This window comes from Ostrea edulis, chromosome 7 (genome assembly GCF_947568905.1).
Source record: "Ostrea edulis chromosome 7, xbOstEdul1.1, whole genome shotgun sequence".
In the NCBI taxonomy this organism is placed as follows: domain Eukaryota; kingdom Metazoa; phylum Mollusca; class Bivalvia; order Ostreida; family Ostreidae; genus Ostrea; species Ostrea edulis.
Window position 1 is genome coordinate 43,915,850 of NC_079170.1, and position 72,089 is coordinate 43,987,938.

Sequence of the window (72,089 nt, forward strand, 5' to 3'; positions counted from 1 at the left end):
ATTAGAAATTCATTTGAAACTAGAGTGTAGAAAATATTAGTTATATGTGATAGTCAAAAAGATCTATACCTTGAAAGTTCTAACTTTCAAGGTCATGATTTACGGTGTATTCTACCACGGTTATTGCAAAGATCAAAGGAATGCTGCGGTCATTCTTCTGCGATATACCTTCATATGGAATAACTGATTATGAGAAAATTCATACACATCTCACCGACACTTCTGTTTTGCAATACAACAATAAAGTCGATAAGTGATACTTTTAAAAATTCTTCTTTTTCATATTGAAGGTAAATCGATCCTCGTGTGATGTTATGGGTTTTTGAAAAAAATAGGGATTACTTATATCCACAACTATTTGAGAAACTCGAACTATCTTTCTTTGACGCAGCTTGTTTTTGTATCTTCCTATCAGATGAACTTCTATACAATTTGACTTATTTTGCATTCTTCTATCAATTAAACTTGTAGACAACATGGGATTTGGAGTGAGGTTTAGTCATTTATTCTTGAACGAATCACTAATTGAAACAAAGTAAAGGCTGGGATAAGATTATGCAAGAACATGTAATATCATAAAATTTGCGTTACATAATTGCAAAATAGAGACGACTAGAAATGAAGTATTATCCCAGCCAATGATACAATTATTGTATACATAACTTACAATATTTACAAATATATCTTTCAGAGGAATTGTATTCACTGGATAAGATAAAAAAATGTAAACTATCGATAATGAAAAAAATTATATTTCCCATAGATAATCAATTATTGATAATGCAAAAATGTTGTCAAGGGCAATAACTCCTAAGCTGGTACTCGTATTTCCTCCCCTGTATGTCTATCAAACAACGACTTCCATAATATCCACTATTAATTTTACACATTTACATATAACTTATTCCAAAACTCTTACGTGAAATGAAAAACTCTCTTGCGGTGGCCTTCAATTTGACATATAGATATATCGACGACGTTTTATCTTTTAACAATAAGGATTTTCATTCATGTGTTGATTCGATATATTCCTGTGAAATCGAAATAAAAGACACCTTAGAGTCGTCAACATTTCCTTCATACTTAGATACTTCATTAAAGGTAGACGTTAACGGCAAACTAACAACTCAACTTTATGACAAACAGGATGATCTCATCTTCTCCATCGTCAACTTCCCATATTTATATCGAAGTATTCCATTATCACCTGCATATGGTGTTTATATCTCCCAACTGATTCGTTACACTAATCCTTGTTCTGCGTATAGTCAGTTTTTTAAAACAAGGCAGTCTACTGAAAGGTGACGATAACGAACAGTGATCAATCTTATAACTCCTGTAAGCAATACAAAATACATGTAGCTGTGTCGGAACCCTGTACCATCCACGTGCTTGTCAGTAGCCTGCTTTGATATAAAAACCATAAGCAGAACAAGCTCTTGTATATCGAATCAGTTGAGAGATATAAACATCATGTGCAGGTGATAATGGAATATTGCTACATAAATATGGTAGTTGACGATAGGAGAAGCTGAAATCATCCCTTTTTGACAAACAAATTGATGCTGCAGGGGTTTCAACCGTCTTGTTTAAAGTCAGCATTTCGCAAATTCAATAATGATCTAGTTTGCCAATACAACCGATCATTGGGTCAAATGCTGTCTAACGTGTTTTATACTGATTGTTAGGCCGTTCTTGGCACACTGAGTTTGACTCTGGATTCCTCCATCTACCTAATCAAGATATAGGGCTCACGGCAGATGTGATCGGTCTACTGGAGATGCGTACCCCCCCTAGGCATCTGATCCCACCACTTGTATATTCAGGGGTCCGTGTTTGCCCAGCTCTTAATTTTGTATTCCGTATAGGAATTATGAGATTTATCACTGTTCGTTATCTTCACCTTTCATAAGGGAGATAAATCGTCACCTTGTCTTATTCCAACATTGCACGTGGAAAGTTTATTTTGATATTCGTTTTAATCATTGATTTAATCCCGATGTTCATATTTATATATGTAAAATGTTTCACATTAATTTCTTTTACAATCAACTTGTTCCACAGACAGATCAACAAACCAAGAATTTCTTGTTTCTGTTTATGAATTTGTGTCAAAAAAGTTGTAAAGTAGGGACATGTTCTAATGTTGAATACCTTTTCTTAACTTGACTTGGTGTTCCTTGATTCTAGAATAACTTCTAATAAGAGTGTATAAATCGCCAGGACAACTGTAATTTTATATACATATATAGAGAAGAGTGTATAAATCGCCAGGACAACTGTAATTTTATATACATATATAGAGAGGAGTGTATAAATCGCTAGGACAACTGTAATTTTATATGCATATGCATGTATACATAGAGAAAACGCATATATCGCCAGGATAATTATAATTTTATAGGGAGAAAGTGCATATCGCCAGGATAACGGGGCACCCCTCTAACATTGATAATTTAACTTCCATTTGGTTAAAATCACGATAGTTAGAGATATTTTTAACGATTGCACTCGACTATTCCTGTCAATGGACGCGCTGGATTTTAGCAATCGATTTACACCTTATGATCAAGAGCCACTTGTGTAGTGCACATGTAATATACTCAACACGGACTATGAAATGTTAAATCAATCGATTTATATCTAAAATATAATTGCATAAAATTGTATTATATATTGCACTACAGATTCATTAATGTATAACATATATTTGAATATGTAGAACAATGTTGCTGTAAGGAAATAATGTTGTTGAATGATTTATAGATTTGTTGATTTTGAATTGAATAAAAGATAAAAAAAAATTTGGACTATGAAACTGCAACAGCAGCTGAGAAGATTCTTTTTGAAAGGATTTTTTGTTACATGTCTTTCACAGTTTTTAGTTTCGTTGGATTTGTTTTGAACGTATTTTATTGTAATGTAATTACAAAGGAATCGGGCACAATATTTAAAACCTTAGACTGCCCTCTCCCTATACAAATAGTAATACCATAGTTACAAAGTCTTTTAAAATATGCATGGTTGTTAAGTAGTTCCACGTAAAAATCAGACAAAATCGCATTTTCGTGATAAGTCCATGTTCACGAAATGAACCCAAACTTAGCATACTAACTCACCGTAATATGTTTAGCAAGTATACAGAGTAGTTTTGATTTATTTCGCCTTGTTCCAAAATTATGGACAGATAATTATGAACATGGAGAATTCACGCTTAGTGCAAATCTATACAAAACACTACTTGTAATCCCTTTGAAATCTAAAAACAGCAAAGCGGGTATGAAAATATATCATTATATAACATTAAACAAATAAAAAAGGCATGCTCTGAAATAAATATTTTTTTTTGAAAGTTTCAATATAACATTTTAAAACCTCTCTGAATGTTTCGATTTTAATGTAATTTCGGTTATTGTTCTTGAATTTAACCTCGATGATCGCTAGGGGCGCTGCTTTGTCAACACACTAAGTGCGCGGAATATGGCGGATCCAAAACTGAATGTCGTGTAGGACAATATTCCGACAGAGTGTGATCTACCCTTAAGCCTCCTCTAAAGGAAACGAATATATTTACCTTCGGAGAGTGTCAGAAATACATTGATGTATATGGCGTCACTGAAGATAGAACGTGTGTGGAGCAGCCGACAACGAAGACCGAGCAACATATCCTATGACATGTCACCAAGTCGGCGCATTCCGGTAATTTCAAATGGTGTGATTTACATATTTAATAAGTCAAAATTCGCAATATTTATTATTACTAGCATAAAAATCATAACGAATGTTGTATTATACAATGTAGCATTGTATGAGACGACTGTGTACAGATGACACCTACTCCCTTGTTTCAAAAAGTCATACTTTCAACAGTTACGCTATGATATGTTTTAGGCCTAGGCTAATCGACGGCATGTTTCATTTGTAATAGTCTGCAATAATAGTAGACATCTACGTATCCTCCACACAAACGCCTCTTGTCTCAGATAGAAATGTAGATTATGTCTAACTGAGGATCAGTAGGAGTAGGTATAATCTCTAAAGAGTGTGGTTTTATGTACTTCATGTACATGTATATTTCAGTCGAATTTGCATATAAAAATTTAAGACATGATATGACTTTGTGAGATGCAATGTTAAGAATATAATGTGAACTTTCTCTCTATAAGTCACAGATAGTGAAGTGGTTAGGTATCCGGATTAACATGCCGGAGGTACAGGGTTCGAAACTCAAAATGTTTGGGATTTTTTTTTCTTGAATTTATTTTATATACACATCATTGTTTTTTCCTTCAAGGTGTTCTATATAAAATACTATTTCATATGCACAAAATCATTTCTTTTAGTGGTCACCATTCAGCTCTTGACAAATCGGAATTCATATTTTAAAAACATATGCATACTATTAAACATATCAAAGAAAATATTTAGGGTCTGTAGTTTTTTTAAAGAATTCCATTTTATTGTAAAACAATTCATAATGTTAATTATAAATCTTCATATCAATCAATAAGTTGAGTCTTCTTGACATTTTTATTAGATATCTATTATATTACTATTTAAAGTCTGCCTCAATCTGATATGGTCATGGGGACTGGTCAATGCACGGGTTCTTGAATTTATATTTCTAATAATAATATATAAATATAACAAAGATCAAGTCATTTAGCTAATGTATATTTCTTTAAAATTTTCATACCAGCATCATGGAGTGTCATTACCATCACTACATGCATTGGAAACCTCTGTGGTAAATGCATGTAGCACATATGTACCAAGAATCTACAGTGTAAATGTTTTATAAACCTCAAACTTGGTAGAACAGTATTATATAATAAACCTGATATACAAGCACTATATGACCGCTTCTGATAATGAGGTCAAAGTCAACCAACCCCCAACCCACCATTATAGGAAAATATTGGTCATTCAGAAACCAGACTCAAAATCTGATACAGCTGTTGCCCTGACTAGTACCTGAACCTACTTGTCACTGATTTAGAATACTTGGAACACCTTCTCAATGCCATATACAAGTTTCTTTAAGCATTTCTTGTTTTCAAAAGTTTTATATGCTGTTTTAGTATTTTATTCTTTCTAACTACATGTATAATTTAAATATCAATGTGTACTATGACTACTAGGCTCTGAGGTGTGTACTTTAATTGGAAGTTTTATGATATAAAATGTTCAAACATTCTCAAAAACTAGAGAAATATATATTATACATGTATATTGAGGAGAGAAAAATAAGTAAATTCTTGTGTCCTGAAAATCAGTGTCTATCTTATTGTATTGTAGGTCTCTGCAAAACCCAAGGACATACTTAAAAGTGGTGACAGGAGGAAAATCAATCAAACCAAGTGAAAGTACAAGACAATATTACAAAAGGAAAGCAAAGGAGTCCATAAATTCAATGTTGAACATCAAGACAGTCTAAAATATTGAATCCAAACAAAATATCAAAACTCTATGAAGAAATAAATGACAAATTGTCAAATAAACATGAAAGCATTCTTATATATTATGTTTATTCAAATTATTTCAACTGAAATTCCTAATGTACCTAAATTCGAAAGGGAAACAACTTATGAAAAAATTAAACACCAATGGGTTGAATTGTGTAATGAAGTTGTGTTGACATGCAAAAATACATGTATAATGTGATGCATCATAGAATAGCTCAAATGGTCTATTTTATGCAATTATTGGGCGCTTCATCCACCCCTTTCTGGATGGAGAAGGTAAATACACGAGTCACAACCCCTCCATTCCCACCCTTATATTTTTTTCTGGATCTGCCTCCGTTTTGTAAATATGTTCGTAACAAATATATTTCTGTGCTCATTTGTTCCTTTATCATGTTTATGCCTTGTTTAGGGTTACACTTTTAAAAAAGTATGATTTTGAAATAAAAATTTTAAGCTTTAAAGAACTCTTCCGTGTACATTTTTCAGTATACAGTTGATAAAGGATCTAAATTTACAAATTGTAACTGTTAAAAAATCTTATAGATAATGGAATGTATTGATGAAATAATTAAGAATTCATTTTCAATTCACTTTACAGGCACTAATATCTACATGGATTAGGTAAAAAAGTTATTTTGTCATCTGAAAGCAACCTGTAATCATACTTGGTAAAAGATAGTGCCATAGACATGATAAATGAGTCAACTTACATTTTTAAAACTACATTATTGAATTTTAAAACAATCCCATTTCTACGTTACATGTATTTTCATAAAATTATATAAATTCAATATAAACTGTCCAAATTTTACAATATTAATGACACAAATGTCTGCAGTTTCTGTTCTCATTTTTATTTTTTCCTGAACAAACATATATATTATACGACTGTAAAAACGTACATTTCACTAAAAGTTTTTGTTCCACTCTTACAATGGATTCATAAGGAAATCAAGTGCTAAAAAGTTTTATTTTAAAATTTGAGCCATATCATGTTTCTAGAATTGTTAGCCAAAGTTTAAAATGTCCAGATGTTTTGTAATAAATGTTTTAAATTTCATATTACACAGAGCAAAGATGAATTCAATGAATTATTTAGGGTAAAACACAAAAGTTGATAAATTATGTCTTAATGTTTTATCATAGGATTCCCTTGAACATGTTCAATGTATTTTCAGTTTTGTTTTTCTAAAGATATACGTTTTAAAAGAACATGGACATTCATTCTCTTTATACTTGGGACTATAATGCCAATATCTTGTCATTCGAGCAACCTACAACGTACGTCGTTGACCAGCCTCACAAGAGTTGTTGATAGGTGAATTTCAAAATGAAAAACAATTGCCAACCAAGCATTTTTTCTTTAATCTGTTAATTACCCACAAACTCACAACTATCCAACCAAAAAAACTCTCCATTCAGTGCAAAATATCCTATAAAGACCGGTCTAATAAGTTGTTTACAAAAACCTGAGGAAATCTGAAAGAAATGGGTTAATAATAAACGGACTTTCGATCCCGACCCAAAATGCTATGCATCGTTTCTTGCATTTACATCTATAGATATATCATTATGGTATGTAAACACATAAAGAAGATCATTTTAGATATTTATAAATATGATAATTACTAGAACATGACAGAAAAGTGTACTTGTTGAATAGTTTGTAAGTAGAAGAAAACTTAAAAACATGAAAATATATTATTTTCCCGCCATTTTTCACAATCTTCATATATTTTTTCCAAAAAAATATTGAGTAAACATTATTTAATAGCATGTACTTTATCCGTCTAATTATAAAACTTTTTTGAAAGTGTTTGCTGTTTCGAGAAAAATGGTCTTAAAGTTGGAATGTTTTTCCGTTAGAAAATCCTTTCGTTAACTACAGGAACAGTTACCATGGTAACGCATAACAAATACTCACTATGACAACAGAAATTCGTAAACAGTAGCCTTCTTCTTCATTTTATATAAGCCATTTGAAAATGTATGATCTTTTCATTTAACAAAACCTTTAAGAATATATAACATTTTTATGAGTCAATTTTGGTCAAAACATGGGTATTCTATTTTTAGTAACACAGCTCTGTGAAGGTGCGTCATATGAAAAAAATATTATCACCGAATGATTTCCTATAAACAATGTTACTATATATATAAGTATCGGCTCGATCCCTGACGGTCGACTTATCACCCTCTGCCTGATTTTTACATGGAACCAAATTAAGATTAAGAATATGAATATACTAGGAAAATTCAGTATAACAGCATTCAATATATTCATGGTACATTGATGTGCATTACTAGATTATTGATTGAATTCATTACTTTGTTTTCCTTTTTGCTGAATGAAGTGTCACCCCACAGTAGAACATGTGTGTTCACTATTTGAAAATAGTCAATGCTAAATAACTTGTTAAATAATTTATGTACATGTACCTACTACAAGAAAAAAAATAATGATAATCATTCTCTACAAATCCATATGTACATAAAGGGATCTCAACGATATTGCAGCGGAATAAATCTTTATTAAAATGCAGTTGTGTCAAAGCCTTGGATGTATAATATTAAACGCCTCACTCAAAAGGAAGGGGGCTCTTTAATGTTACTGATGCATTTCATAAATCTTGATAAAGGTTCAGATAGTTTTGTCTCCAAAGATAAGAAATCCATTCCTATATTACTGTTGTAACAAAGGAGTTTTTATAAGTTTGTAGTCTATATCTTGGTATACTATAATCTTGTAAATAGAGCCAAATTGTTGTTAACTTTACAAATAGTTTTCAGTATTTTTTTTTGTCTCATGTTTAGTGGTTCCCACCCGGTTTCAAAAGACAGAGGTTCTCTTGGCGCCAATTATATTAAACCAGTAACTATTCTAACATAATTTATTTGAAGGTTTTCCAACTTTTCTGAATCAGTATGGCTACACCCTCCTGATACTTCTGTAGCATATCTTAATAACAGCTAACGTATGTGGTGTCCACAGTTTCTTTTAAAGTACAAAGACATTACCAGTATATATCCTCCATGTCTAGAAAAGATGTTTTTATACATGAAAATGTATTTTGATGTGTATTTATAAATATTTATATACATCTTTTAAAAAAAATGAGTCATACACCAAAATATTTGCTAGTTTTCTGGCTTCAAACTTCTAGTTTGTTGAATGTACGGAATATCAATAGTTTTCATATATTCTTTTAAATTCATTATGAGTTTTTGTAACTGATTCAATACAATATTCTGGAAGTACCCTCTTTTATACTTTAAAATTACCAAAATACAGAGAAAGAATTTGGAAATTTTCAATCTCACTATATGTCAGCCATATTGAATTTGTCGGTGCATTTTCACCACATTCCCTGCATACGATGTAGGTTGTGTACACTACAGCTGTACATGTATATAATGTCAACCTTTAAACTTGATTACGGAAAAGTGTATACTTTGTGGTTGGTGTAGACAAATCAAGGTCGCCTAATGGGATTTAACTCATCGAAGTTAGATCGGTTTATCAAAGCTAAATATCATTATTTATCACTACGCTGTATTACCGGAATATTTCCGGATGTCAGCTATCCTCTGTTCGGGTATTAGTGAGGTCATAAATTACGTCACGACCACCGTGCAAGATTTCCCAACAGTTGGCACATGGAAATTCACCCACCAGCCCTCCCCATTTACTAAAATTGTACATACATGTATTTGAATTTGTTGTCGGTGAGTTTTGGCTTCGTTTATGTTTTTTGTTTTTACAGGCAATATCCTTTGTTGTGAGCCATTCCTACGTCACGTTTTTGAGTGGGCGATATTTAGCTTGCCAGTAGAGCTCGCCTGGATTTTTCATTCATTTAATTGATATTCCAAGTATAAATGAACATTATCTAATATTTTTGTGGGTGAACATTTGGTCCCAGGGTTCACTTCAGGTTATGGTTTTTCTCCTTGTATTTGCACTAGTTTTGAGCAGTCGTGATCATTAGCACCAATAAATCTAATAACCTTACCTACGAGTCTGTCTTTGTTCTGTGCATACTAGTTTGCTTACCGCTGCATTTACCACATTTTGTCTTGGATAATGTATACTAGGATACTTACTTAATCCTCTTCGTGTATGTTGAAATACATACAAGGTGAAGATAACGGACAGTGATCAATCTCATAACTCCTACAAGCAATACAAAATAGATAGTTGGGCAAACACGGACCCCCGGACACACCAGAAGTGGGATCAGGTGCCCAGGAGGAGCAAGCATCCCCTGTTGACCGGTCACACCCACCGTGAGCCCCACATCCCGATCAGGTAAACGGAGTTATCCGCAGTCAAATCAGTGTGCCAAGAACGGCTTAACAATCGGTACGAAACACGTCAGAGAGCATTTGACCCAATGCGAGGTTGTATTGACGAACTAGATCGTTATAACGACCATAGAATTTGCGAAATGCTGACTTCAATTTGAGACTGTTGAAATCCCTGTACCATCAACTTGTTTGTTAGTAGCTTACCTCGATTTAAAAACTGACTATACCCAGAACAAGCTCTTGCATATCGAATCAGTTGAGATATATAAACACCATATGCAGGTGATAATGGAATATTGCTAAATAAATGTGGGAAGTTGACGATGGAGAAGCTGAAATCATCCCGTTTGTCATACAGTTGAGTTGTCAGTTTGCCGTTAATGTCTACTTTCAATAAAATATCTAAGTATGAAGCAGAAGTGGACGACTCTGTGGTGTCCATTATTTCGAGCTCACAGGGATATATCAAATCGACATATGAATGAAAGCTATCATTGTTAATAGACAACACGTCATCGATATATCTGAAAGTCGAATTGAAGGTCACAGCGAGAGATTTTTTCTTCTCACGTAGAAGTTTTTGAATAAATTCTGCTTCATATGAATATAAAAACAGATCAGCTAACAAAGGAGCACAATTCGTGCCCATGGGAATTCCAACAGACTGTTTAAATACATATATGTGATTATATACTAGTATATAGAAGGGGAAAATATAACAATAGCTTTTCTTCTCTTAGCCCATGAAAGTATGGTGATTAATTTCACACTTTTGGAGAAAATTGTTCATGTTTTACGTTATTATTTTTCATAGCATCACTTGATCTTATGAAAAACGTTTTAAAAAAAACGCCATCAGTAAAATGTATTTACTGTCATTTTTTCACAAGGGGAGATATTTTGTGGAGCATTTAGAGTAAATAACTCTCTCTCTCTCTCTCTCTCTCTCTCTCTCTCTCTCTCTCTCTCTCTCTCTCTCAATCGGTCGACATGCCTATATTAAATGAAATCGAGTTAAATAAAATTAACATGTTCAAAACTTCAAGATAAACAGATTATATGTAGTATCTAGTATCATTCTCCGTTCACACGAATGTCGGACTTTATGCGTCACAAGCCTCTCATCAAACGTTGAATTTGATGTTGTGGTAGAGCTTACCACTTCTGATGTTGCGCTGGTGTCAGTTCATTTAATTACTGCCACCGTGGCCAACATTTGGATAGAAGTATTCATACCCAGGATACAGAATACAACCAACCCCTGCGGCAATTCACTATGTGGAAATGTCCGTGAGGAGGGGCAAGGAAAAGGTTACAGCGAAGTACAAAAGACTGGTGGTTTTCAATTGCTTGCTGGATTGATCAATATACTTTACAATTTGGTCAGCCAAGAATCACATTTGGTCTGAATTTAGGTCACAAAGTTACTCAAACATAGATTCCTATTACAGGTAAATCTGTGTTGATTTCGGTGTCTTTTGCAGCTATTTCCCTTTTTTTTAAAAAGTGAACATCAATAAAATCAAATTTGATTATATCTCTCTATGAAATATACATGTGATTACCTTACATGTTGAAGTAAAAAAATAAAGGTGCTCTCTCTCTCTCTCTCTCTCTCTCTCTCTCTCTCTCTCTCTCTCTCTCTCTCTCATATTTCAAACATTATTTCAAGTGTTTCTAAATCAATAAAGAAGTAGGGACAGTTTCTACAGTCATCTGGCCCAGAAAATAGATGATTTCAGTAGGAGTTGAAAATTCCGGCATTCAAATAAGGAATATATAAGTAAATTCAAACTACGTTTAATTTGATCCCAAATTGCTTTGTGTTGTATGACAGGAGCGTGAAGTTGGCATAAAATTGCCAAAAATGCAAAAATCAATGAAAATTTTCATAAATTCAGGTTGTTTTCCTTTCAGAAAACATACAGCCCACGCGTCGAGCAAATTTATATTCCAACACATTTTTCCTCTTCTCTTAATACACAATATATATTAATTTCATTCTGCTCAACGGATGGGCACACCTTTTCTAAGCAATAATCTGGATGAAAGTTAACAGTTATCAAGCTCTTTTTGAAAATAGGCGGGAAAAACTCTTATTCATGACGTAATAATGCTATAAAATAAGAAATAACTTTTATTTAAGTTGAGATACTATATACTTGGCATATATTTAACTTATTCAAAACATAGACCAAGCTTGATTCAAGACTCATTTAAATCAGAGAATTTGGGGGGGGGGGGGGGGGGGGGGGGCTTTTTATGTACACAATCGTACCAAATTTAATTATATTTCACTTTCAAAAATACTTTCGATTACTTTAAGTAATGAAAAGAGTGCATTATCTCTCTCTCTCTCTCTCTCTCTCTCTCTCTCTCTCTCTCTCTCTCTCTTTCTTTCTCTCTCTCTCTCTCTCTCTCTCTCTCTCTCTCTCTCTCTCTCTCTCTCTCTCTCTCTCTCTCTCTCTCTCTCATTTTATAAAGAGTTTGCTAATGCAAGTCTTTAATCCTTTTCCTATTTTAATATTTGTGTTATATATGTTTTCTTAAATCATTTGTAAAAATACATGTATAGAATTAAATTCCTGAAAAATAATTTATGAAGCCACCAATACATGATTGATAACGACAGAAATAATCAGTTGTCCTTTAGTTAGTTTTGCTCTTTTACGGGTAAAGCGTGTGTTTTATATACACATGCATCGTCCGCCAGTGGTATATGGCAATCTACCATTGTATTGAATGTATGTTTCAATAAATGAGAAACTTTGGAAACTCTTTATAAAATGAGAGAGAGAGAGAGAGAGAGAGAGAGAGAGAGAAAGAGAGAAAGAGAGAGAGAGATAATATTACTGACTGTAAAAAAATAACAGTCACAGGTATGACTTTACACTTCATGTCTGTTTCAACGCCCCATACACCCATTGGTACACGCTTTAGCAATGAAACAGCAAAAGTAACTTCACGAAAATTGATTATCCCTGTCTTGTTTCTATTGTGTAATTATGATGTTAGTACCGCCCATGCGAAAACAAATTGGGAGGAGCTCGTATTATCACATATGCGATAGCATCACTTTGTTGATGATAACCAGATACAATTCTTGAGCAACAAAAGAAAATCACTTTGAAAATGTGACAATTTTCTTTATATACATACTTCTTAAAAATACACAGCTTAGCAGAGGTGACACAAGAAAGTGTGCTTTGAATAATACACAACATTCCGTTAGATAATGTGTATTGCTAATAATAATAATGCGGTATTGTTCAAATATTGCATAAAACATGGGTACCCTGTCATTATTGAAAACATTCGCATCATACGTAACGGGTACATGCACGTTTGGAATAGAGCGATGTGTAAATCTTAATAATAGTAAACGAACGGGAATGGTTTCTACGGACAATTTAATGGCTGTATCGTATTCTGTGTCTAAATCATGAATATGCATTTGACAACATTAAAGAGATAGTAAACCTCATTTTGGGGATTTTTTCTCAATCCAAATTATATTATTTCTTTCTACTATCATAAAAGGAGATAAATGATATTTCAAATTTGAAATGATAACATGTCACACTGATTTTGACTACGGATAACTCCGTTAACCTGATCGAGATATAGGGCTCACAGCGGGTGTGACCGGTCGACAGGGAATGATTACTCCTCCTAGGCACCTGATCCTTACTCTGGTGTGTCCAATGGTCCGTGTCTGCCCAAATATTTATTTTGCATTGCTTATGGAAATATGAGATTGATCACTGTTCGTTATCTTAACCTTTCATGTGCATCAAGAGTTACACAGAAAACCAAATTTTTATAGCAGATTTAATGTCATGCAGGACGCAAAAAAATCATGGGGCATAATTTGAAGATTACAATTTTTTTAATTTAGAAAAAGTGCAGATGAATGCATAACATTGCTATTATTTACGTAGAATGACTTCGTGGAGTCCCTTTAACGTTTATGGGTGATTTTTGTTTCAAAATGACAATTTAAATACCATTTATACCGACAACGTGGAACGAACTTGAACAGTCACAAAAAAATTGTCATACCAAAGGAAACATTTTAATTTCGGAAGAAACAAACACAATGGTTTTCGAGATGAAAAATGTCCGATTGTTTTTGGTTTTAAAAATATTTTTCTCAATCAGTAAGTAGCATAGCACTTGTGAACAGGAAAATTTATTTTGAGCATTTTTTCACTAAAATGTAATTCAATTTAACTTTTAAAACTAAAGCACATATTCTAATGGACGTTTTCACACATTGCGCTGAAGTCTGTTTAGGCATTTTTATTTTAGATGTGATTCCAGTTAAGTGTACCAGCTACTGCTACTGCTACTACAACTACTATTATTCAGGATATAGAGAGACCTGCTACTACTACTACTATTACTACTACTACAGCGGGTGAAAAAGTTTAATATGTACACCAGTTTCTTTCTTATCAGTACTTGTTTTTTTTAATTTTGAAATAAAATTGTCAGCACTGCAGAGATGATCAATCAGTTTGTCTTTTATAAAATTCTCCTTTCTTCTACTTACAGGGGCCCGACGTCAGGCGCGATTGCCGGAATTGTGGTCAACAGTGTTTTTAGTTTTATCGGGTTCGTGTGTCTCGTGAAAAACTGCGTCAAAGTCTGTAAAGAGCCGAACCATGTTCCAATGGATGTCCGGCCAGCACCACCAGCACAGACAACGGTCTCCTACATCGATACTAGTAATTAATCTACTCAGAATTTCTTCTTTTAGAATTCCTGATTTACACTTTAATCAGAGTGAGTGGTCATATATGAATTAATTGGTAACATTCATTACGATACATTATTTTCAGCGTAACATGATCATGGAGTGTGTGTGCTATACCAGCCGCCCCCGAATCCTGTCTATCCACCTCCGTACCACGCAAACCCGTCAGTATCCACTCTCACTATATTAATCAATGTGAGCCCCCTCCAAGAAGATGTGTGAATGCTTTATTGTGAGAATAACTTGGCAATATGAAATTATGTTGTCACCAATAATTATATTTGCACAACAGGATTTAGATAGATTCTGTGAAATAGTGTAATTCATATCTGCTGGGAAAGAAATTTAATCAGTATTATCATAATTATTGTGTTTTCAATTTCAATCATTTTAAGGATAGATATACATACAATCACAAAATTATGGAAACTGATACCAAAGTCCCACGAGCTCATGTGACAAAACATCTAGAATTCCGTCGAGTTTAGTATTGCTTGGTGGGTTTTTTTATGTTTGGCTAAATGTAAGATGCATGAATTATCAATTAAGTTTGTTTTCGACAATTTATTTTAAAAATCATGTGTACCCTGATGCATGTGTGTGTAAGGGGTTGAAGGTCTTGGTTGAGATAAGTTCCCAGTGACTCCACGACCATTTTTATACTCCGTGTAACACGGATGCTTTCAAAGGCCGAGGCAGAAACCGCAAATTCAAATGCGCCGACTAATATGTTGGCGTATGCTTGGACTTTCGGTCCACGGTGTCCCGTGGTTTTAGGGAAATATCTGCGGTCCATACTTTATCTATATGTAAAACTTATACGGTACCAATTTTGATGCACCAGATGCGCATTCCGACAAATAATGTCTCTTCAGTGATGATCAACCGAAATAACTATGAAGTTTTAGAGCTAAATATAGCTCAAAACAGCGTGCCAAAAAAGTGGAGCCAAATTCGTCCAAGGAGAAGAGCTATGCATGAGGGAGATAATCCTTAATTTTGAAATGAATTTCTAAATTTTATAACAGCAATTAAATATACATCCGTATTTTCAAGCTAGTAACGAAGTACTAAACTACTGGGCTGTAGAGACCCTCGGGGACTAACAGTCCACCAGCAGAGGCCTCGACCCAGGGGTCATAATGTAAAACTTATACGGTACCAATTTTGATGCACCAGATGTGCATTTCGACAAATAATGTCTCTTCAGTGATGATCAACCGAAATGTTTGAAATCCGAAATAACTATGAAGTTTTAGATCTAAATATAGCCAAAAACAGCGTGCCAAAAAAGTGGAGCCAAATTCGTCCAAGGAGAAGAGCTATGCATGAGGGAGATAATCCTTACTTTTGAAATGAATTTCTAAATTTTATAACAGCAATTAAATATACATCCGTATTTTCAAGCTAGTAACGAAGTACTTAACTACTGGGCTGTAGAGACCCTCGGGGACTAACAGTCCACCAGCATATAATTTCATTTCCATTGCACTCTTTTCACTGATTTGATTGACTGTAGGTCGGCTTTTCTATTTCTAAGAAATGCAGAAAACGAATGACCGAGACCAATTTACACGAAATGATCTCTGTTGAATTTTTTGAGTACGTGGTATAATGTAAACCATTGCACTTGATTACGGTAAAGTGTATATTTTATGGTCGGTGTAGACAAATAGCATCTCTCCAATTATACATAAATGGAAGGGGAACATGTTGGGCCCTCCTCCAAGCGTCCTTTAGGATGTAATGGATGAAGGTCATTCTATGTAATGAGCCTGATGCTCTCGAAATTGGATCAGCATATGCAAGGTGAAGATAACGAACAGTGATCAATCTCATAACTCCTACAAGCAATACAACATAGATAGTTGGGCAAACACGGACCCCTGGACACACCAGAGGTGGGATCAGATGCCTAGGAGGAGTAAGCATCCCCTGTTGACCGGTCACACCCGCCGTGAGCCCTATATCCTGATCAAGTAAACGGGGTTATCCGCAGTCAAAATCAGTGTGCCAAGAACGGCTTAACAATCGGTATGAAACACGTCAGACAGCATTTGACACAATGTGAGGTTGTATTGACGAACTAGATCGTTATAACGACCATAAAATTTGCGAAATGCTGACTTCAATCGAGACTGTTGAAATCCCTGTACCATCAACTTGTTTGTCAATGGCTTACCTCGACTTAAAAAACTGACTATACCCAGAACAAGCTCTTGCATATCGAATCAGTTGAGATATATAAACACCATATGCAGGTGATAATGGAATATTGCTACACATATACATTTTCACATCCAGGTAAATATTGAGCTGAAATGATGATATGGGGTTTGATACACCAATTCCAGATTGGTGTTGAATCACTTAAAGGATTAGTTTTCATACCGATATGGTGTCTTGTGATATCCCCCATTTCTTTCAGTTTGGATACACAATTATCACCAAACAAATAGTCTGTTACCGGAATGTCAGAGGAAGCAATTTTTCTACACCGGGAATTCAAAACATTTTTTATATCATTTCTCCTTTTTGTTGAGACATTGTAAAAAGCATTTCCGAAATGTGCATCTGGTGCATCAAAATTGGTACCGTATACGTTTTACATGCTAATGAAATCTGCTAACAACGTTTTACAATTCTGGGGGTTAATATCATTTTTGTTGACCAACATATCAGCCATTTGAACCAATGGTATCATACCAATTGCCGGAGACCTTTGTATAACTTGTAAATTAAGATCATCTGTATAAGCCTGTTTGTTCATAGCATTCCATATTTCTTTACTAACACGAGGGACCTTCAACAAATTGCAATTTTCTGGACGCTCATACGTTTTCTCCAACTCAACCAGACTTTCTTTGCTGGTTTTGATGGAAATCGCTGCATTAACAGCCTTTCCCAAAGCCTCATTTACCTTTGGACCAGTTTTTTTTTCTGTAACATTAGCTGTGGAATATCCCAGTCATTAGTATTATCAAGACTATTATTAATTGTAATCTGAATCGATTCATCATTTAGAATCTCTTTAAAAGTTTTTTGAGGATCTACTCCTTCAATGGAGGGCGAAATTGGACCATTTAGATAATCCAATTCAAAATCAAAACCATCAGGAGTTTGATGAAAGTCATAATCCGGTATGTTAACCAAATTTCTTGGTTGCCGATTTGGCATATCATGTATGAAAGTACCAGAGGAAATACTACCATAACTGTGCCCCGTAGAATTAGCAGTGGTGTCTACATTTTCATTACATTATCCGCCGTAGATTCAGAACGTATTTGTATAATATTATCTGTTAGAGACGATATCGATTGTAAGATCTTATCGATGCCAAGCTGATTTTTGAGTTCTTGGACATTTATCTCTTGAACAGATTCTGACTGGCTTTTAGCCATTTTACTTTGTTTACACTCCCGTGTCGGTGGTGCATTATCACTTGTTGAACAAGTTGAGGTCTGCGTTTTACGCTTCATTCCTCTTGTTTTCTTACCTCCAAATAAATCCTCAATATCGGAATAATTATCATGGTCGCGACCCATGAGAGATAGGACATCGTCCTGGTTTTCTGCCGTCATCACGGCAATAAATACAACTCACACCAAGTTAACTTACCCTTCAAAAGATTACTAAATAATTAAGCTGTTTTACAGCTGACAAAACACCCCCCCCCCAAAAAAAACCCAACTTGAACAACGTTCCAAGTTTCTAATGATACCTTTGATAGTAGCGATACAGCTGTCTTGTTACATATTTACAGTGATTTCCTTTTGTTGTTCGGGAATTGTATCTGGTTATTATCAACAGGTTATCTTATCGCATATATGATAAAACGAGCTCCTCCCACCTTGTTATCGCATGGGCGGTACTAACATCATAATTACACAATAGAAACAAGACAGGGATAATTAAGTTTTCATGAAGTTACATTTGCTGTTTCGCGGCTAAAGCGTGCGCCGATCGAAGTCTGGGGCGTTGAAACAGACGAGAAGTGTTATCACTGTCATGATCGTGTGCAGGATTAGACAAAACAAGATGGCAGACGGGATTTCCAAACAAAGGTAGGCTCTTAAAACTCTTCATTTTACCGACTTATTAGACGACGAATTTATGAATTTAAAACACTGCCTGGCCAAGGACACATCATTAAGTTGATTGGTTGTTGGAATTCTTACTCATGTACACGTACAACTCTAAATTCATTGATTGAAGTTGACGATGTTGCCTCGATAGAATTTGAAGCGGGCGAAGATGTTTCTAATCATGTTTTCATGCATTTTAAGAAAGATACTTTAGGTAAAATAGACTCTGCACATATCTTTTGATGAAAACTTGAACCAGTGTATGCGATTTGTCCCTTAAATTGTCTTGGTTAGATAGATATCTTGACTTGAACATTTGCTAATGTGCAGGATTGGCCTATGGTCGTTTTCACGATAAACGTGCCGGATTGGACCTCGATTTTGGTTCAGGATTGGACCCTCTTTTTATCTTTATTTTCAAAATCCTTTATATTTTCGAATCTCGACTTCACTTTATCATGTTTTAGTTTGATTAATGTAGCTTATTAGATTCTCAGACATTTTCAACATGACCATGGTGTAATTTGAATGTTTTTTACTGTTATCAAATTACATCGTCGTTTAAGTTCCCAGCGACGACAATTGCTACTGCAAAATATCCATTTGCTATCTCCTTGAAATTGAACCAATATAACAGATCTATACATTAATCATCAATCTTTGCTTACGAGAGATGTAACGTTGACTGTTCGTATCCAGGATATATAAGGCCATTTTGACCTATAAAACACGTGAGGAATTATCATCATTTTAGAATCCTCTGTAACAATATAAATTCGACGTTTCCTGAATTCAATTAACCCGCATACATATTCCCTAATTCCAAACTCTGTTATATATATTTTCTCCTTTGTTTCAGGTATCAAGCCCTAGAACTTCATTCCATGAGATGAGTACACTTCGAATGTGAGTTTGTGGTGTGGAATTCAAGACCAATTCTGAATTGTGTAGGCATGTGAAAAGGAAACATCAATCAGAGAAATTGTCTCCGTCTGTGACCAGTGCAACATACGCTTTTGCAAATTATAAAAGAAACATGAAGTAACGAAAAAATACATTGTTTTCTGAGTACACGAGGTGCATACACATACCATGGCAGCCGTTTTATATATCCGTTTATGTACACTATAAAACGGTTATTTTTACGGTATTGTGCTTTGTTTTAAAGAGATATTACTAATCTTTTACATTGTATTTTACACATGTTGATTTGTCAATTCATTGAACCAGAAGTGTTCTAAGTTTTATTTGCTATTAAATATATTTCAATGTCATTGCATTTGTATTGAACTGATAACAACTTGTGAAAAAATGTATTGAAGAGTAACCTCTCATCTGAGCAGCAAATATTGAAGAAGAAAAAACACATGCACCATGAACAAAACTGCTTTTCATTTAGGTTTCATATTTCAGATACAGGAGTGATATTGCGAATTTCTGAGAAAATATCCTTTTTATTTTCTTTCATTAGTATATGTACCCTAAGGTTGAATTCAATGTAATTACAAGAAACGAAAGGTTTTAAAATACAAAAATGCTGATATTTACTACATTCCAACAAACACTTTCACCTTAAGTAATTATCCTTGTTAGTAAGTTGGCCTCGATATCTTGCACGACATATGCACTCAATATTATTAGGATTAAAATGATAGAACATTTTTCCAAAAGATAATAAATCCCGCTTTAACAATCAAAACGGGTTCCAGCAGAAGCATACATATGAAAGGCACAAGTGAATGTGGACAGAGGATCAAGTATTGAAAACATGAACACCTCAACATCTTGTTGTCTTTATTGTCATTGAACAGCTTTGTGAAATGTAAACCATGCCTGAAGAGATTATTATACGTCAAACGATGCTCAGTTTTAATAATTCCATGCAGATATCACAAATGTTAAGTGGTTGGGAATCGAACATGGTCTACATGTGTAAATACAATATAAATGTATTTGCTTCTGCATGCAAAATGTAGACTTTTCAACATGTTGATCTTCGAGAAAAAGGCTCATTCTAACGTGTGGCAGAACTTTAGATTCATGTGCGCGGTGAAATTCTCAAACACGGACAGATTTTCGAGCTGGCTCTTCCGGCTTACTGATAGTTCTTTGCTCCACGTGCTCTTTTAGGTTTGTCAAAACCATGGTTTTAGTAGGATACATAAAATAGAACACGTTTCATTCACTTGCAACTTTTAAGCTTAAGGAAGTCCGCTCTCGACTGGATCTATAAGGGAAAAATTAATGTATTTAAGAAAGGGTCCAATCCTGAACCAAAATCGAGGTCCAATCCGGCACGTTTATCGTGGAAACGACCATAGGCCAATCCTGCACATTAGCAAATGTTCAAGTCAAGATATCTATCTAACCAAGACAATTTAAGGGACAAATCGCATACACTGTTTCAAGTTTTCATCAAAAGATATGTGCAGAGTTTATTTTACAAAAATATCTTTCTTAAAATGCATGAAAACATGATTAGAAACATCTTCGCCCGCTTCAAATTCTATCGAGGCAACATCGTCAACTTCGATCAATGAATTTAGAGTTGTACGTGTACATGAGTAAGAATTCCAACAACCAATCAACTTAATGATGTGTCCTTGGCCAGGCAGTGTTTTAAATTCATAAATTCGTCGTCTAATAAGTCGGTAAAATGAAGAGTTTTAAGAGCCTACCTTTGTTTGGAAATCCCGTCTGCCATCTTGTTTTGTCCAATCCTGCACACGATCATGACAGTGGATATAAAGAAAAACACTACTGTATATATTTATGAAATAATATTCAAAATTGATAATACACGAGGGACTGAGCTACGACGCTTCACCGCTTAATGAAGCACGTTACCGCGTATTTCATGCATACTACATGAAGCGTTGCAGTTCATACTCTCATGAACTCATTAGAAATATGAAGTTTAGTTTATTTGCATTAACTTACATTCTATCTTCACTGCTGTTGGACTTCCTGACCGTTAAAATAGATACTATATTAATCTGTATTCATGTGCGTATTGTTTGCAATTACAACCGTTCATGAAGAAATTGTTTCATTAGAATTGTAGAGAAATGAAAGGCAAAAAATGGATAGGTAGATATATATACGTATATAAGCCATCAAATTAACTTTTTCATTTTTCAAAATGTACACTCCAAGTAAAACTAACAACATGGACGTATGGTTTTGTGTATCGCAGTTTTGTTCATACAGCGCAGCGATACCCGCTCCTTTCGGTAAGTTTTCACTAGAGAAGTCACCTACTGTAGGTGAAGTACCATGAATTCAGATCTATGTTAACATTCAGATTGATATGATACATTTCGTAATGGCGATAAAATGCAGCGGTCCTTCGGATGAGACCGCAAAAGCCAAGGTCCCGTGTCACAGCAGGTGTGACACGATAAAGTTCCCTACTTGCTCAAAGGTCGTAAGCGCCGAGCATAGGACTAAATTTTGCAGCCCTTCGCCGGAAATGGTGACATCTCCACATGAGTGAAATATTCTCCAGTTAATCAATATTCAACCAATCCGATGGTAAGGTCCAGTAAGAAAGCCGAACTTGTGAATAAAAATAAACACACTTTTATATTTAGAAGCTGAGACCGATTTTAGGACCGTTATTCGTTTTTGAACAATTGGGATTAAACTAGGAGTATAGTGAATGTTGAGAACAATTAGGACTAGAGGAAATGTTGAAATCAATTAGGATTAGAAGAAATGTCAAGAACAATTAGTACAATTACAATTAGTATTAACACACTAAAGGAAATGTGAACAATTAGGATTAGAGGGAATGTCGTGAAGAATTATGACTAGAGAAAATGTGAACAATTAGGACTAAGGGAAATGTCGTGAACAATTAGGATTGGGGAGATGTTAATAATTAGGGCCAAAAATGGCGCTCGTTGGGGTTGGCCACGCACTATGACCAAGCGAAGAAAAACAGCTGTGCAGCGAGACTAGTGATATTAGAGTGATTTACAGTGCATAGGAGCTGTCGATAATCTGTAAGTTGCGATTGTACTGATTCTGTACTGCTTCGAAAGCTTTATTAACTTTGAACTGTAGTGTTGATTCACGAGAAGATAGTGCACGCTATTTATAGTAACTTCGCATGAGTAAGACTATTCAGAAATACTTCACAATGCCTGCCGGAAGTATCTCCACTAGTTAAGCTAATACCAAATCTACCAAGACCTCTGGTAGTGAAAAGTCGCCCAAACCAGCCGGAAACTCACCCCAAAGTCCTTCAACCCCGGTCCAACACGTCGCCGCTCAAGACGATCAGTGACTCATAATTCGAACCCAACTTAATGATATAAAATCCGAACTCTGGAAAACTGAAAAACAAGGATATACGAGATATCATTAAGGAAATTACAGGGGAATTGTTTCGCAAATATCAAGAAAAAATAGAAAAGAAAATAGAGGAAAAGCTTGAAAGTCTCAAGCAACAAAATGAAAAACTCAAGTTCAGCTTAAAAGAGTTACACAGGGAAAATCAGGCTCTCAAGAAGGAAAATTAAGAAAACAATCAAATACTCAAAGATATCAATAATAGAGTCGAAACAAACGAAAAACTGACACAATTAGCTATCTCAAAATCGAATAAACACGAACAATATTCTTGAAAACACAATATTAAATTTCTCGGTTTTCCTGAAAGCAATGGTGAAAATCCGTTAGAGATAATTAATGCAGCTCTGAGCGAAGTGAGCATCAACCTGGAACAAGATAACATTGCTGCAATGCACAGGATCCCAGGTCAAAGGGACCAACCAAAACCTATACTGGTGAAGATGCGGAATACAGAGGGAAAAACTAAAAATTATCAATAAAGGCAGGAAAATTATGGACGATGTCACGAAGGACAATGCCCTTTTCATCAAGAAACTCAACCAACACGAACGTGTTACCGCTGCGTGGTATTTCAATAGCTATGTATATGGTCAATGCGGATCCAAAAGAATTAAATTTGACATAGCTGACAATGTTGACAAAAAATCCGGAATAAGAAATAGTGTACGAGTTCGGATTCCTTCTTAAGATCATGATACCACTTCCTGTAACGATTCTTAATGTCAGACCATGTGAATGTTCTATTTGTGACTGCTATTGAACCTATTCAGGCAACTTTCTCATAAACACTCGCCCAAAGGATGTCCAACAAGCGGCACGAGGAAAAATCATTGTTTTTGATTTTGTTTTTACCTGTTTTTATTTGTGTATGAAAGGTGTGCAAATGTGAACAATGTAACGTGTTGGGTTTTTATGTTTACAGCGTGAAATTCTTTCAGACATTGCAAGACCTATTAGATGACACTTAATATTATGTCATTAAACTGTAGGGGTCTCGGGGCCTTGAAAAAAGAAGGGATGTCCTTAATTACATTAAACAAAACAAAAAAAATTTCAATATATCTTTTACAAGATACCCACCTTACAATGTATGATTATAATCAAGTTAGGTCCTTGTAGGAATATGAAATCTTTATTTGCCCAGGTCAGTCAAATGCTAGAGGAACAGCAATTCTATTTAACAACAATTTTGAATACACTGTCAATAATGAATACAATGACCAAGAAGGCAATTTACTTGTTCTTGAACTTAACATTTATGATAAATATGACTTATTGCTTTTAAATATATATGGTCCAAACATGGATAATCCTGATTTTTTCAGAAAGTTTCGGAACTTGTGTCTAATTTTAAAGGTCTTTATAACACAAATGTCTTTCTGAAAAGGTGGTCAAAATGGAAATGTCTTTTTGAATAACTTCATTTTTCAAATGATTTAATTGCTGTTACTTTAAAATGCTACTCATGTTATTTTTTATTATTATTCCCAACTGTGTGAATGCAAGGATGAGAGTTGTCTTGTACGTTTATAAATGTTTTGAAAAGTAATAAATAAATAATTAGGATCGGAGGAAAATGTGAAGAATATAGATTGGGGGAAATGTGAATAATTAGGACTGGGGGGAACATCGTGAACAATGAGAAGTAGAAGAAAGCCGAGAACAACTAGGGCTGGAGAATACATACAATATGCATGTCGTGAACAATTGATATTACAGGACGTTTTGTGAACTAGACACTTTCTATTAACTTTTGTTAAATTTATTGTGTGTGTTAAAAATAACCCTCCAAGCTCAAAGTTATGCATCTCCCCAATGAGACCTGCATTGACTTCAATGTCTCTATCTAGGTATAATAATCTTAATCCCTATTGTAATAAAGAGAAATTCTATAAACAGAATTCAACATAGAGTTAAAAGTGTTTTCAGTACTATAGAGAGCAAGTGTGTGGACATTTAACAAAAACGTGATTTGCAGCACATGGAGGTATGCATTGAACGAGGAAGTTTTATACATTTTGTATGTTATCGAAAGGTAACCAATGTTCCACTCTATTTGTTTAGAAGTCAACAAACTACTAACTATCGTTCGAATATGAAACTTGATAGGTGAACATGACGAGCAAGTAGACAGAAATAGCCATTAGTTGTATAACATGGATTTGTCATTGAAAATACATATCTTTAGAAAGGTTCGCACATGAGATCTATAGTATTTGATTTCTACATTGAAAGACAAATAGGCAATTAAAAAGAAATACGGGAGGTCATAATGCTTGTTTTTTAGCTAAAGAGATTTAAAAATGATCGTTGTGCACTTTGATTTTACTCAAGATTTTTGTTTTCGTTTTAACTTAATTTATCTGTTGGTGTCAACACAATATAAGCAAAGTAAACCAATCATTATCTGAAATAAATACTTAATCATTTCTTCTAACAGTACAGGTAAAGGAATGGTTTTATCCTAGCAATGTAAATAAATATTGACCTTTTTGCATTTGATTTAAGGAAAAAATCATGATATCGAATTCAAGAGTTCAAAAGGACAAATCTTCAAGATCCACATACTTTTTAAAGTGGGGGTTATAGCTAAGATCAAATTGTAAAATTATTGGCAAATATACTGAATTTTTATGAAAATGTTCGAGTAAATTAATTCCTACTTTTTTTTAAGAATGAGTGTTCTGTTTAAAAAAACATATAAACCAAATGATATATTACAGCATTTGAACTACTTCCAAGTCTCGACGGCTTGTATCATTAATTTTGATACCATGAAACCGGTATAGGCGTTTAAAATAGAAGATATACAGGTTAAAAATATATATATATATATGCATGCATATTTAGGACTTTGATTAATACATCATTCCAACACAAAATATAATCCCTGACAAACCCTTTCAAAATTTGAATTGACCTAAAATTTCTCAACTGGATAGAGTTTAGTAATAGATGCAAAATATGGTTGCATTAAAGAAATTAGTATTAAACCAGTAAATTCTTCGTTATAATATCCTGCGCAGTTGGGCTCAAAATAGCAATAGTTAACTTCATTGGATGTGAATCGTTTTCGGATTTGGGTATGGATTATACACATAAATCCCATGATTTTCATCGCGTTAGCATATAACTCAATAATGTACAGGGAATTCCGTGGCCGAGTGGTTAGAGCATTGCGCTCAAAATCACAAGACCTCTCACCTCTGTCGGCGCGGGTTCGAATCCCGCTCGCGCCGGTAAGTGAGAAAGTTTCCCAGTTTACTTTCGGACTGTCGGTGGTCTCTTCCCAGGTACATTGCATCTGGGTTCTCTCTTCCACCAATAAAAACTGGACGTCACCATATAACTGAAAAATGATTGAGTGTGGCAGAAAACATCAAAACAAAACAAACAAACAATAATGTACAGAGCTATTGTATTCAGTACTTATAATTGGATTCATCACTTAATGGATATGGTTTTGATTTTAGGATGGATTTTAAACATTAAGATAAATGAAGGTGCTCAATCAACGGAACTGTTTATTACAAAACTTGCGTCGTTAAAATGAAAACTTAATCATTACATCGCGTCCAATTTTAGAATAATCAGCAAATTTGCGCATAAAACGGAAAATTTTAATATGGAACAAAAATGTCTAAAAGAGAATACTCAGCTATGCTATTGTAAAGGCAAAAGTTTACTGTGTTAGATATAGCTATAGGAACACCAATAAAAGTTTATCTATTACTCTCTTTCGAATTGCGCAAAAAGGTTTTTGAGAGGTAATATTAGTGAGAACATGTGAGAACATGTCCCCACACCATTTATCCTCACTAATATTTTGTATCTACATCTTTTACATGCTGTAGATCACTTTTATGGGGACGTGATTGGAAGATCTTATGACCTCTAAACTATGTTAAAACATTATTCCAAATTAACATAAGTTCGAATTCGCATAGATCGTTATGTTGCGATATTAGAATTTCTAGAATGCGCCTTTAATTTGTCTGACCTTGAAACACTTTTTGGATTGTTTATTTTAATGCGAGATATGTGTCTTTTCATTGACTTTGTTATTTAATCGTGTTCTTTTGGCAATCATATTATTTTTCGTTGTCAGAACTATTTACCATATCCGAAGCATCAATCGTACGGACTACCAAATATTGTTTTGAACTTAATCACTCCATATCATTATCTTCCTATCATTTTATTTCATAATGACATTGTTTTGGAAGTTTTTCCCTTTAGGTGTATCTGATTTCTGTAATTCCAAGAGTAATTCTATTTTCATCCCGACCCGACCATGGTACAAACTCTCTACACAATCTGACGTCAGTAAACACGCTTTACAACAAAACCACCTTTTTTATCACCCAGTACAACAGTGTATTATTTTTGTTACCAATGTAGTTCGATACTTGTCGTTTTTCGTGGTGTGTGTTATTTGTTTATGTAATATATAGCTCTCGATAAAGACGCGGGTTGCGTCGAAAATTTGAGTTTTAAATAATATATATATATATATAGGTGACAAGATGGGTAAATCTTATAGTAGTATACGTGAAAACCTTGGTGGTAGAATGATATTCGATTTTGCGAACTGTGAAGTGTTCCATTGCACAATGTATCTCAATGGGTGAAAGCTAAATATATCGAACAGTAATTAATCTCATAACTCATATAAGCAATACAAAATAGAGTTGGGTAAACAAGGACCCCTGTATATACCAGAGGTGGGATCAGGTGCCTAGGAGGGGTAAGAATCCCCTGTTGATCGGTCACACCTGTCGAGATATGATGTCTCCAGCAAGGATATGTTTGATGATGGTTACCATGGTAACGAACTCAAAGACCTATTTAGAAATGAATTTTTCTGTTAAATTAAAACTAATGCTAATTACTTTAATCACTTTAGGAATTTTTTCACTGCTCTGATGTCAGTTCCATACCCCCTTTTAGACAAATAGTAAATTTCAGTCAATTATAATGTATCCAGCAAGGGTATCTTTGATGTTCGTTACCATGGAAACGAACTCACGAACCTATCTAAAAAATGTCTTTTTTCAATAAAATGAGTACAATACTATCTATTTCACTCATTTTTAGGATTTTTTAATTACTCTGATGTCAGTCCCATACATCCTTAAAAACCTTTTAAAATGATTGAGATTTATTTAAAGATTATATTTTTAAAACAATGTGACATTTACTAATCATCATTCAATGTAATTATGTTTAAATTGTGTCGAATGTATGTAGAAAGGCAAATTATGGTCAAAATTGTACTATGAGTGTTGTTACTAAGCAACCAAAAATATTTGTTTGTCAATAAAATTGATTTATTTGATTGTAATGCTTTTGTAGTATTTTCAAAGGTACATCAGCTCATACATTTAGAATTTCCTATTTTTGACTCTAATCCAGTGAGAGGGGTCGTAATATATATATTTCAGTGAGAAAAAATTGCAAAAATGTGCACTTATATGACCTTTGACCCCGTAGACCTCTTTGAGGTCATGGGATACCTTGACAAACTTTATAAGAAATTATTCCCTGTCCAATTCCTAACAAAATTGTATGTCATATGCCTATCCCAAATCGTGATACATGCAGATTTTATTTGATGTAAAAATATTGTCATTTACTCTTTAAAAACCTCTAAAATGTGCTGGTAGAGAAAGGGTTAAACACCTGGTCCCACGTCTGAAATATATATCCAGAGGTCCGCGGTTGCCCAACTATCTATTTTGTATTGCTAATAGGAGTTATGAGATTGATCACAGTTCGTTATCTTGGCCTTTAATTTTGACAGATTATATCAATTGCTTTGAGTTAACAGTCAAAGAAAACAACACACAATTGGAAGAAGGTGAACTTTTCTCTGCATCAACATATTTACGTGTGTATCAATATCGGAATACTGACGATTGATTCATATTGAATGAAACATGTTCTTCATAGATTTATAAATTTGTTTTATAACATATATTGATTATTTCATATGGTTGTGAAATTGAATCATCAGTTATTGGCTTTATTCTTGTATTATCAGGCACGGCGTGGCAAGTGAAAAATAGGCGGAAATCTATCTAAACGCTTAAACAAGCTAAATATATCACGCCGCGGGGGGAAAGGCACGCGACACGGTATCTCATGATGCACGTTCTGTTTAGTGATACGGTGCCAAGGCTCAGGTTAATTTTAAGTCAAATAATAGACATTGTTCTGGTTTGATTTCTGCATATCTTGGGAAGTATATGAAATTTCGAAAGGAACTCAAACAATAAAGTAGATTGGGTATGTGTGGATAAAGAGAAGAATTTTGTACCATTTGTTCTATTATTTTTTCACCTGCAAACTTGCGTATCCTATACCTAGAGTTGTATACCTTTACTCATTGATAATAAATCTAATCCCACGCGATATAATTGCCTATGGGACAAGCATGAACATTCTATGTCAGACGTGTCTTAAGCACGTAATATATATACCTTGATGTATTGAGAAAATCAATTCCTATCCGCTACCTTAGGCAATATCTATGCACAAAATATAGTAGTTTTAAATATTACTTTTCATTGAAATTAAATAAATACAATACTTGTAACATTAGTGTTGAATTAACAGTGAAAAGGTAAAAAAAAAAAAGTCCTATCTGATAAACACTTACAATCGTTTTTTTTTTCCTTATCGGAATTAACCTTGTGAAATAGGCCGGGATACTACCCGAAAAGATCAAAACTGATATTACATGTATATAGATACGAATCCCATACCTGTTATGGGTGATCTCTACCTGTTATTGTATTGGTTTAAATATAAATTTTGTAAAATACTTGTCCAGTGATATCTCCCAATGAACGCCGCTAAAATATTTCTGATAATTATATGCTTTCATAAGGACAACACCAATCCAATCGCAAACGAATATTTAGCTACTGCATCATATGTACGATTTCTTGAAGTCAATTTTTTCTACAGAAACTAGATATTGCAAGTAATACACGCACACTAATGTTTGATTTCAAATACTTGTGCAACTCTAGCGAAGAAGCCACAATTATAGTTATTTTATAATTTACTTGAATATACATTATCATTGAGCATAAATAGACTCAATTGAATATATGATACATTAACTTGTAGAGGCGGAGCGTAGCGGTCCACGGAAGAACTGTTCCACATACTTCCAAATTATGGTCATAAATAAGCAACAATTTTGTAACATTTATGTGAGAAATAAGATATCATTTTTGAGAGTCATTGGTCACTTGATCAAATCATATTACAGACAACCATCGGAATTCCCACCGTTAATATATACCTTACGTTAATATCTTTATCAATATTCATACGCACATTGTCCATAACTCAATCGCATTCATGAGAAAAAGACCCAAGCGTCAAAGACAAAACACATTAGAAATGTAAAAATTGTTTGGATTGACACATGATGTAAAAAGCAACTTACCAAACATTAACTACAAGACACGCTCATAGGTACTGGAGTCAGGGGACGATCACATCCATTAACTCCGAGACAGGCTCAGGTACTGGAGTCAGGGGACAACCACATCCCATTCTACGCATTGCCAAAGTATTCGGGGAAGAATTTATAACAGATTTTATTTCGAAAATGAGCATATATGATAGAAACACACTACTACTCGTAGTAAGGCTAATCAACATAATGATTTTATGTTTTATTTTGTGGTGTATAGTACATGCATATCTGTAGTTTTATATTGAGAGAAAACTTTATACGCACACACAACAGAGTACACATTATTTCTAATATGAATTGCCGAAAATAAAAATAATTGTTTATTTATTTCACATTTAGGCAAATGTAAAAAAAAAATCCATCAAGCAATAAAGTCCACGAGATTCACGAGGCTTTGTCACGTGAGTCCGAGTGACCTTGGTATCAGTTTCCACAATTTTGTGATTGTGTATATATCCATCCTTAAAATGATTCAAATGAAAACACAATAATCATGATAAGAATAATTAGAGTCCGTTCCCAAGAGATGTGGATTGCACAAAATCTGCATATATCTAACTCCTATGTAATACAGATATAACGAGCTATAACTGTGTTGGGATGCCAACACAAATGTCTCCGAACACCTCCCCATGTTAGAAATGTATTTTTGATGCCAGATATGGGCTCAGAATCCTCCAGAAACCCTAGGAAGTAAATTGAGTTGAAATCGACGGACTTGATTTTGGCCGCCATTTTCCTCAATTGCGGCCATTTTGAAACATTCGGAAATAGATAGGAAGGAAATACTGATGGTACAAGAGTACTGTGGACACTCAATTGACCCCAGAACCGAAATGCTGTACAACTTTTAACACTTTGAAATATTTCGGTATATGGCGGCCATTTTGAAAATGGCGGCTTAAAAAATTTGATGGTGGAAATGAACTCGGGGTCACAATATTACCCTAAAAATTAAATTTGGTTAAAATCTGACAATTTTGATTTTTTCACGTTTTTGGCGGCCATTTTGAAACGGCGGCCATTTTGAAAATTTGGAAAGTTAATTCCACCCCTCCTTTTGACCCCCTATCAGCTCAGAAAGTTTGAAGTTGAACAGTCAAAGCACATTCATATAATCGCGCGGACAAATTTCTCACTAAAGAAGAGGAAAAATAAGAAGAAAATAATAACGAGCTATAACTGGGTTGAGATGCCAACACAAATGTCTCTAAACACCTCCCCATGTCAGAAATGGTTTTGGCATGCCAGATATGCACTCAGGATCCTCAAAGAACTCTAGAAACTAAATTGGTTGAAATCCGACGGACTTGATTTTTGGCCGCCATTTTCGTCAATGGCGGCCATTTTGAAACTTCAAAATTGATTGGAAGGAATTACTGAAGCTAGAAATGAATTGTGGACCCTCAATTTACCCCCAAACCCAAATGATGTAGAGATTGTAACACTTTGAAATATTTCGGTATATGGCGGTCATTTTGAAAATGGTGGCTCAAAAAATATTTTGATAGTGGAAATAGACTTGGGGTCACCAAGTTACTCTAAAAATATAATTTGGTTGAAATCCGTCAACCTTGATTTTTTGACGTTTTTTGGCCGCCATTTTGAAATGGCGGCCAATTTGAAAAGTTGATTGCACCCCTCCTAATGACCCCCTATCAGCTCACAGAGTTTGAAGTGGATCAGTCGAATCATGTTCATAAAAGCGCGCGGACAAATTTCTCACTAAAGAAGAGGAAAAATGATAAGAAAATAATAATAACGAGCTATAACTGTGTTGGGATGCCAACACAAATGTCTCCGAACACCTCCCCATGTCAGAAATGCTTTTAGATGCCAGATCAGGATTCTCAGAAAACCCTAGAAACTAAATTTGGTTTAAATCCGACGGACGTGATTTTTTGGCCGCCATTAGTATATGGCAGCCATTTTGAAAATGGCGGCTCAAAAAAAAAATGATGGTGGAAATAGACTCGGGGTCACCAAAATACCCTAGAAATAGAATTTGGTTGAAATCCGACAACATTGATTTTTTGACGGTTTTTGGCCGCCATTTTGAAACGACGGCCATTTTGAAAATTTGAAAAATTAATTGCACCCCTCCTAATGACCCTCTATCAGCTCACAAAGTTTGAAGTGGATCAGTCGAAGCATGTTCATAAAATCACGCGGACAAATTTCTCACTAAAGAAGAGGAAAAATAAGAAGAAAATAATAATAATAATAACGAGCTATAACTGTGTTGGGATGCCAACACAAATGTCTCCGAACACCTCCCCATGTCAGAAATGCTTTTTGATGTCAGATATGCACTCAGGATTCTCAAAAAACCCTAAAAACTGAATTTGGTTGAAATCCGACGGACTTGATTTTTGGCCGCCATTTTGTTCAATGGCGGCCAGTTTGAAACATTTGAAAATTGATTGGAAGGAAATACTGATGCTAGAAATGAATTGTGGACCCTCCATTTACCCCAGAACCCAAATATTGTAGAGAGTTTAACACTTTGAAATATTTCGGTATATGGCGGCCATTTTGAAAATATCGGCTCAAAAAAAATTTTTGATTGTGGAAATGGACTCGGGGTGACCATATTACCCTAGAAATCGAATTTGGTTGAAATCTGACAACTTTGAGTTTTTGACGTTTTTTGGCCGCCATCTTGAAACGGCGGCCATTTTGAAAATTTGAAAAGTTGAATGCACCCCTCCTAGTGACCCACTATCAGCTCACAAAGTTTGAAGTGGATCTGTCGAAGCACTTTCACAAAATCGGTCGGACAAATTTCTCACTAAAGAAGAGGAAAAATAAGAAGAAAAGAATAATAAGAATAACGAGCTATAACTGTGTTGGGATGCCAACACAAATGTCTCCGAACACCTCCCCATGTCAGAAATGGTTTTTGATGCCAGATATGCACTCAGGATGTTCAAAAAACCATAGAAACTAATTTGGTTGAAATCCGACGGACTTGATTTTTTGCCGCCATTTTCTTCAATGGCGGCCATTTTGAAACATCTGAAAATTGATTGGAAGGGAATACTGAAGCTAGAAATGAACTGTGGACCCTCCAATTACCCGAGAAATCAAATGTTGTAGAGATTTTAACATTTTCAAATATTTTGGTATATGGCGGCCATTTTGAAAATGGCGGCTCAAAAAAATTTTTTCATGGTGGGAATGAACTCGGGGTCACCAAATTACCCTAGAAATAAAATTTGGTTGAAATCCGACAACCTTGATTTTTTGACGTTTTTGGCCGCTATTTTGAAACGACGGCCATTTTGAAAATTTCGAAAGTTGATTGCACCCCTCCTCATCACCCCCTATCAGCTCACAAAATTTGAAGTGGATCTGTTGAAACACTTTCATAAAATCGAGCGGACAAATTTCTCTGGAAAGAAGAGGGATAAGAAGAAGAAGAAGAAAATAAGAATAATAAGAAACGGAGCAAAAACAATATGTCTCCGACACTTTGTGTTCGGAGACATAATAAGAAACGGAGCAAAAACAATATGTCTCCGACACTTTGTGTTCGGAGACATAATAATAACGAGCTATAACTGTGTTGGGATGCCAACACAAATGTCTCCGAACACCTCCCCATGTCAGAAATGCTTTTTGATGTCAGATATGCACTCAGGATTCTCAAAAAACCCTAAAAACTGAATTTGGTTGAAATCCGACGGACTTGATTTTTGGCCGCCATTTTGTTCAATGGCGGCCATTTTGAAACATTTGAAAATTGATTGGAAGGAAATACTGATGCTAGAAATGAACTGTGGACCCTCAAGTGACCCCATAACCCAAATGTTGTAAAGATTTTTAACACTTTGAAATATTTCGGTATATGGCGGCCATTTTGAAAATGGCGGCTCAAAAAAAAAATTTGATGGTGGAAATGGACTTAGGGTCACAATATTACCCTAGAAATAAAATTTAGTTGAAATCTGACAATTTTGATTTTTTCACGTTTTTGGCGGCCATATTGAAACGGTGGCCATTTTCAAAATTTGGAAAGTTGATTGCACCCCTCATTATGACCCCCTATCAGCTCACAAAGTTTGAAGTTGATCAGTCGAAGCACTTTCATATAATCGCGCGGACAAATTTCTCACTAAAGAAGAGGAAAAATAAGAAGAAAAGAATGACGAGCTATAACTGTGTTGGGATGCCAACACAAATGTCTCCGAACACCTCCCCATGTCAGAAATGGTTTTTATGCCAGATATGGACTCCAAAAGCCCTAGGAAGTAAATTAAGTTGAAATCCGACGGACTTGATTTTTGGCCGCCATTTTCTTCAATGGCGGCCATTTTGAAACATTCGAAAATAGATAGGAAGGAAATACTGATGCTAGAAAAGAATGGTTGACCCTCAATTGACTCCAGAACCCAAATGTTGTAGAGATTTTAACACTTTCAAATATTTCGGTAGATGACGGCCATTTTGAAAATGGCGTCTCAAAAAAAAAATTTGATGGTGGAAATGGACACGGAGTCACAATATTAACCTAGAAAAAAAATTGGTGGAAATCCGACAACCTTGATTTTTTGACGTTTTTGGCCGCCATTTTGAAATGGCGGCCATTTTGAAAATTTGGAAAGTTGATCTGTCGAAGCACTTTCATAAAATCGCGCGGACAAATTTCTCTGGAAAGAAGAGGAATAAGAAGAAGAAGAAGAAAATAAGAATAATAAGAAACGGAGCAAAAACAATATGTCTCCGACACTTTGTGTTCGGAGACATAACAAGAATAATAAGAAACGGCGCAAAAACAACATCTCTCCGACACTTTGTATTCGGAGACATAATAATTGGTGAGGACAGAGTTCGTGTGTCAGATTTATTTTCACAGCATAACATTCAGACTTCTTCTTAGAAGGTTTTATTTTACATTGGTGTAGTAAGAGTGGATGCTTGAGGGTTTCCTTGGTACGCGGGTGGATAGGTGGGATTGGGGGGCGGCTGATATCCCATATATCCCCCAGGAGCATGTTGCGCTGAAAAAAGAGTGTATCATAATGCATGTGACCAACAGATTCAGATATTCGACAAATTACTACGATTATATGTAAAAGATGGATTATAAAAGAAGAAATTCTGAGTAGATTGATTACTTGTATTGATGTAGGAGACAGTTGGGTGCGCTGGCTGTACGATCACTCGACCATGGTTTGTCTTTTTACAGACTTTAACGCAGACAATTGTCACAATGGATACGAAAATGATAAAGCCCACAACACTGCCGACAACAATCCCGGCAATAATCCCTGCATTATTACCACTGTAAAGAAAGGGAAGAGACTGCTATAGAACAAAATGATAGTATCTGCAGTTTTTCTGCAGACATTTCTGTAAATAAATTAAATGTATGCGTGTAACAATATCATTGACAATCCTTGCCAGTGAGCACTTTAATTGATTCGAAATAAAAGCACACACACACACACACACACACACACACACACAGAGAGAGAGAGAGAGAGAGAGAGAGAGAGAGAGATTAACAAAAACTCCAAACAAAATGCTCACACGTTAAAGGGGCAGGTACACGGTCCATTTTAGTTATTTACAGTGATTATCTAACGTATTTTTAATGATTTACCAAAATTTGAATATCAGTTGCTGAGTTACAATATACATATAGATTGCTTGGTGGAAAGTAGTATGTTTAAAACAAAATGAGATGTGCTAAACACTAGAAACTATCAAATTATGTTCAGAATTAACTTGTTAATTGAAAAAAAAAATCTGCTTTAAACGAAGTTTTTCTAGTATATCTAGCTTACGTGTAAACAAAAACAGGGCACGAGCCTTGTTTACATAACACAGAATTGTGAACTCTGTATTTTCTATATACATGTACCTTGAAAACTGATATTCAAATTTTTCCTGGCCATTTAAAACCTTAATTCAGCATTTTAAATATTAAAATGGAAAGATAGAATTTGAACATTTTCTGCTCAAATCGTGTTCATGTCCCTTTAAGCTATATTACTCACTGCTGTAGTTGTTGTAGTAGTCGACACAGTGGTATCGTGTTTATCATTGATGTAGATATTGTTACCAATCTGGACGAAGTGACTCATACGAGATGCTTTTCGACATTTACTGTATATTTTTCTGAGGGTCATGAAGAAGTAGACATGTCTTACCTACTATAGTAACTGTAATAGGAGTAATAGTAGTAGTAGTAGTAGTAGTAGTAACAGTAGTATCGTACATATCCATAATAGGAACTGTAGGTGTAGTAGCAGTAACTAGCACACTTAACTGGAATCAAATCTGAAATATAAATACCTAAACTGAAATCAATGACATAGCCTATCATTTACGCTCATTACAATTTGTGTTTTAGTTTTAGAAGTTAAATTTGGATTATATTTCAGTGGGAAAAATGCTTAAAAGAAATTTGCCAGTAAACAAGTGATGTGCTACTTACTGATTAAGAAAAGGATTTTCATAACCGAAAACCATCGGATATTCTTCATCTCCATACCCATGTTTTTTTCTTCCAAAATTAACAAGCTCTGTTTTGTATGAATAAGTTTTTGTGACTGTTCAAGTTCGTTCTGCGTCTTCAGTATAAATGGTATTTAAATTGTTGTCATTCTGATTTTTGAAAAAGAAATGAATTACGTTGGTGTTGTCAAACTGAATATTCATAATCTAGACACAGCCAGTCAAATCGTCCGTCAAGAGGTACATGTATAAAAATTTACATTTACTTTCTTTTTAAATATGAATGCAATATAAATATCAGCAATATATGTATATTCCTTTTAAATCTAATTACATAGCTGAGTAGCTCATTTCTTTAGCATGTTGACTGCTGAAATGTAGAACGAGAGTTTTATTTTTTTCTTCTTCAGATTACTTTCTAAGAAAACTGAAGTTTTGGACTAAGTAAAGTAAATTTGAAAGTTTTCAATTTCAAAATTTTGAAGTGAATATCCTCCACTTTTCATCCACATAAAATTTCTCTGGTGTAGCATTTGTCCTCAAAACCATTCCTGTTCGATTACTATTTTAAGATCTACACTTTGTTGTCATTTAAACAACATTTACCTTAGATCTACGTGCTTTATACTAACATTTCGTAATTTTCCAAGGTGCCCGATAAATAAGCACAGTGTACGTAATTCTCAGGATGTTTAATCTTTGTATGGCACTCCTGGACGCGATGATTGGAGGCTACCAATGCAAAATGGGCTGCTTCATCGCAAAACAACAATTCACCAAGCAAGATGTGACGACCATTTTCTAGGTTCATTGTGCAATAAGTAATGGCAAATGCATGAGCGTCATGGGAACATCAAATCATCACGAAAATAGAATCATGAAATTTGTACAATAGCTAATCCCAACAAGTCGGATATCCAACTCAACATGTCAAACATATCAAAAGTTGTGGGAATACAACATAATATTTCAAACACATTGTTAGGTGCACATTAATTATGTACAATATACGGTACAAGCTCATTGTTGGTAAGGCGGTATAATATAGTGAGATACATCAAATAAAAAGTTCAATGTCAATGCAATATCATTCCACAATAGTTGCAATCTTCCATTCAAGTTGGGGTGCGACGGCAGCACCCACGACCACGTCAATACAAGGTCACCCTGACGTTTGGACAACGAAAAGCCCATACCGGCCAGGAGCAGATTCGAGTTGATGATGAAAAACAGAAAACAAAGAAAAGTATCTGGTTCATTGAAAGATGAAAATAACTAATAGCAATCAATCCCATAACACCTATAAGCAGTACATAATAGATAGTTGAGTAAACACGGACTCCTGGTCGCTCCAGATGTGGGATCAGGTGCCTAGGAGGAGTAAGCATCCCGTATCGACTGGTCACATCCGCCATGAACCCTATATTCTGATCACGTAAATGGAGTATTCTGTAGTCAAAATCAGTGTGCCAAGAACGACCTAACAATCGGTATGAAACACGTCAGACAGCATTTGACCCAATAATAGGCTGTATTGACGAACTAGATCGTTATAACGACCATAGGATTTGTGGAATGCTGACTTCAATCGAAATTGTTGAAATCCCTGTACCATCAACTTGTTTGTCAGTAGCTTGCCTCGATTTTAAAACTGACTAAACACAGACCAAGCTCTTGCATGACAAATAAGTTGAGAGATATAAGCACCACATGCAGGTGGTAATGAAATATTGCTACATCTAGGTATGAAGCAGAATTGGACGACTCTGTGGTGTCTTATATTTCGAGCTCACATGTATATATCGTATCGACATATGAATGAAAGTTATCATTGTTAGTAAAAGTGGAATGGAGGAAGGTTTAATTTACAAGGATGCTTTTGGAAGACAGATTTTAGTGCTGCTTACCAGTTTTGGAGTTAACGAAAACTCAGGAGAGGAAGTATGATGCATGTGATAATTTCAGAGTGGGTTTGCTAGATCGAGGAAATTCCGGAATAACAAATACCAACAACAAACCTTTGGTTAAACGCGCATACACTAGACAAGCTATCATATGTGGTGATATTAGAGAAGTAGCACATGTAGATATTGTGTTATAGTTAGACCTGGGTCTAAGAGATCCTCATTGCATTGGGCATGTACGTAATTTCAAAGCGAATTTGCTAGATCGAGGAAATTCCGGAATAACAAATACCAACAACAAACCTTTGGTTAAACGCACGTACACTAGACAAGCTATCATATGTGGTGATATTAGAGAAGTAGCACATGTAGATATTGTGTTATAGTTAGACCTGGGTCTAAAAGATCTCCATTGCATTGGGCATGAACGTAATTTCTTTTTATGAAAGTCATTAGATTATACTGTCTGGGTGATGGTGGTTACAGATGTTCTGTCTTGTAACTATAGAACAAATGAAATTATTTTGTTGATTATTCTCTACGTAAACAGAAGATAGTTATTTTTCTAAAGTAGTCTCGCGATATCAGAAAAAAATCATATGTTATTGATGGTAAATCTTTGAAATAAAACTCCGCGATTGAGAACCGTGTGGTTCCTTCAAAAGGTACAGTAGCATCTCCTACCCATAAAACCTTCTCCTCAATCATTTATCATAGAAACGTGCATGTATAGCCATTACGAATGATTTTGACTGAATTCTCGGATTTTCGTTGCATTACTTGAGTTATATGCATCATAGTTACACGTATCTCCTCAATTACGAAAATATCTACTCCCAACAATAAACACAAAAGGAAGATATAAAGAACCCCATTACAGCATCTGGTTACGAAATAATTTCACTTTTGAAAATTCGTAAGACTACAAACTGAGATGCTTTACTACAGCTGCTTTGTTAAGGGGTTGTCGCATAATTCGTGCATACTACCGGAAGCGTGGTACGTGTAGTTCATACTGTCAGGATTTTTTTTTTTTTTTTTTTTTTTTTTTTTACAAAAATGAAGTTTAGTTCGTATACATATATTTACATTCTACTTTCATTTCTGTTGAAATTTCCAGCCGTTAAAGTAGGCATACTGTATTTAACTGTATATATATATTTTATACGCATTGTTTACAACTGCAACGCGTTCATAAAGACAAATGGCTTCTTTAAAGTTTGTATAGGTAATAAAGGCAAAAATATCGGAAATGTAAATATATATGAATTGAAAAAGATGAACTTCGATTTCTTCATTTTTTTAAAAAGAGCACTCAAAGTAAAGCTAACATTATAAACGTATACATTTTTGCATAGCAGAATTTTTCTTACAGTGTAGTATACATCGTTAATGAAGTAACATATTCTAAAGAGGTCATTCTTTTGCGAGACTTTTTAGTTTGATTTGCAACCATTCGATAATTCTAAACTCACATCAAGACCTCACCAGCTGTAGGTGAGGTATCACAAATATAAATATCTTTTAACATTCAGATTTAAATAAATAGTCATACATGTATAAGATCGAATAACAAAATCAAACTTTTAAATAAACAAAACTTTAAAACGTTCTTATATTTAAACGGTGAGGTAGATTTTAGGACTTTTTTGAACGCTTGGGATTAAACTAAGTGGAGATGTCATTAACATTTAGAATTAGAGGAAATGCCATCAACAATGTATTGACTAAAGGAAATGTGGTGAACAGTTATGACTAGGGGAAATATCAGAAACAATATTAGGACTAGAGGACATGTCGTGAACAATTGATATTACAGGACGTTTCCTGAACTAAATTGGCATTTTCTGTGAATTTTGCTGAATTAATGGTGTATCTTAAAAGTACCATCCAAGATCAAACTCGTGCATCGCCAGTCTAATGTCTCCACCTGAATAAATTAATCTTAATCCTTATTGTAACGTACTCAAATTGAACATGGAGTGAGAAGTGCTTAGTGCTATATACAGAAAAGAGAAATTAATAAAAATGTGTGGGGATTTAAATGCGTGATTTCGCTGCACATGACGGCATAAATTGAACTAGGAAGTTTTTTGACTGATAACCGAGTAATATATAATTGAAATGTTCCACTCTATTTGGTTACAAGTAAACAAATTACAATCTATCTTTAGATCATGAAATATGATCTATTTTAAACAAGCAAGTAGAGAGGGGTGTACATGGGTTGTATTGTATGGATTTGTAATTGAAATGTATATCTTTAATTGCGAATCATTTTAGAAATCAGTAATAGATTATACACACAAACCCAATATTTTTTTTCAAGTCAATAATATACAAACACCATTACTTAATGAATATGGTTTTGATTTCAGGATGGATTTCGAACATTAAAACACATATTCAATTTGAATTGATCTGAGGATGAATTTTAAAATCCAGAACACGCTAGTGATTTGTATGCATTTTGGAACTGCATATTTTTGTCCTTTTTAATTTTAATTATATATAAAATAATGAATAGTAAATGATCAATAATGATAAAATGAATAATAAAGGAAAGTAAAACTTTCTAAATGCAATTTAAGTGTTCCCTATAGAATTAGCACAAGAAGAGCAATACACTTTTATTGCGCAATTCAAAATATTCATGTGAGGATTCACATTACCGTTCAATATAAACTACATTTACAGGGTTGCATAGTGCTTTACTATGGGTTTCCTTTGATATATCATCATTTGAACTGTAGATGTTGAAAGGGTGATTTGCTCTTTTCTATCTATACCAAAAGCAATACTATAAAAATGTAACTCAACTTCAACAATAGTTTTACAAAACTAACAAAATGACATTCAATTCAGATACATACCTTACATCTAGTGTTATCTACCAGAGGGTGGGGTTCTCCCCGTAATATGTCCCCTCCCACCCGAGGCCCCTTACTCAGCATCAGCGATAATTCCCTAATTCAAAGTGATTTCGAGCGTATCTGTTAGTCTAGATGGATAAAAAGTCAATGTCATCAACGACGTGGTCGTCAAGGTCCTCGGCACCGCATCACATCTGGGTAAATACTCGTACTTATTTGCGTGTACAGGTGAGATAACAAGTGAGTAAATTATGTTAAAAGAACATTTATAATTTCCATTGTTTGGTCTGTGAAATCATTTTATATACACATTAATTGAAGCCAAACAAAATATGATTGAATAAATAATAGATAACTAATTTTAAAATGGAGAGAGACAACACGCTGCCCTGTTTCATAATAACAGGGTTGATGACGTGGAGCTCTACGGGCAACACATAAGTTTCAGAAACTTTAAGCGAATGCGTTCTTTTGCTTGTAACTTTTCATAGCCCTGTATATCACATCTTAAAATGAAAACTAGTCAACAACTTTGTCATACAGAGCAATTTGGCACTGCGCTGGTAGATTGAATTGTCGTGGGGTTTTTTCTTGTACCTCCCTCCATGCATAGGTATTTTGTGCTTGTTCACATAAACATAGTATGTGTTTTGAAGTTTTCAACAAGAAACTTGGCCTGGAAAATACAATCTCAAGTTATTCAAATTCGTTCACAGTATGCATAATACCTGTGATGTAATAATAAATATCTCTTTGGAGATAATTAAAATTTTACATAATCATTTCTATTGATATTAACGTTCAATTTTCATTCTACCCAGTAAATATAAAAGGTATTCAATGTGTGTAGTAAATCTCCAGCGGAGTTAGTAAAACAAATCAGCACTATTGGCACAAATACAATACAATTAATATTTTCAGATACATCACTAGTCCTTCTTCAATTTATTTAGCTACACTTCGAAGGCTGGTTATATCTTTCTGTTGTAAAACAATTGACCAAATATACCAATGTGTAATTAGGACAGACAAGGCAGATTAATTATCACCTAGTCTCTTACTCCAACATTGCATGCGAAAATTCAGTTTCCATACCAATTCTTTTTATCATTAATTTAATCCTTATGGAATGGGAAAACACGAACAGAGATCCATCTCATAAGTCCCATAAGCGATACAAATTGGAGCGTGCGGCAAACAAGGACCCTTGGATATACCAGAGGTAGGTTCAGATGCCTAAGAGGAGTAAACATTCCCTGTTGACGGGTCATATACCGTGTACCCTATATTTTGATCAGGTAAAAGGATGTACCCATCGTTAAAATCAGTGTATCATCAACGTGTTTATCAGTAGCCTGCATCGATCTGAAAATTGACCAACACGTTCTTGCTATTCGAATCAGTGGAGGGATGTGAACACCATATTCATGTGATAATAAAATATTGCTACATAGATATTGGAATTTGACAATGGAGAAGCTGAAATGACCCCTTTTGTTATAAAGTTGAATTGCTAGTTTGTCATGAAGATCTGCTAACAATAAAATATCTACATCTTTATATAATTAAAACGTTTCCCCTTCTTCTCCAACAGAACGATAAATTCACCTAAGTTTGAACGTTGGTTTAAAACGTTTCCCCTTAAGATATTTTACAATTACCTTCTTCCACAGACCGATAAATTTACCAAAGTTAGAAAGTTGGTTGAAATAAATACTCATTGATTTTAGTTTTTGATATTCTATTTAACTTTCGGGAATACATCACTGCATGTTGATGTATTCATAAAACGTGTCAGTTTTACTTCACGTTCAAATCTTTCATTTCAAGAACATTACGGATCAGATTGGTAAAAACAAAATGAACTATGCCTTCATACTTGTATGAGTGTAAAATATATGCAATGTCTTTGTTGACCAGGACAAAGGTGCGTTCTGTGGACAGACATAATATGAGAGTCTTTAATAAACTCAGTTTAGTTTTTTTCTTTTCTTTAGGAGTCCATTCTAATGCTCTTAGGCCTAATATTTCCATTCGAAAATACTTTTGAATCTAAAAGTGGGCCTGTATTGTGGCTGCTAAAATGAATTGGATGAATGGGGACTTTTTGTCGTATTTTAATGACGTTCCTATTTCCTTTTATTCGTTGATATATACACCAGAATTTATTACCTGAGAAAATTCCTCGCTTTTTCTTCACTTTATCATTAAGAATTATTGCCACCAAACTATATAGGCAAATTGATAATTACAAGTACACTATTGACAATCAGCTGAAGGAATCGCTATCTTTAATGAGCACGTGTTTCAATTTGTAGGAGAGGGGTTGCAATACGATTTACAAACACTCTTGTTTATAATCCGCTTTCCATTCATCGTCGTGGGAACTGAGTCGCTCTCTTCACTTTATACCTATGGTGCAATGGGAAAAGAGATAAAAAAATCTTAATTCTAACAACATTTATTTAAAGTGTTCTGGAAAAAAGGAATAAATCAGGCATTCTGATCAAATATAAATTATTCAAAGCGGTAATAAACCTCATTTAGGTAAATTGTGTTCTAATCCCAAAGCATTTCATTAGTTTTTTATATCACAAAAAGATAAATGAATGCTATTTGTCAACTTTAAAATGGTTACATGTGCATCATTTTCACCGGGGACGAACGCTATATAGCAGATTGAATTTCTGTAAAGGAAGCAAAATTAAGCCAATCATGGGTTATACTTTGAAGAGTATGATTGTTTTCAATTTGGATATAAGTGCACAAATTGTTATAATTTACAGAAATGACTTCTTTGTGTCAATTTGATTCATTTTAATACCTTGAAATATGTTGAACAAAACGACTTTTACTATCCCTTTAAATTTGCGTCATTTTGAAAAAATGCGATTCTATAGAGAGATAGAGTGCATATATCATCAGGACAATGGGTGTACTCCACTGAACATTGATAATTCAACTTCCATGTGGTTAAAATCACGATGGTTAGATGGTAAAAAGCAATGTAAATCGTTCACCAATACATAAAATGCACCAATAAAAGAAGTTTTAGAATTATGTCAATTTTAGTGTTCTTCTTTTTAAGTTAAAGATTTGTGTTTAAATGTAATGCAAAAATAAGGTTGTTTTAGAAGAAAATGTGGTAGATATGGATTTTAGCAATATTAAAACATTTACTAGTTGATTTACAAATTTGTTTGGATATCCTATATCCTAAAGACAAGCTTTGGTTTATCACTCGATCAATGGAATCAAGGTTCGTGTATTTGTAATACACTGTATGCTCTGATAGAAAAATTTTTAGAGAAAATCAGACATTTGATGAAAACCAATGCTTTTACAACATTACAGAGATTTTATCTTTGCCCCTGTCTGCTTCAGCATGTCTTCTTTTTTTTTTTATCACATTCTTGAATTCGTCAATCATGTTGGTATTGTTCAGCGTCCCAGGAACTGGCAAATATTTGTGTGGAGTCTTAGCATCTCTGAAATGACTAATATTTCCTTAACATTCATTGATATTTAGTCAATGATAACGCCTGTTTGTGTCAGTGTAACATTTTTTTCAAACCTTTTTTTTTTCAAAATGTAACTATCAGAGCGTATTTGTACAGAACAGTTTGAAATATAAAAAGCAATGGCTCTTCGGTCTGGATGTGAACGGGTCTATCACATACGAAGGAGAAAGTGGTAATGTTGCGCGAAAAATTTCAAATTAAATGATAATTCAAGTTCACAATTAAATGTTGTGAATGAATGCATCACTTCACATAAATCACATTATATAGATCTTGAGAAATGATGACAAAGGCCAAGGGTCACCTTAATAAAAGCAAATGTTACAGTAAACTTTAATTCAAATTTTATAATTATTTTTTTTATACCAACCAAGAATGTTAAGCAGATTTTTAAATGTGAATTTTAACTGAAATTAATTTAAATTATAGTAATATACATATAGCTGATCTTGACCACACGATGTACAATGTATATTATATTTCCCACATAACAAACTGGAGGAGGGGTTACAAACGGGAAACAAACAATATATTTTAATTTAGACTTTATTAATCATGTTTATTATATAAGACACACTGTGGACTATAATTAGCATATTGTGATATAAGAGAGAGTTTTAATTGTCAAAAGTTAAATATTGATTCTGTTTTAAAATTACACACCAAGCATTGAGCTTAGAAGCTATGGATTTTACCATATAACATATTAACATATTTCTTTTCACATACTGTATATTCTATTTCATTCTTTAGGACATCCTTACCTGATCTCCTGAAAGTAAGGAAGCAATATCCTAAATAGTAAATCGTAAAAGAAAAGGCAGAGCAAAAATAAAGTGCAGTTAATCGTGTTGTTTAATTCCTTTTTTATGTATAATGTTTTTTTTATCTTGTAAATATCAGAACTCTCTTAAATTACCACAAAAATAGCGTTTATAAAATAACCTCTCTTTAGGATATGAATCGTCTGTCATTAAAAAAAATAATTTTCGCAATTGAACGAACACCGCAGATTTAACTTGCATGGTACGTTTTCGAGTGTGTTCAAAATCGTCATTACAGCCCAGTATGAATAGAAAAGTAACTGTCCTTGAAACTGTCATAAATGCAAAATATGGAAACACAAATCGTAATGAAAGTAAAGTGTCATACAAAGACATTAAATCTCTATGAGATATGTGAACTGCAGGGAAGATAACTCTTGACTTCTTGTCTCGTGTATGATACCAACACCCAAACATCATTGAATTCTTTTTAAAAACATTAAAAAATCAATTTATAATCAAAAATATGATCAGAAAAACTAGAATATATGATGAACATTGTAGTAGTTAGGGCTATATGGACCATGGATGTGGGTCTGGGTTCCTCAGTTGTTAAGATGTATGAGTAGTAATGTAGAACTCCTTGGTTCATTTCATCGACAATTGTCTCCTTTCTTATATGTTACAATATTGTCAGAGATCTGCCTTAAACATTACATCATCGATGTGTGTGTAACGAAATACATTTGTAGCTGCCTTGTCTATCTCCTTTATACATATCATAATATTGCCAGGGTGTGTGTGACCAAAGATCTTCCTGGCCTATCCCTATGTTCCCCCCGATATATTCAGTTTTAGAATTGTAAATATTACATGAGCATGGATATAGAAACAACAATGTCAAAGATTGAAACAGATTACCTTTAATCCTCTGATCTGTGGTCATGTCCATATAATTATAAACAGAAAGTAGAATCACTCATTGCAGAATATATTGCTAGGATTCTGTATGAATGGATGAATGATGAGGTGTTACCATTCACACTACAGTTAGTTCCTCTATGTATTTAAACAAAATTAAGGATTATCTCCCTCACGCATAGCTCTTATCCTTAGATGAATTTGACAGCACTGTTTTGGCACACTGTTTTTCCCTATAATAGCTCTAAAACTTCACTGTTATTTTGGATTTCAAACATTTCGGTTGAGCATCACTGAAGAGACATTATTTGTCGAAATGCGCATCTGGTGCATCAAAATTGGTACCGTATAAGTTTTACATTCTACACATGAATGTGCATGAAGATGCCGATATTTGCTTTGTAGTGCTCTTGTGGGTTTTATGTTGGTAAACATGTTTATCTAAGCAATAAGTTTATAGTTAAGCAGAGGAAAAGTCTCAGCATTTTATTTAATAATTTAAGTTCATGCCTAAACAAAGGAAAACAAAAATCCGCAGCACACCCCAACGCTAATGATCACCACTTGTTCACATAGTCTACAGCAGGTAACATGAAGAAAAAACACCAAGCAGATTTGTCTGAAGGGTAATTTGGTAAATTCGGTGATATTGGCCAACAGACCCTTGGTTTTATTTTAAATAAAGATAAAAGTGAACCAACTTAATTACATTGTAATGTATATGTAATACATGCATCTACTGATTTTTGCAATTAAACAATCCACTTTTAAAAAAAAAAATACACTTTAAAAGGCATTCAAAGGACATTCAAAAAAGTAAGAAGATGTTATAATTGCATCCAAACTTTTAAATTATAAACAAACTTAGCAGTGCTTAGATATATACCATCTTAAACGTAATCCACCAACATGTTCTTGTTCTTCATTTTCTTTCAACTATAGTCCAGCTGGACATGTCATTACTGGTGATGTTGATATAGTTGAAAATGAGGACCTCAAATCACTTATTCTTAAAGGTCCTAAATACAGAGAACCTCGGTCTTTTAATTGGCGACAGAACTTCATCTCTATTATGAATTATGTCGAAGATTATGCCAGACGATGGGCTAAATATGAAAAAGACGAACTTGATACATTGTCAGAATGGGTTAAAAGCATAAGGGGGATATTAAAATTCCGCATTAGACACATGAAAACAAAAGTACGTAACAGTTATCCTTCTGTGTTTAGTAAACCAGAAGTGATAAAAGAATTAGATAGGTTACATGAGGAATATGTGTTGGTTCCAGCTGACAAAGCTAGTAACAACTTTGTCTTTGTTTGTAAGGCTCAGTATTATGTCTCCGAACACAAAGTGTCGGAGACATATTGTTTTTGCTCCGTTTCTTATTATTCTTATTCTTATTCTTTTCTTCTTATTTTTCCTCTTCTTTAGTGAGAAATTTGTCCGACAGATTTTATGAACATGCTTCGACTGATCAACTTCAAACTTTGTGAGCTGATAAAGGGTCATTAGGAGGGGTGCAATCAACTTTTCAAATTTTCAAAATGGCCGCCGTTTCAAGATGGCGGCCAAAAAACGTCAAAAACTCAAGGTTGTCGGATTTCAACCAAATTCTATTTCTAATGTAATTTAATGACCATGAGTCCATTTCCACCATCAAATTTTTTTTTTGAGCCGCCATTTTCAAAATGGCCGCCATATACCGAAATATTTGAAAGTGTTAAAATCTGTACAACATTTGGGTTCTGGGGTAAATGGAGGGTCCACAATTCATTTTTAGCATCATTATTTCCTTCCATTCTATTTTCAGATTTTTCAAAATGGCCGCCATTGAAGAAAATGGCCGCCAAAATTCAAGTCCGTCGGATTTCAACCAAATTTAGTTTCTAGAGTTCTTTGAGGATCCTGAGTGCATATCTGGCATCAAAAACCATTTCTGACATGGGGAGGTGTTCGGAGACATTTGTGTTGGCATCCCAACACAGTTATAGCTCGTTACAACTGTATTTTAAACGAACTTGGCATTAATTCCACTTCTGGTAATCATACTTATACTCCAACTGCTCTTTCAAAAGATGAAATTCTTCAAAACCATGCTTCAGTTTTAGACACATTCAATATCCCAGTCAATGGGTCGAATGAATATGAGTTACCATACCTATACTGGATTCCTAAACTACATAAAAACCCTTACAAACAAAGATACATTGCCGGATCCAGTAAGTGCTGTACCAAGCTCCTATCTTTGCTCCTCACGAAAGTGTTAACAGCTGTGAAGGAGAAACTTCAAAATTACTCTGCGACTACATATGCCAGAAGTGGTGTTAATCAAATGGGGATTCTAAAAAATTCTAAAGAACTTTTAGTAAACTTGAAATCACAGAATTTTTCCCAAACCTATAGCATTAAAACCTATGACTTTTCAACAATATACACGACCATTCCTCACGATCAATTAAAGACTAGACTTTTTGACATCATAGACAGTTGCTTCTTCAACAAAAACGGAAAACGGAAATATTCATATCTAGTGATCAGTCATTCAAAAACTTAATTTGTTAAACACCACTCTGATTCCACGCACAAGTACTCTGAAGTTGATATACAAAATATGTTAGAGGTCCTCATTGACAATATCTTCTTGGTCTTTGGTGATCAGGTGTTCCAACAGTCTGTTGGAATTCCCATGGGCACGAATTGTGCTCCTTTGTTAGCTGACCTGTTTTTATATTCATATGAAGCACAATTTATTCAAAAACTTCTACGTGAGAAGAAAAAATTTCTCGCTGTGACCTTCAATTCGACTGTTAGATATATCGATGACGTTTTATCTATTAACAATGATAGCTTTCATTCATATGTCGATTTCATATATCCCTGTGATCTCGAAATAAAGGACATCACAGAGTCGTCCACTTCTGCTTCATACTTAGATATTTTATTGAAAGTAGACATTAACGACAAACTGACAACTCAACTGGATGACAAACGGGATGATTTCAGCTTCTCCATCGTCAACTTCCCATATTTGTGTAGTAATATTCCATTATCACCTGCATATGATGTTTATATATCTCAAATGATTCGATATGCAAGAGCTTGTTCTGGGTATAGTTAGTTTTTAAATCGAAGTAAGCTACTGACAAACAAGTTGATGATACAGGGATTTCAACAGTCTCGATTGAAGTCAGCATTTCGCTAATTCTATGGTCGTTATAACGATCTAGTTCGTCAATACAACCTCGCATTGGGTCAAATGCTGTCTGACGTGTTTCATAGTGATTGTTAAGCCGTTCTTGGCACACTGATTTTGACTGCGAATAACTCCGTTTACCTGATCAGGATATAGGGCTCACGGCGGGTGTGACCGGTCAACACGGGATGCTTACTCCTCCTAGGCACCTGATCCCACCTCTTGTGTGTCCAGGGGTCCGTGTTTGCCCAACTATCTATTTTGTATTGCTTATAGGAGTTATGAGATTGATCACTGTTCGTTATCTTCACCTTACATGGACAATGTAAAGGAATACTCCAAAGCTGTATTATTTTCAAACTGTACAGATCAAAGGGAAACAAATAACTTTGTTTCAGATTCGGTGTTCTATGTCCCGGTTACAACAAGTCCTTCCTGCCTGCAAAACATTTGATGAATATACAACGTGTTCTAAAACTGTGAGTATCAGGCAGGAACTATTGTAATCATGGTAGTAGTAGCGATAATAGAAACATTAAATGGAGTTTATGCCTGAAAGAAAATAAGGATTGATAAAATATTAGTAAATTGTGAAATATCTCGAAAGTAAAAATCCTTCATCTACATACATAATGTACTTACAGACGGCAAACAAAATTCTCAGAATGAGGCATAAACGATTGCACTTGAAACCCATGTTTCTTCTAAGTAAGAAATATACTGTGTGAAACCAGATGTATACGTATTATATACACACAGTGGACCGTCGTGACCATGGTGAAACGATCAAGGAACGCAAGGGCTCCAGATAAAATGGGTAATTTGAAGCGACCGGCCCATTCGTTTCTCCCAAAACCAACACAAATGAGAGTTTTCTCTGTCTAAGGTATATCGCACGGAAAGCACAGACGTCTACAGAAAAAGATTATATGCTTTGAAGAAAACGATTACTCTTTTCAAAATATTCATGTTTTAATACTGAAAACCTCAGAAAAGTCTCACTGATGTTTGATCTATGAGTTGAATTCAAGTTTTGAAATGATTTAAGGACGAACAATGGTATTGTGTCATAAGAATGAAAAAAGACATTCAATTTCTTGGGGTTCATGATTCCCTTTTTGACAAATTGATTGACAATGAACATTTCTATTTTAAGATGAAAAAAAATGTAGCATTCTTAATGGAGAAAAATATCAAAAATCACCACATTGTTAAATACCATCTAGTAAATGCACAGTTTTGTGAATTTCCATCACATGTTATATTCTAATATAAGGTTTTTTGCTGTTTTCTTTCCCCACCCCCTTTTTTTGTAGCGCATGATACATCTGTTTTCCATTTATTTTTATGGTACATTGTATACCTTCATCCTACGAAAAATACAAATAGATTCCTTCTCGTTTATCATAGTGTATGTACATGTACATGTACAGACAAGCTCAAGATTGTCTAAACTCTATCGTTTAACTCTGCACTGCTCAACTTCATTGACCGCTTGTCAACATCGACTGAAAAAAGAGTGCATTACACTATTACCTAGCGAAATAAATAAAAATAACAAAATAAATAAAAAATAAAATAAATAAATCAGATTAAATCGTTTATACGAATTACTAAATCTCAGAAACGATTTAGAAAGTTGTTCGTACGATTTAGGAATCGATTGTTTGGTTTAAAAAATCACATTTACCGTTTAGTAAATCTTTTGTACTATTTTAAAAAAATCGTTTACGATTTAGTAAATCGTTTGTACGGATTCAAAAGGCATGTGTACGATTTAGTAGAAAGCCTGGTGACAAGCTACAGTATTGGTATAATGAGTAGGCAGACCTTGGTCGGGCAATTTGTCAATCCCGGCTTTTTCACCCCTCCCCCCACGTAATTTATCAAATGATATGGATTTTCAGATCATTATGTCTCTGATAGTTAGGATGAACTTAGGACGTGCCCTAAATTTAGGAAAGCTTCGAAAACCTGACTTAAGACATACTTAGGACACGTTTTAGTTCTAAGATAGCTTCGTGAACATGCCTGCTGGATAACAACGAAATACTTGGTTTTCTATAGAAAGTGCGGTATTAACAGCTACGAAGAGTACATCGGTGTATTTTCTTATGACATAACCATCGCTACAGAAAATATATTATGTAAACATCAACATAACTTCATTTCATTAGTTCTTGACACAACAAGATAATGGTTCTAAATGCATAATTTGTAAATGTAAGTTTATTAAGAATTAAAACCGGTGTTAAGCGCTGGAGTTCATGTCCTAAGGTTTTTCAAAAATAAAATTAAGTTTTTTATGTTTACATTTTACTCTCATTTCTGTCGGAATTCCACCCTTTAAAATAGTCGCACTGTATCTAATATTTATCAAAATTCATAAGCACATTGTTTACATGCATGAGGAAATGGCTCTCATATTTCAAATGGTAACGATGCTCGCAGCATGGTTCACCGTCACGCTATATTGGCGGGTGCAATTCTTTGACATAAAATAAGTTTGTGTAATGTACATATCAGTAGTCCTGTTCTGTGTTTCCATGAAATATCTATTCATCATAAAATTTGGTCTATTAAAAACGGTACCACTGAGGAAAAGACTCAAATTTTAAGCAATAGTACTATGTCTATTTTAACGGCTGATAATTCCGACACAAATGAAAGTACAATTAGATACATGAAGGTATGGACTGAAAAGGTTCACGTCGGGATGCGTCATGCGCTAGTGTAAAACGTCGCAGTTCATCATGTCCATACTCTCGTTTATTTTCAAAAGTGAAAGTTCTTAAACATACGACTGTAAGGTTCCGAAATGTTTAGTATAACGATGACTAGTTCAGGCCACTTGTAACTTGAAAAAATACATTTATTCATTCTCTTGCTATGGCCTTCAGTTCGGCATTTAGATATATCGATCACGTATTATCCATACTAGCGGAAAAAAGAAACTGAACATTATTTAATGTATGAAAAAATAATAAAAAGTAACAATGAACAAATTTTTTTTTTTTTTTTTTTTGTAATACTGTTAACAAATGTATTCGTTACAACATTTCATAATCCATTAATGTTACCATCGAATAACGTCAATTTCAGCAAACTCGAAAGACACTAGTATTCGAACTTGAATAAACAAAGTTAATAGCGCGTGTGACCACCATTTGCATCAACGCATGCTTGACAACGGCACCTCATTGATGCCACTAAAGTGTTCAGAAATGCTTGAGGGATGTTTTTCCAGATGCTGGTTAAAGCCTGGCCCAAATCAGCCAATGTCACTGGCTGATTTGGTAAACGGCATAGACGTCGTTCCATTTCATCCCAGACGTGCTCGATCGGCGATAAATCGGAAGAAACAGCTGGCCAAGGCAAGACATTGACATTCTGTTGAACAAAAAAGTCCCTGACTACACGTGCAACATGTGGCATTGCGTGGTCTTGCTTCAGAGTGATGTGATTTTGCTGTCTCTGTGTGAAGGGTATCACATTGCGCTGAATAATTTCGTCTCGATAGCCTACGCCGCTGAGATTTTCATTAACAATTTGTAGAGAGGTACTTCCATGTGCTGTTATTCCACCCCACACCATAACGCTACCTCCACCGAATTGTCGACATTGCACAACACAAGCGTCCTGGTACTGCTCCCCAACGCGACGATACACTCTACAACGGCCGTCACTGCTATCCCAATGAAATCTGGATTCATCAGTGAACAGAATATTGGCCCAGTCCTGTATTCTGAATCGCAGATGTCCTCTGCACCACGCTAGTCTAGAGAAACGATGATATTGAAACAGTATTGGGCGCACCGTTGGACGTCTTTGCCTAATGTTGTACACGCGCAGACGATTACGCAATGTTCTTGGACTGATTGGTCAAAATCCAGGAATGCTACGAGCAGTCAAACTTGCTGTCTGGAAACGATTTCTCAGGTGGACAAGTCTAATGTAGTTGTCCTGTCGACTCGACGCCACACGAGGACGCCCAGAACGTGGTCGATCCCGAGTGTTACCAGATTGTTGGAAACGTCTCCATAATGACTGGATGGTGTTCCGATGAACTCCAAAGTTTCTTGCTACGATATTTTGTGCCATTCCAGCTTGAAGCATCCCAACAGCACGATAACGTTGATTTTCGCTGAGTCGTGGCATAACAGAAGGGTAACTTTTGTGAAAATTAAAGTGCTTTCCTTAATGAATAGTGTCCAAACAAACCTTTTGCACTTCTTAATCCAAACAGTATTGGCCAGTAAAACTCATGCGTACGAACACTTCAATAAACAAGATATGTTCACTAACCATGAAAAAGTCCGTGCATCTGACTCGGGTACATGTACTATCCGACATTGTTAAAAACATCACCTTTATCAATTGTTTAGATTTTATAAATGTAAACAATAAATATAGAAAAATTCTACTAAATTTTATAATGCAGTTTCTTTTTTTTCGCTAGTATATCAACAATAATAATTTTCATTCATATGTCGGTTCGATATATCCCTGTGAACTTAAAATAAAAGACATGACAGAATCGTCCACTTCTGCTTCATACTTAGATATTTTATTGAGAATAGACATTAACCCAACTTTATGACAAACGGGATGATATCAGCTTCTCCATCGTCAACTTAACATATCTATGTAGCAACATTTCATCATCACCTGCATACAAGTATGGTGTGTATATATCTCAACTGATTCGATACGCAAGAGGTTGCTCTGCGTATGATCAGATTTTAAATCGAGGCGGGACACTGACAAACAAGTTGATGATGCAGGAGTGTCAACAATTTCATTAAAAGTCAGCATTTAACAAATTCCATGGTTGTTATAACATTCTAGTTTGCAAATACAACCAAAATTCATTGGGTCAAATGCTGTCTGACGTGTTTCATATCGATTGTTAGGCCATTCTTGGCATACAAATTTTGACTACGATAACACCGTTTACCTGATCAAGACATAGGGCTCAAGACGGTTGTGATCGATTGACAGGGGATACTTATTCCTCCTTGGCACCTGATCCAACCTCTGGTATATCCAGGGTTCCTTGTTTGCCCAACTCTCTATTTTGTATTCCTTGCATGAGTTACGCGACTGACCAATATTCGTTATCTTCAGCTTTCATTCAGGTGAGCAATTTAACCCAAGGACATTTTGTTCCAAGTAATATAGAATGTTTATCGTCTGTTACAATAGCAGCCTTTTGCTTATTAGGTCACCTGAGTTTACTCAAGTGACCTATTGCAACTGGTTGTCGTCCGTCGTCGCGCGTCAACAATTGAACATTTTAAGCTTCTTCTTGATAACTACTATTTCAATCAATTTCATATTTGGTATGAAGCATCTTTGGGACAAGGGGGACATACAGTCCAAATTTCAAGTTCCCTGCACCCCTGGGACCCATAGGGGTGGGGCATAAACTGCCCAAAATTGACCACTTTTCAAAAATCTTTTCAAGAACCACACACGTGTAAGAATACTAAATGCATTAGTGATGTAGGACAGGAAGGCCTCTAGCAAAATTTTAAATTTCATGATCCCTGGGGTAGGGTTTCTGACCCCAGGTCGGGGCCAAACTTACTATATAGTGTTTACTAGTAAAACACTTTTAAAAATAACGTCCTCTTTAGTGCTACTGATACCAAATTGAAACTAAATGGACACCTAGAAAGATCAGGTAGTCTTTTACTATAATTGTAAATTTGATGATCCTAGGTGTAGCATTTTGGGTATTAGGGTGGGGCCAAAATAATAATTTATTAAATGTGTAAACAATAGACATTTTTAACTTTTTGATAACTGTCACTCCCATTCTTTTCAAATTTGGTAGGAAGCATCTTTGGAACAAGATGGACATAGATTCCTGGAGCCCTAGGGCGGGGTAAAAACTGCCCAAAATTGACAACTTTTCAAAAATCCTCTTCTCAAGAAGCACACATGTGTAAAAAAGACTAAATGCATAGTGATGTAGAGCAGGAAGGCCTCAACCACAATTGTAAATTTCATGATCCCCGGGGTAGGGGTTCTGACCCCAGGACCGGACCTAACTTAATATATATTGTTGATGTGTAGAACACTTAAATAACATCTTCTTTAGTGTTATTGATATTAAATTGAAACTAAATAAATATCAAAAAAGATCAGGTAGTCTTTCACGAAAATTATAAATTTGGTGATCCGAGGGGTAGGGGTTTTGGTATTAGGGTGGGGCCAAAATGGTCAATTATTAAATGTGTGAACAATAGATCATCTTTAACTTCTTTAACTAACATTTCAATTCCTTTCAAATTTGGTATGAAGCATCTTTGGGACAATGGGGACATAAATTGTAAATTGCAAGATTCCTGCACTTCTGGGGCTCTAGGGGCGGGGCATAAACTACCCAAAAATGACCACCTTTCAAACATCGTCTTCTCAAGAACCGTACATGTGTAAGAAGAACTAAATGCATATTGATGTAGAGCAGGTAGGCCTCTAACAAAATTTAAATTTCATGATCCCCGGGGTAGTGTATCTGATCCCAGGGTGGGGTCAAACTTACTATATAGTGTTTATGTGTAAAACACTTAAATGACATCTTCTGTAGTGTTGTTGATATCAAATTGAAACTAAATAGGTATCTAAAAAGAGCATGTAGTCCTTTACCAAAATTGTAACTTGATGATCTCCGGGTTAGGGGTTCTGACCCCAAGATGGGGCCAAACTTAGTATGTGATATTTATCTTTAAGTTTGCTGACACTGTATAAAATCTAAATGCATACTTAGGAATACTTGTTGCAGAAAAGGATGTACACAAAATGGTGTATTTCACAACCCAGGGGGTTGACTCTAGCATGGGTCTAAATTTGTCATATATTTCAATGTTAATACACCTATTATATTGTGTACTTTTGAGGATATTGAAGATTTAAGAACACATCTTGTTTTATACTGTTAGTGAACATTAGAAACTAATGTGAATATTCAGAACAGGGTTGTTTTTTTTTCTAGATGTTATAGCCCTTGGGAGTTGTGATACTTTTCATTAGTTCTCAGGTGACCGATAATGCCTTTTGGCCTGTTGTCTTTATCTAAGTGGAGAGTTGCTATTTAGGGATGGGGTGGGAACGATATATAGCACTTGCAGTCGTCCATTTGGTAAGTCAAAAGGTACACGCGCAAAGACCGCAATCACTCTCCACTGACTGAAACGTGAAAATCAATGGGTGTTTTTAGTACTTGAACATACATTCCTTGCAATGTTCACTTTATTCCTAGACACGAATCTAACATTTAATTTACTGAGTGTTCGAAAATTCAAACATAATTCGTGTTTTCCATTTTCTGCTAAAACAAGATATCTTTGATACTCTGTACATGAAAGGTTCTTCACAAAGCTGATGTGCTCATATATATATATATATATATATATATATGTGTGTGTGTGTGTGTGTGTGTGTGTGTGTGTGTGTGTGTGTGTAGATCATTGTTGTACATTATCCATGACGTCACAATATATCCCGTACTTTTTCCAGATCACTGTTGTACATTACCCATGACGTCACAATATAGACATTTAACGTTCCGCTTACTTTGACGTCATAATCACTGTTACTATGATACTGCTATGTATACATTTTTGTAAAGCTTCTGAAGATGTAATGAAAGCGCTAAAGCTTTACGGAGGATTTCTGTGTTTTCTTTTCATATTTTTTAAATATTAGTATCCGATTACTGAGACTCTATTTCAATTTTGGGTATATATATATATATATATATATATATATATATATATATATATATATATATATAAAGTCAAAAAATAAAATTCAATACTCAAACTTTTATCTATAGCGCTTTCGCCCTGCGGGCTCGTCAGTAGATTTTTAAAACAATGTAAACAAGTTCCATTATGACGTCATCCTCGTGACGTTATGTGGGCAACGTCAAACATAATACAGTCATGATTGTGACGTCAGAACATTATACAATGTTAATGTTAGGCACTTTTAAAAATACAGACATATTTAAAATAGTTCAGTCTATAAGTTTTAAGCGCCTCTGAATATTCCTGTACATTAAAGGAGACATTCTATGTAAAATGTACATGTTAAATAACATGAAGTAAAAATATTAACAGTTTAGTTTCGGCTTAAACAGTTTTATGAAATAGTTTTCCTTGGCTCTACGTAATTGTTCATTTTCCTCTTTTACTTTGTAAAATGGAAAAATATAAAAACTGCCTCCCCCGCACGAATCAAAATGTCCGCTACATGGTGTGTTTTTTATTGTAGGATCTCTGATCTGTTGTTTATGTACACGAACACGGTCAGCCAATTTGGTTCCTGTTTGACCTATATAGTTTTCTCCACATGTAGGGCACGTCATACAATAAAGTAGATTTTTAGATTTACACGTCATAGTTGAATTTACATTGAAGTTCATTCCGTTTTTTAAAATTAGGGAGTGGCCGGTTTGTATAAATTGGCAAGTACCGCATCGTGGATCCTCGCATTTGAAGACTGTTGGTTTTTCGGGGTTTGATGTAAATTTGGCTTTAGTGAGAATTTTTTTCAAATTTGATGATTAAATTTTGTATTGTGTTTTAAGAGAACTGGTATATATCTTTATTGTATAATTATGTAAAAGTGACACATGATCGTGATAAAAATGATTGTAAAACTCTGTGCTGATTTAAGAAACTACAACTTTGTTATGTAGTGAGCCAGTTTAAGTCAATAAAACAGCAACTTGTGGTATATTACTTTTTTTCATAGACACAAACTTACGAAACCTGCTGAAGCAGAAGCATCTGCTTCAAACGTACATGTAGGAACCGAAGTTGATACTGCTACCAATATAACTACCAGAAAACAATGAAGTGCATCTACATGATCACGAGTATACAGTATCAAACCCTCAACATTTAAAAAGGTACAGTGTATAATACAAGTATTGTCAATACCAGATACTAGTACATCAAACCAGGAAGGTACAACTGTTGTTGTTAAGTTTAATGTCAGGTCGTTTTTCTGTATTTTCTTCATTCTCATTTCAGTGTTATCTAAATTTATATGCACACCAAATACTATAATGGTATTGTTTTGTTCTTACAGCTTCCCTTGAAGACTTGGATGTTGTAAACTTGCAGTGAGAAATATACCTGCTTAATTAAAGGAAACCAGCCATGACAATTGGGAACATCAAAATTAAAAGACCATAGAAAGGTATGTTTTTACAGTTCGTTAAGGAAAAAATGAACAATGAACTTTCTATACACCGACTAGTTATCAATTTCACAAGTCAGCGAAGATTTCAAAATATTCGATTACCTAGTAATTGTTGGGGGTATAAATGTTGCTGTATACACCATTTTCTGTGGATATTTTCCATATGTTCATGAAGTTTTGTTTGAAGTGATCATGAACACTGTTGGGAGTGTCCATTCAACTGAAATACCAAAGTCAGAAGAATTGAAGATTGCTATCGATGCAACAGAAGTGACCTAATATGACCAAATTGATATGAATAGCCGGTCCTTCGCTTACAGTAATCACAAGAGTCGCCACAAAGAAAAGACTTTAATGTGTATTACACCTAATGCAGCTTATTTCCAATCTGCATGCTGCATACAAATTTGATTCGGCAATTGTGAACCATTGTGGCATGTTAGATAAGTTGCAAGTTGGTGATATACTCCTGGCGGACAAAGGATTTTGTATAAGTGACAAACTTCCAAATGACATGACACTTAATACCCCACTCTTTCTTACAAATAAATCCCACTTCTCAAAATAGGATGCACAACTTTGCTATAAAATTTCCAGGTACAGAATTAATGTTGGATGGGAAAATGAGAGAATGATTAAAAAAAAAATCCTTAGCCATATCCTATCATAGTATATATATCGATCTGATATATTTCAGCTTTATATGGCCCATGTGATTTTGCAGGTTCCCCATGAAGGACATTGCAGATAAATCCTACAAACTCATTAGATTAATTGCATGTATATATACCTTAAATCTGTACATACCTGCCAAATTAAATTTTTAAAAGTTAAAAGTAATGAATATCATATATGCAATATAACTTTTCAACATATTCATATGAATATAAAGCCTTTTGGAACGTCTCCATAAGAATTAAATATTCTCGAGAGGGACGTTAAACAATATGCAATCAATAATAAAGGCCTTTGTTCTCATTCTGAAGGTTTTCAAATCTGCATTATTAACAACAAAAGTAAAATCCATTGTTTATAGTAAATGCATGTAATTTAATGATTTCTGTAAAGCTGGACACTGTGTCTATACATATATTTTGGTTTATCTACAATAAGAAAAACTCTGTCTATAATGTTTTTTCAATAGTATACATGTAATTACATAACTTTGATAGATGCACCACTGATATCATAATAAAGTATATGAACATGCGGTTATTTGTCTGTGTTTTAGACTGCAAAAAATACTTTATTATTATAATTAAACTCTATCACATTTAAAATCTTTGTTGACCATAATACATCTTTATCAATGTGAACTATTTGAGTGTCACAAGGAATCCACACTAGCAAATCACAGCATTGGGTGTCTTTCAGGTGTTGTTGCATCCTTGAATCTGATGCCAATATTCATATTTTGTTTTGAGGTGCAGCGAACCATCCCTTGCATCACATTCTAAAATGGCAAATGTCATTACATGTATTGATGAAATATACATGATTTACAAGTGCTCTGGTTAGTAGTGAAAGTATTATACTGCAATTATTAATACCTATTTTGACATAAATGTACTGCAGTATTCAAAACTTGCTGCAAGCAAAGTTTATAAAGAACATTAACAGTCTAATATCACAATGAAGCCTAAGTAGTATTTGTATTTCATTCATAAAATGATACTTTAAAGTTATAACAAACTTGGACACATCCATAATATGAATACATATATGTACAGCTAATGTACATGTATTAGGTACACATACACGTAATTGTTCAATCTATAATGCTGACTTACCAAGAAGGAAATACCAAAATTTGCACAGGCCTCTTTAATTGCCATTGTTCAAGCTAAAAATGGGCACTTAGCCTCAATTAAAAATTTATGGGGTTGTTCACAATGGCCTGTTGCCCTGAGGAATGAGGATGCAGTTAATTCCTCCATTGTTGTTGTGACCTTTGACTGTGTCGACTTCGGATGTTTTATCCAACTACTGGCATAGTTTACATCAGTTTTATTTGCCGTCTTATATCTGAAAATTTCCAATATATCTACATGTCAAACATTTATCTTCACAGTTCGAACCCATTTATTACTTACTTTGGGTATATCATAATCATAATAGATATAGATCCAAACATGTATTGACATTATTTTTATTTTGAATGGTGTACCTGTCTTTGAAAACTTGCTGTCATATGAAGATCGACACTTACATTGCTCCACTATGGGTATACTGGCATCAGACATCCACATTGATGATAATTGCGCAACACCTTTATCCTCAGATTTAAGCCATAACTATAAAATAATTAAATATTAAACAACCTTAACCTTTTTGTGATGTAACTGATAGAGATAGGCACATTTAATGCGCTTTGTTTATTGAATGAAAGGTGAAGATAACGAACAGTGATCAATCTCATAACTCCTACAAGCAATACAAAGTAGATAGTTGGACAAACACGGAACCCTGGACACACCAGAGGTGGGATCAGGTGCCTAGGAGGAGAAAGCATCTCCTGTCGAACGGTCACACCCGCCGTGAGCCCTATATCCTGATCAGGTAAACGGAGTTATCCGCAGTCAAAATTAGGGTGACAAGAACGGCTTAACAATCGGTATGAAACACGTCAGACAGCATTTGAACCAAAGATAGGTTGTATTGACGAACTAGATCGTTATAACGACCATATAATTTGCGAAATGCTGACTTCAATCGGGAGTGTTGAAACCCCTGTGCCATCAACTTGTTTGTCAGTAGCTTACTTCGATTTAAAAACTGACTATACGCAGAACAAGCTATTCATATCGAATCAGTTGACATATATAAACACCGTATGCAGGTGATAATGGAATATTGCTACATAAATATGGGAAGTTGGCGATGGAGAGGCTGAAATCATCCTGTTTGTCATACAGCTGAGTTGTCAGTTTGCCGTTAATGTCTACTTTCAATCAAATATCTAAGTATGAAACAGAAGTTGACGACTCTGTGGTGTCCTTTATTTCGAGCTCACGGGGATATATCAAATCGACATATGAATGAAAGTTAGTATTGTTAATAGACAAAGCGTCATCGATATATCGAAATTTCGAATTGAAGGCCACGGCGAGATATTTTTTCTCCTCACGTAGAGGTTTTCGAATAAATTCTGCTTCATATGAATATAGAAACAGGTCAGCTAACAAAGGAGCGCAATTCCTGCACATGGGAATTCCAACAGACTGTTGGAAGACCTGATCACCAAAGACCACGAAGATATTGTCAATGAGGAACTCTAGCATATTTTTTATTTCAACTTCAGGGTACTTGTGCGTGGAATCAGAGTGATGTTTAACAAAGTAAGTTTTCGAATGACTGATCACTTTATCATGAGGAATGGTCGTGTATAGTGTTGAAAAGTCCTAGGTTTTAATGTTATTGATTTGGGGAAAAATCTGCAATTTCAAGTTTACTAAAAGTTCTTTGGAATTTTTTAGCATCCACTTTTGATTAACACCACTTCTGGCATATGTAGTCGCATATAGTTGCATGTAGTCCCAAATATACAACTGTACACTACAGGTACGTACATGTAGTATCGTTGTTCATCCCCCTCCTCTCCCCTCCCCTCCCCTCCCCTCCCCAGTACGTTCGTATAAACACAAAACAAGTTTTATGCATAATCCGGTTTTTTTATTTTCAAGTATAAATATATTTTCAATTGGAATGATTTGATTTCACGGGTAAAGCGAGCGCTGATCGATGTCTGGATCGTTGAACTTCGACAGGAAGTATTAACCAACATATATACACATACCTGTGACCGTTTTTTTCTTCACAGTCAGTAATGTTAAATATTATACTCTCTCTCAAATTTTATAAAGAGTTTGCTAATGCAAGGTTGTAATCTTTTTCCTACATATACTTTAATATTTGTGTTATAAGCCTATACGTTTGTTTGTTTTTTCTTTAAATGTATACAAATACATGTACGGAATTAAATTCCTGTAGAATGATTCATCAAAATGTCAATATCTGATTGATACTGACAGAGATAATCACTTTCGTGAAGCTGCTTTAACTGTTTTACAGGTAAAACGTATATATATATATATATATATATATATATATATATATATATATACATTCTTTCTTCAGCGATAGTTTTTAGTTTTATTTACAACTAGTTGAGAATTCAAAACTCACAAAAAGACGTCATCAACTGTAAGTAAAGTACCATAAATGTAGCTCTATTTTAACATTCAGATTTTGATAGATAGCCATATAACAAAATCAAATCAAATGGTAAATAAACAAAATTTATACAGGCTCTTAAATTTGAAGGTGATTAGATTTTAGGACTTTTAGCTTTTGAACACTTGGGATTAAACTAAGTGGAAACATCATGAACATTTAGGATATGAGGAAATACCACCTATAATATAAGGAATAAAGGAAATGTTGCGAACAGTTATGACTAGGAGAAATGTCAGAAACAATATTAGGACTAGAGAACATGCAATGAACAACTGATATTACAGGGCGTTTCGTGAACTTGGCATTTTCTGTGAATTTTTGCTGAATTAATGGTGTATCTTTAAAGTACCCTCCAAGCTCAAACTCTTGCATCGCCAGTTTCAAATCTCCCCAAATGGATCTGCAGTTTCATCAATGTCTCTGCCTGAATAAATTAATCTTAATCCTTATTGTAACATAATCAAATTGAACATGGAGTGAAATGTGCTATAAGTGATATATACAGCATGAAATAATAAAACATAAATGTGTGGAGATTTAAATGAGTGATTTCGCAACAAATGACGACATGAATTCAACCAGGAAGTTTTTTTAACTTATCTCAGAGTAATATATAATCAATGTTCTACTCTATTTGGTTACAAGTCAACAAATTACTAGCTATCTTTAGATCATGAAACATTACCTATTTTCAACGAGCAAGTAGAGAGGGGTGTACGTGAGTTGTATTGTATGGATTTGTCATTGAAAATCATTATAGAAATCAGTAATAGATGATACGCTTAAATCCACACACACAAAAAAACATAATAAAAGGAATAGTAAAAGAAAGTTAAACTACCTGGTATATGAATGCAATCTAGGTGTTCCATATAGAATTATCATAAGCATAGCAGTCTACTTTTATTGCGCAATTCAAATTATCCATATACAGATTCACCTTACCTTTCAATATAAAATATATTTACAGGGTTGCATAGTACTTTAAAATGGTTTTCATTTGCTATATCATCATTTGAATTGTAGATGTTGAAAGGGTAGTTTTCTCTACAATATCAATTCAGATAATACCTTACATGTAATGTTATCTACCAGAGGATGGGGTTCTCAGCGTAATATGGCCCTTCCCATCCGGGGCCCCTCACTCAGCATCAGCTATAATTCCCTAATTTAAAGTGATTCCGAGCGTATATGTTAATCTAGATGGGTAAAACGTCAATGTCATCAACGACGTCGTTATCAAGGTCCTCTGCATCCAAGCATATATGGTTATACACTCGTAGTTATTTGCGTGTACAGGTGAGATAATAAGTAAGTAAATTATGTTTAAAAGAACATTTATAACTTTATTTTCATTGTCTGGTCTCTGAAATCATTTTATATACACATTGAAATAAGCAAAAAAATATGAATAAATAAATAATAGATAACTAATTGAAAAATGGAGAGAGAAAAAAAATACCGTCATGTTTCATAACAGGGTTGATGACGTGGAGCTCTACAAGCAACAAATAAGTTTCAGAAATCTTAAGTGAATGCGTTCGTTCGCTTGTAACTTTTTATAGCCTTGTATATCACATCCTCAAATAAAAACAAGTAAAACAACTTTGTGAAACAGAGAAATCTAGCACTGCGCTGGTAGATTGAATTATCGTTTTTTTTCTTCTTGTACCTCCCTCCATGCATAGGTGTTTGTGCATGTTCATATAAGCTTATTATGTGTTTTGAAGTTTTCAACAAGAAACTTGGCCTGGAATGCAATGTCAAGTTATTCAAACTCTTTCACATTATAAATACTACCTGAGCTGCAATGATAAATATCTCTTAAACATAGGACCTTTAGAGAAAATTAGCATTTTATATAATCATTTCTATCAATATAAACCTTTAATTTCCACTCTACACAGTACATGTAATATAAAAGGTATCCAATGTCTTTTCTAAATCTCCGGAGAATTTAGTAAAAATATCAGCAGCATCTGCACAAATACAATTAATATATTCAGATACATCACTGATTGTTCTTCAATTTATTTAGCTACACTTTGAAGGCTGGATATGTCTTTCTGTTGTAAAAACAATTCACCAAATATATCAATGTTTAATGAGAACAATCAAGGCAGATACATACTCATCTAGTCTGTTAAGCCAACAATGCATACGGAAATTCAGTTTTCATACCAATTGCTCTTATCATTGATTTAATCCTTATGAAAGGGGGACACGGACCCCTGGATATACCAGATGTGGAGTCAGGCGCCTAGGAGTAATAAACATTCCCTGTTGACCGGTCACATACACCGTGAGCCCTATATTTTGATCAGGTAAGATGAGTTATCAGCCGTTAAAATCAGTGTGGCAAGAACGACCTAACAATCAGTATGAAACACGTCGGAAAGCATTCAATCAAATGATAGGTTGTACTGGCAAACTAGATCGTTATAATGACCACAGCATTTGCCAAACGCTGACTTTGAATTGATCACTGTTCGTTATCTTCACCTTACAATTGCAATCCCCGTATCATCAACTTGTTTGTCAGTAGCCTGCCTCGATTAAAAACTGACCAACAAGCTCCTGATATCCGATTCAGTTGAGGGATGTAAGCACCATGTGTAAGTGATAATGGAATATTGCTACATAAATATGGAGTTAACGACTGAGAAGCTGCATGCATCCTGTGTGTCATAAAGTTGAATTGGTAGTTTGCTGTTAATAATGCAATTGCTTACAATAAAATATCTATATCTTTATATAATTAAAACGTTTCCTTTAATATATTTTACAATTATCTTCTTCTACACACCGATAAATGCACCAAAATTTTGAATGTTGGTTGAAATAAATACTCATTGATTTTAGTTTTTGATATTTTATTCAAATTTTGGGAACACATCCCTACATGTTGATAGAAAGCTTACGTGCCACATGGATCATTACAATGATATAATAGATTATCCATGGTATCTTAGTGTCAAACACTCTGCAAGGAACTATTAATCGATAAAAACAACCTTTAGAATTACGAAGACGTGGCAGGTTTACTTCAGGTTCAAATCTTTCATTTCGAAGAACGGTACGGATCAGATTTGAACAAACAAAATGATATACGCCTTAACACTTGTACGAGTGTAAAATATATGCAGTGTCTTTGTTAACCAGTACAAAGCTACGTTCTGTGTACAGACATAATATGATATTCTTTAGTAAACTCAGTATAGTTTTTTCTCTATGAATCTCTTCTAAGGCGCTAAGCTAAGGCCTATTATTTCCATTCAAAAATACATATGAATCTAAAAGTGGGCCTGTGTTGTGGCTGTTAAAAATGAATTGGATGAATGTGGATTTTTAAAAGTATTTTTAATGACGTTGCAATTTCCTTTTATTCGTTGATATATACATTAGCATTTATTACCTGAGAAAATTTCTCCATTTTTTCTTCAATTTATCATTAAGAATTATTGTCATCAAATTATATAGGTAAATTGATAATTACAAGTAGATGATCACTATTGATTATCAGCTGAGGGAATCGCCATCTTTAATGAGTAAGGGTTTCAATTTGTAGGATAGGGCGTGCGATACGATTTACAGACACTCTTGTTTATAGTCCGCTTTCCATTCATCATCGTAGGACTGAGACGCTCTCTTCACTTTATACCTATGGTGCAATGGGAAAAGAGATAAAAAAAAATTTTAATTCTAATAACATTCGTTTAAAGAGTTCTGAGAAAAGGAATGAAATCAGGCATCCTGATCAAATATAGATTATTCAAAGCGGTAGGAAAGCTCATTTAGATTAATTGTGTTCTAATCCCAAAGCATTTTATTCGTGTCGTATGTAATAAAAATATAAATGAATGATATTTATCAACTTTGAAATGGTTACATGTGCATCATTTTCACCGGGAACGAACGTTATATAGCAAATTGAATTTCTGTACATGAAGCAAAAAGTAAGCTAATCATGGGTTATAATTTGAAGATTATGATTGTTTTAAATTTAGAAATAAGTGCAGATAAATGCACAAAATTGTTATAATTTACAGAAATGACTTTTTTGTGTTAATTGGATTCATTTTAATACCTTAAAATATGTTGAATAAAAACTACCTTTACTATCCCTTTACATGTGCGCCATTTTGCAAAAAAGGAATGCGATTTTATAGAGAGAGTGTGCATATATCACCAATATAATGGGAGTACTCCACAGAACATTGATAATTCAACTTCCATTTGGTTAAGATCACGATGGTAAGAGATATATTTAATGATTGCACTAGACTGTTAAATGGTTCTTTATACCCAGGATTTTGGACGCATCATATGAAGTAGGATTTTGTTGTGTTTACATAGGATTTCCTATTATATTATCAAAAAGCAATGTAAATCGGTCACTAATACATAAAATATACTAATAAAAAGAGGTTTTAGAATTATTTCAATTTTGGGGTAATGTATAGACATTGAATTTTCAAGTGAAGATTTGTGTTTACATGCAATGCAAAATTAAAGTTGTTTTAAAAGACAATGTGGTAAATATGGGTTTTAGCAATATTAAAACATTTACCAGTAGATTTACAAAACTCTGTAACAAAATTGTCTGGATATCCTATGTCCTAAAGACGGGCTTCTATCACTCGATCAATGGAACCAAGGTACTTGTAATATTTTCAGATAATAAAACTAGAGATCTTCAGACATTTGAGGAAAATGAAGGATAGTACAGTAATACAGGGATTATACCTTTTCCCCTATCTGATTCAACATATTTTGATCTTTCTGATCACATTCTTTGGATTCATAAATCATGTTGGTATCCTTTAATGTCGCAGGCATTCACAAATATTTATGTGGAATCTTAGCATCTCTGAAATGACATATATTTTCTTCAAAATCATGGATGTTTAGGCTGTGATAACGCCTGTCTATGTCAATGAAAGGCGAAGATAACGAACAGTGATCAATGCAAGGTGAAGATAACGAACAGTGATCAATCTCATAACTCCTATAAGCAATACAAAATAGAGTGTTGGGCAAACACGGACCCCTGAACACGCCAGGGGTGGGATCAGGTTCCTAGGAGGAGTAAGCATCCCCTGTCGACCGGTCAAACCCACCGTGAGTCCTATATCCTAACCAGGTAAACGGAGTTATCCGTAGTCAAAGTCAGTGAACCAAGAACGGCCTAACAATCGGTATGAAACATGTCAGAAAGCATTTGACTCAATGATATGTTGTATTGACGAACTAAATCGTTATAACAACTATAGAATTTGCGAAATGCTGACTTCAATCCAGACTGTTGAAATCCCTGTATTATCAACTTGTTTGTCAGTAGCTTGCCTCAATTTAGAAACTGACTATACGCAAACCAAGCTCTTGTGCATCGATTCAGTTAAAAGATGCAAATACCATCTGCAGGAGATAATGGAATATTGCTACATAAAAATGGGAAGTTGACGATGGAGAAGCTGAAATCATCCTGTTTGTCATACATTTGATTTGTCAGTTTGCCGTGAATGTCTACTTTCAATAAAATATCTAAGTATGAAGCAAAAGTAGACAACTCTATTGTGTCTTTTATTTCGAGCTCACAGGGATATATCGAATCGACATATGAATGAAAGTTATTATTGTTAATAGACAAAACGTCATCGACATATCTAAATGTCGAATTTAATGCCACAGCAAGATATTTTTTTTCTCGCGTAGAAGATTTTGAATATATGCAGCTTCATATGAATATAAAAACAGGTCAGCTAACCAAGGAGCACAATTCGTGCCCATGGAAATTCCAGGAGAATGTTGGAAAACTTGAAAGTATGTCAAAGTCACATAAGCAAATAGAATTGTATCACAAGATCTTGACATAATTAATCTAGATAGAAATATGAAATCCCTCCTTAGAATAGTTCTGAAGATATTTAACATGTTTTCTTCAAAGCAGGTCAAAGTTCAACATTACATAACATAATATGGAATTAGAGGTCTTGTCATGGCAATTCTGTATACAACATATGAAAGAAAGTTCAGGACATATTGCAAAGATCAGATTTTTATCAAAATAACGTCAACTTTCCAGATCGATTGATTGATTGATTGTATCTCACTTAACGTCTCGCTCGAGAATTTTTCACTCATATTGAAATGTTACCATTACCGGATAAGGGCTTGAAATTTAGACCTATGCTTGGCGCTTACGGTCGTTGAGCAGTGAGGGTTCTTTAGCGTGCCACACCTACTGTCACACGGGTCAGCCGTTTTTAAGGTCATCTCCGAGGACCTGTGATATTCACATCTGAAGCATAGCGTTTGGCTATTGAGCTGTCACTCCCTGTTTTAACGACTTAGGTCTGTCGCGGCCGGGATTCGAACCCCGACATTCCGCATGCGGGGCGAACGCTCTAGCCTCTTGGCCACAGCGGCGTCGAGGTCACAAGATCACACACCAATGCACCACATGAAAGGAGTTACTGTGAAGAATACATGTACAAAATATGAAAACCCTAACTTGAATACATCAATAACATATTCAAATATTTTTCGTATATCCCAGCATATCACACTTTCACCCCCTATTGTGACCCCACCCTATACCCGGAGACCATACATTGCACAAACGTATATCTACTCCATTTTAGGAAAATATTTTTCCTATATACTTGCATGCAAAACGTTAATGTGGCCCAACCCATTCCCGGGGAAGGGGCATGCTTTTAACATACTTGAATTTAAACTGCTTTGAACTTTCTGGTCAAGTAGATCTTGCGAAGAGGATTTTTAAACATTTTCCCTATATATCCACGTGTTCAGGGGTCAGTGTTTGAACAACTCTCTACAGTGTATTTGTATTGCTTATAGTAGTTATGAGATTGATCACTGTTCGTTATTTTCAGCTTTCATGTAATACTCTGATTCCCTATTGTGGTTGAATCTGCACTAAGTCAAAATCAGCCTTCTAAATTTGAACTTTATTGACGTAGTGGTTCTTGAGAAAATTTTTTTTTAAAGATTTACCTTCTAAACTCGCATGTTTAACTTTGATCAGCTAATGTGGCCCCATCCTAACCCCAGCACCATGATTTAAAACTATTTAATCTACATTATGTCAGGAAGCTTTCATGTAGAGTTTTACATTTTGGCCCAGTGGTTGTTGAGAAAAAGACTTTCCCAACATGTATGTATTCACATGTAAAACTTTGATACCCTATTGTAACCCCACCCTACCCCGGGGGCCATGATTTTTACAAACTTGAATCTCACTATATCAGGAAGCTTTTATGTAAATTTGAACTTTCTGGTCCAGTGGTTCCTGGGATGAAGATTTTAAATGATTTTCCTTAGATATCCATATGTAAACTTATGAGCCGCCATTGTGGCCACTCTTTAATCCTGTGAGCCATGATTTTAACACACTTGAATCTGCACCATGTCAGGAAGCTTTTATGCAAATCTCAACCTTTTTGGCCCAGTGATTCCTGATAAGAGTTTTAAATGACACTCATCCTATGTTTGTATTCTCGTGATAATCTCCGCTTTGAAGGGGTGTGACCTTTGATGTAATCAAACGTGAATTCCCCTCAGCCATGGATGATTAGTACCACGTTTGATTGAAATTTGCCCAGTTGTTCTGGAGATGATGAGAATGTGAAAAGAAGATGGATAACCGAGCGACAGACAGACGACATACAAAATGTGATAATAATTCCTCACTTGAGCTTTCAGTCCAGGTGAGCTTAAAAAACATATGAATACGAATAACGTCTTCCGCTGAATCAATAAAATGTTGTCTTGTGTGCATACTTCTTTTCAATGCTGACTTTGAATATTAAGTTTTCCCCACATTAAAAAAATTGACCAAAAGATATCCTTTTGGATTCACATATAGTGACGACGTCCAGTGCTAGAGATTCGATTAATGTTGAACACTTGGATTGTACAAATAAATAGACATGTTACATGTATGTCGAGTAAATAACATTTTATCGACATGACATTCCCTGCATTTAATTTAGAAATTCGTACTCATAAATATCACACTGACAAATTGAAAACGACTTGTAACATTTGATCGCATTAATAACGGTGCATATCGTGTATTCTTCGTTACACTTAGCGAAATATCTTTATGTCCAAAATTTTTAGCAACCCTTATTTCTACCCCTGCAACTTAATTTTCATTAAGAATATCCCTAGCTTACATGGATATCTCATTGACTGAAATGTATGATTCAATGTTGACATAAAATACACAATTTGTTATTAAAAACAAAGTTCCTTAGTCTGTTGAAATAAGTTTCTATATTATATTAAACAGTCTGGTAAAGCTAAACAGCATTGATTTGATATTGAATTAATTCATGTGTCTATTCTATTGTATTGTGAAATGAACACTTCGCTTCTTTTCTCAAACAATCTGCATTTATTCAAACTGCAATTTTTAAATGTATCTTTACCTACTATAAATTATAATTATCAATGCATGGTGAGTGACAAGATATTCCTCCGGCTA

At 34.5% G+C, this 72,089-nt stretch overlaps 2 protein-coding genes, 1 long non-coding RNA gene and 1 pseudogene across 4 annotated transcripts; 1 reads left to right on the forward strand and 3 right to left on the reverse strand.

Moving 5' to 3' along the window:
- Window positions 1-13,838: 13,838 nt before the first annotated feature.
- On the forward strand, window positions 13,839-14,861 carry LOC125656233 (uncharacterized). Its single transcript, XM_048886852.2, has 4 exons — window positions 13,839-13,936; window positions 14,088-14,196; window positions 14,334-14,506; window positions 14,621-14,861. The coding sequence occupies exons 1-4, from the start codon at window positions 13,876-13,878 to the stop codon at window positions 14,623-14,625; spliced, it is 348 nt and encodes a 115-aa protein (XP_048742809.2). The 5' UTR covers window positions 13,839-13,875; the 3' UTR covers window positions 14,626-14,861.
- Window positions 14,862-16,813: 1,952 nt separating this feature from the next.
- LOC125656495 (uncharacterized) lies at window positions 16,814-17,712 on the reverse strand (annotated as a pseudogene).
- Window positions 17,713-35,306: 17,594 nt separating this feature from the next.
- On the reverse strand, window positions 35,307-38,363 carry LOC125656231 (cysteine and tyrosine-rich protein 1-like). 2 transcript variants are annotated; one of them, XM_048886849.2, is made up of 5 exons: window positions 37,572-38,363; window positions 36,920-37,089; window positions 36,633-36,762; window positions 35,595-35,761; window positions 35,307-35,477 (listed from the first exon to the last, which is right to left on the reverse strand). In XM_048886849.2, the coding sequence occupies exons 2-5, from the start codon at window positions 36,978-36,980 to the stop codon at window positions 35,368-35,370; spliced, it is 468 nt and encodes a 155-aa protein (XP_048742806.2). In that variant the 5' UTR covers window positions 36,981-37,089; window positions 37,572-38,363; the 3' UTR covers window positions 35,307-35,367. The 2 variants fall into 2 exon arrangements, with proteins under 2 accessions (XP_048742806.2, XP_048742805.2); XM_048886848.2 differs by having other exon boundaries at window positions 36,633-36,777.
- Window positions 38,364-60,411: 22,048 nt separating this feature from the next.
- LOC130048172 (uncharacterized) lies at window positions 60,412-61,634 on the reverse strand. Its single transcript, XR_008797016.1, has 3 exons — window positions 61,548-61,634; window positions 61,129-61,363; window positions 60,412-60,791 (listed from the first exon to the last, which is right to left on the reverse strand). It is a non-coding gene; the product is annotated as an uncharacterized LOC130048172 (long non-coding RNA).
- Between the last annotated feature and the right edge of the window lie 10,455 nt (window positions 61,635-72,089).

Bases quoted from the DNA above. Each gene is read 5' to 3' on its own strand.
- LOC125656233 (XM_048886852.2), top strand. From the start codon at position 13,876: ATGGTTTTCGAGATGAAAAATGTCCGATTGTTTTTGGTTTTAAAAATA. The intron at 13,937-14,087 runs GTAAGTAGCATA...TTTTTATTTTAG, and splicing joins AAAAATATTTTTCTCAATCA to ATGTGATTCCAGTTAAGTGT. The intron at 14,197-14,333 runs GTGAAAAAGTTT...TTCTACTTACAG, and splicing joins TATTACTACTACTACAGCGG to GGGCCCGACGTCAGGCGCGA.
- LOC125656231 (XM_048886848.2), bottom strand. From the start codon at position 36,980: ATGGGTATGGAGATGAAGAATATCCGATGGTTTTCGGTTATGAAAATC. The intron at 36,778-36,919 runs GTAAGTAGCACA...ATTTCAGTTTAG, and splicing joins GAAAATCCTTTTCTTAATCA to GTATTTATATTTCAGATTTG. The intron at 35,478-35,594 runs GTAATCAATCTA...CTCTTTTTTCAG, and splicing joins TGTCTCCTACATCAATACAA to CGCAACATGCTCCTGGGGGA.